The sequence below is a fragment of the Cryptomeria japonica genome, chromosome 5, assembly GCF_030272615.1.
Source record: "Cryptomeria japonica chromosome 5, Sugi_1.0, whole genome shotgun sequence".
Classification (NCBI taxonomy): Eukaryota; Viridiplantae; Streptophyta; class Pinopsida; order Cupressales; family Cupressaceae; genus Cryptomeria; species Cryptomeria japonica.
The window spans coordinates 451920140-451992228 of record NC_081409.1 but is presented as its reverse complement, the minus strand read 5'-3'; positions in this window follow the sequence as shown (position 1 = coordinate 451992228).

Here is a 72089-nt window from a genome sequence, read left to right as displayed (position 1 = left end):
GCTTGTCAAACAAAGACAATATGACTACTGATTCATTGTCTTTGCAGGTTGCCTGAGGAGATTCGAGCAAATATTATGTATTCATTAAGTTCATTTTTTAGGCACCTAACTTGCTATCTAGTTAATGAACAAATCTATCTTTCATGTTTTAAGAAAATTCTGAGAGGTAGGAGAGTATGCTCTATCTGTATAGACAATCAGAAATCTAGACCCTTGACGCATTTTTTTAAGTTTGAGATTTGTATATCTTTAGCGGGCTTGCCCTCCCAAGGAGCTAATAAGCTCAAAGCCATTAGGGCCGGTGAGAGGGGAACAACCCAAGTGGGAACAGCTAAACGCCAAGTACTCCAACCCACTATAAAATAAACGTGATTTGATGAAAATCAAGTCAATGACAATGCTCAAGAATAGCTCTCCTCTATACCTTTGGGTATATTAAACCTTGGTTTTCAAGGCTGGGAGACCTCTTAATTGAGTTTATACCCTGACGCGGTGAATGGATCCCTTACTAGTTCCAATTAAGATTATAAGCTACCCAGTTCACCTCCAAAAGGGGGGATAATCTTTGTGCAAGAGAAATAGTAACTCTCCCAAGATACTTGCCATTTTGTGCCCCCAATAGCATTTGGAGTCAGCTAATACAGCATTGAGAACCCATTGCGTGAGACTCAGCGATCGTATTTTGATTAGCTATTGGGTGTGTACTTGAGTCTACAAGAAAAGGTTTCCTTCTCTCACAAATTTACATAGGGTTAGTGTGCTATGATCAGAGTCATTATACATATTGTGTTTTTACTGTGTTTTCATCCCTGAAACTAAAACTGAAATACCCAAAACTGGAGAAAACAATAAACAACTCAATAGTCAAAACTCTATCTGTGTCAAAACTAGTCCATCTTAGTCAAAACTCTATCCATGTCAAAACTAGTCTATCCTAGTCGAAACTCTATCTGTGTCAAAACTAGTCTATCCTAGTCGAAACTTTCTCCATGTCAAAACTTTCTATCCTACTCAAAACTCTGTCCGTGTCACAAACTAGTCTATCTCAGCTGTCCAAAAACTCAGTCCATTTCAAAATTGGTCATCATCACTCATTAAAAACTCGGTCTATTAGAAATTTTGTCTCTGTCCAGTAAACTATCATATGAGTCTTCTGATTTATCATCCTGCTACATACCTTATGTCGTACAAAATTTCATCAGGTCTAACAGTTTCTCATCTGAGCCTCATTTCTGTGTTGTACGAAATCTGATAAACTATCGTCATGCTTAGGGAATTATCATTTGGTCTTTGATTCTATGTCGTACAAAACACCATTACATTCATTAGTTTGTCATTTGAGGTATACCCATTTGTCGTGCAAACACAAGCAACAACTCGTACAAAATTTTGTTTCTGTCATCCTGAAGCTATAAAAATTTTGTCTGGTTTTGTAAAACCTATTGTACAAATCTCTGATTTTGTCAGTCTACAATAGTCAAACTTGCCTAAAACATTCTACAGTGAGCATAAAACTGGTTATTATCATTCTGAGCATAAACAAACCTAAACAATACACTTTTGTCATAGTGTTGCACGATTTTGTCGATCATCTTCTAGCTAGTTCAATCAACCATTTATCAAACTTAAGTTGCTTAGATAAATGTCCTACACAAAAACCAAAAGCATAAATAACTTGCAAATAAGGAATTTACAGATAATAAGAATTTACAACTATACAAATAAATCAATTTGTCATTTGTCCAATAAGGTTAAATCACTGCAAATAATTCACTTTTAATTATATTAAAGGAATATATATTTAATAACTCAGAATTTAATTTCCATAGTATTAAAATAAAGCCAACATAATATAATACCCATATTAATAAAAAATAGCCTATATATAAATATATATATATAAATACATATATGTAGATTCACACACACACACACACACACACACACACACACACACACACACACACACATATTATAAATCAATTAATAAATAACTCAAAATACACAACCTCGAGCATGAAACCCGAAAGTGCTATGTCAAGGTACGCACAGGAAAAAAACATTTAACCTCTGCCACTGTGCACGGTAGCATATGCTATGCACGGCAGCCCATGCTACCGCCGGTAACACTGCTACTGTAGGTAGCATTCTACCATCGGTAGTACTGCTACCATATGGTAGCCGTACTACCGTCGGTAGTGCTACTGAGGGTTTTTTTTATATTTTATATTTTTAAATTAATTTCTTTTCAGTAAATTCAATAACATAAATAAAACAATAATTTTTCCAATAAATTCACTTTTACAGAATTTAATCTTTTACAATATATAGTTTTTTTGTAATTAAATAAAATATTTTCCAAAACGTAAATAACCCAATAAATTTAATTTATAATTAAATTTATTCCTAGAGTAATTAACAATTACACAGTGATACAAATAAAAGACTGTCATAACCAATATCGGAATAAAAACAATCAAGAGGGAATGATTTCTCTGATAAATCCCATACCTCCCAAATCTTGCAATTTCCATGCACAACAAAATCCTTGGCAAAATTTGACATAATAATTTTTCCCAATTTTCTCAAAATTTAATCCACAAACACCCAGAAATAACTTCTTTCCATTAAACTAGAAATTAACTTCAGGTATGGACTTTAGCTAAGAACATAATTAATCAGACAGGATATGACAATCATCTTAACACACACATCATTCAGAAGATAGAAGAAATAGAAATATTTTCTTAAAACAACAATCAAAAGAAGCCACCCAACCTGGAAGAAATTTGTAGAAGAGCCCTAATCTTTTCAACAAGCTTCCAAATAATTTTCTTCACCTAAATCCTTGACCTATTTCCTGTGTATCCTAAAATAATGACCTATTCCCCTTTTTAAACTAAAATTCTAGGTTGAATATCTTTTTTTCCAAAAACCTAAATTTAGTAATAAAAGCAATTTTATTTTCTTTTCCATTTTTTCTAAGAAAGGGATAAGTTAAAATGCAATAATTAAAAATCATTTTTCATTCTTTTTTTTTCTCATGCAAATTAATTAATTTTCTAAATAAAGAAACTAAAGCAATACTTCAATTCTAATTAATTCTTTTATTTATTTATTTATTCTTTTATTTATTGAAAATTCTAGGAAACAATAAATGCAACTAATATAATTTATTTTTCCACTCAAATTTAAATAAAATATATTTCTAATATCATGCAGCTTGCAACTTAGTATAATAACTTCTTTTAATTAATTAAATTTATAATCTCAATGCATACATAAATCAACTATGAGATATCTCCATAAACTTTATATAAATAATCAAATCCACTAAAACACACAAACTGAACAAATCTCAAGCAAATACTCACAAAAATATCAAACGACAAAATACGAAGGCTGAACTAAATGACTGGACGACCAACTGATGACACTCACATGAGTGTAAATGACTAAAATAGGGTCAACTACTATCTCCTCCACTTCCATTGAAAAATATAAGGCACGCTCAAACCTATGAAGCCAAGTGGAGATGATACCTCGTACCTACCCGGTTCTTGTACCTGCAATATCGTGCATCACCGAACCACACATGCATATATACAATATAAAAAACATGGCATACACACCGATGAAGGAGAATCGCGATTTTCTTTGTCTCACCATAATGAGTGAAGGAAAATCATCGCCTTGCATCCAATACACTCTTAGACACACAACATATAATTCCACATTGCATAGATAAAGTAAAGTGTCAGTACATAGCAATAATCCATAAAATGCCATAAATCACAAGTACTAAATTATTGCAATAAATTACTCATCTCATATCTAGATAAAACATGAAATAATGTCATAAAAATCTAAATAACACATCATGGTAATGTGTCCTCTGAATACAAACAATAATAAAATATGAGTCTAATGAGTTCAAACAAGTAGGGGTACTACATTCTCCCCCCCAAAACTAGGCTTACTCCTGGAAGCCTAAAACAAATAAGAATACAACTCTCTCATCTTTGTTGCATCCTCCCACATCACTGAGGTCTCATCATTTGGGTCCCATAGGACCCTTACCTGGTTGATGGTGCGACCCCTGAGGATCAAATCCCGATGCTAAAGAATGCACATGAGCTCCATGGAAAGTTGCCCGTCCTTGACCTACAAAGAGTTCCAATCAAGAACAGGTGTCACATTAGGATGATAAGGTCAAAGAACTGAAACATGAAAGACATCGTGGATGCAGGATAGACTTGGTGGCAAGGCAAGATGGTAGGCAACAGGTCCTATCCTCTCAAGGATCTCAAAAGGTCCAACAAACTGAGGCGCCAACTTAGAACCCTTTCCATAACGGATCGTACTCTTCCGCGGATGCACTCTTAAGAACACAAGGTCACCAACAGAAAACTGATGATCTACCCTATGAGCATCTACATACTTCTTGTGCCTATCCTGTGCCGCTACCAAATGCTCACAAATCCTATCTACCTGCTGCTCCATCTCCCAAAGAATATCCGGTCCTATAAATACCCTATCCTCTAGCCGATCCCAACTCAAAGGAGTGCGGAAAGGACGACCATACAATGCCTAAAAGGGGGACATACCTATGGAGCTATGATATCCATTGTTATAAGATAACTCCACTAGATAGATATAGTCCTCCCAATGCGATTGTTGGTCCATCACATACATGCGAAGCATGTCCTCTAACAACCGATTCACTCGCTTTGTCTAACCATCTGTCTCTGGGTGATAAGTTGAACTAAAATTCAATTGAGTCCCCAAAGCATGCTGAAGTGAGGTCCACAATGTTGAGGAAAAGACATGATCTCTATCAGATATGATCTGCCTTGGAAACCCATGCAATCTCACTACATCTTCCAAGAAGACTCGTGCCACCACCGCTATCGTATAAGAAGCTTGAATAGGAACAAAATGAGAAATCTTAGTCAATCTGTCAACTATGACCATGATAGCATCATGACAATGCGAAGAGACAGGCAATCCAACAATAAAATCCATGGAAATGATATCCCATTTCCAATCCGGTACCAAATTAGGTTGTAAAAGCCCTGTTGGGTGCTGATGCTCTGCCTTCACCCGCTGACATTATAAACACTTCGACACAAAATCAGCAATGTCATGTTTCATACCAGCCCAATGATAAATCTATCTAAAATTTGCGTGCATCTTCTTGACACCTGGATGTGCCGAATAATGTGCACAATGGGCCTCAGTCATGATCAAAACATGAAGACCCTCCAAAGGAGGTACATAGATCTATCCATGGTAATGAAGAAGCCCATCTGTCTCAAGGTTATATCCAGAAAATCTACCCTCTAAAGGCCTTCCAGACTCTATCACCGTTCTAACATCCTGATACCAAGTATCCTGAGGAAGAACTCCTAGAATTCTCTCTCTCAAGTCTACTCCAAGGGACAATGCTGAAACTTCATGCCACCTATGACTCAAAGCATCTACCACTATGTTCTCTTTCCCTTGAATATAATGAACCTCAAAATCATACTCGCAGAAGAATTCCATCCATCTCCACTGTCGAGCATTCAAGTTTGGTTGCATGAATATATACTGTAGACTGTGGTGATCACTATGCAGCTCAAACTGATGCCCTAACAGGAAATGCTGCCATCTAACCAAAGCATGAACTATAGCTACCAACTCTAAATTATGAACTGGATAGTTCTACTCATGGTTCTTGAGTTTGCAAGACTCATAAGCAACCACATGTTTATCTTGCATAAGCACTACACCTATACCTTCCAAAGAGGCATCTATGCATACCATAAAATCTCTAGATGGATCAGGAACTGCCAAAATCAGAGCACTGACAAGGAGTTCCTTCAAGGTCCAAAAAGTTGCTTCACATTGTTCTGACCAAACAAACTTCTTTCCTTTTCTCTGAAGAGAAGTAATCGGGTGTCGTATTCAGGAAAAGCCTTCAACAAAGCGATGGTAATACCCGACCAAACCCATAAAACTCCTAACTTCTGAAATGTTGGTTGGTGCTGGCCAATCAACAATGGCTTGGATCTTTGAAGGATCCACGGATATACCTTCTCCCAAAACCACATGACCAAGATAGTTCACCTCAATCTGGAAGAAGTCACACTTCACCAAATTGGCATAAAGTTGATTCTCCCTCAAGCACTGCAATACCTGACCTAAGTGACCCTCATGCTCCTCCATAGATCTAGATTAAATCAGAATGTCATCCAAGAATACAATGACAAAATGATCAAGGTAGGTGTGAAAAACCCCATTCATTAAGATCATGAAAACTAAAGGCACTTTTGTCAACCCAAACGGCACCACTGTGAACTCATAGTGACCATAATGAGTACGAAATGTTGTTTTTTGAATGTTTGCATCCTGAATGCACAACTGATGGTATCTAGACTTCAAGTCAATCTTAGAGAACACCTTGGCTCCCTTAACCTGATCAAAAAGGTCATCTATACGAGGCAATGGATATCTATTCTGGATGGTTACCTTAATCAGCTATCGGTAATCAATGCATAACCGAAGAGAACCATCTTTCTTCTTAATGAAGATAACAAGTGCACCCCAAGGGGAAACACTAGGATGAATGAATCCCTTGGCCAACAATTCTTCTATGTGTAACTTCAACTCACTCAACTCCTGAGTAGTCATCCAGTATGGAGCTCTCGAAATAGGTTCTGCACCAAGAACCAAATCGACGCAAAAGTCTATGTCTCGCTTTGGAGGCATATCGGGAATATCCAATGGAAACACATATGCATACTCCCCTAGAATAGGGTGACTATCAAGAGTGATTTATCGACTCTCTGACTCATCCACATCCTTAAGAGAAACTGCAAAAAGTTGACACCCTCTACACATGCACTGCTTAAGTTGCATAGCGAAGATCATACGTAGGGATATCAGCCTCTCGACTCCAACAATCTCCACTTCTCTACCAAGGTCATCTAAACACTCCACTATCTTCTTGTGACAATCCACACGAGCACTGTGAGATGATAGCTACTCCATCCCCAATACAACTCCATAAGAACCCAAAGGAATATCTCGAAGGTCAATAGAGGTAACTATGGTTCCTAAGTCCAACTTACAACTAGGAATGAAAGCATCTACAGAAATAAGAACACTTGTAGCCAACTCTACTTGCCACCTATCTGCTTGCTTAGCATACATAAGTCCGCACCGCTCCACAATGGATGAAGAAATGAAATAATCCGAAGCACCAGAATCAAAAAGTACAAAGACAGGGATTCCATGCAACATACCTGATGCCTCAATGACTGTACCCTAATGATCAGCTTGGCGGTCATCTACCACTGCAAACACTCTATGGGATCTCCCTGCATCTCCCACTGTAGGTTCAGATGCTACTGGCGTCTGACTACCTTTATTGTGTAAACGCTGAGGGCACTGCATGACTCTGTGACCAAACTATCCACAAGAGAAGCAAGCTCCTCTATTACCTGTCAGCCCACTAGACTACTGAAAACTTCCCTTACTAGGGGCGTGAGATGCATTCTGCGAGGACTGCCCTGTAGGGCCCTGTTTTCCCTTCTGCCAGTTTATGTTCTTCTTATATTAAGAGTTGCCACCTTGTTGGCACTGGAACTATTTTGGTTTTGACAGTTGCTGCTACTGCTATCCACCCTTAGCGGGTGTCTGAGGGGTCCTAAATGGTGTAGCTCACTAAGACTGATTTCCCTGAGCTCTATTCCCACTGGAAGGTGCACTCCCTATCTACTCACCTGTCTGACCACCAAGTGTACGACTAAGGTTCAACTCAACCAATCTGGCTTTCACCATGGCTATCTCAACTGAAGGTGGCTCAAACACCCTCACTCCACTAATGCAGTCATTCAACCCCCTCAAGAAGTGTGGGACAAGAATAGCTTCATCATTACCAATCCTGACATACTGTTTGATCTCATAGAACATGTTCTCATACTGGTCTACTGTCATCCCATATTGATGCAAGGCATAGAACTCATCTGCTCAAGTCTGCCTCCACTGGGATGAGAGAAATCATGTTGTGAATCTCTCCAGAAATAGCTCCCATGTAACGGTGTTAATTCATACATCGATCTTCTCCTCCTCTAATCTCCACCAGATTGAAGCAAAATTATTGAGACACATAATAGAACATCTCACCTTGGTGTTGCTACTATATGGAAACATAATGAAACACCGGTCCAAACCGATGAGCCAGGTCTCTTCCTTGAGACTGGTACCCATACCATCAAAGTAAGGAGGATTGGACCTCATCAAGTCCTTTATGTGACCCAAGGAAGGTGGATCTTGGACAGCTAGAATCTCCCTCCTCCTGGGTGATCTCTCCCTCTCTCTCTCCTCTGGAACTTGCTGAAGCGGTTCCTCAACCTGAGCATGAATAGGCTACTCAAACTCAGGCCTTTGGCCTAACCTAGCTAGAACCTCCTAAAACATCTGTCTCAGCTCTTCCCTTTCGGGAACTTTCTCTCCTGCATGCTAAGAATTCTGATAAAAAGATTGTTTCGGCTCAACACTCACATGAGTGGGTGGTGGTGAAGGACAATGATGGTCAGAACCATGACCCCATCCTCCACCTCTACCTCCTTTGCGACCAGCCATATGACCACCTCCTCTAGCTTTCCTAGACATGACTTGGTACCATAAAAGAGAAACGGTTTAGATCTACAACAAGGATAAGACAAGAGAGATACAAACATTAAGACCAAAGAAAGATGGTCAACCGAAAGGCACACTACAAACCCAGAGGAGCTAGTGTTGAAACTTGGGCTTTGATACCAAATGTAATGCCCTACCAGGAACCCTAAAGGAAAACAACACAACTAGGCAACTAAAGGGTGAAATAATTTTTTTTTAAAAGATTAAGTGCATTAATTATAACAATTGCACATTTAATAACACAACGAAAGTCCAACACATGATCTCCTAAGGGTTACCAATGAAGATTAATTCATAGATTATATTAACACCACAGTTAATCCAATTGTCCATTTAATTAGGTAAATTAAATGCTTATGATTAAAACTACACTTACATCTAAATTCCAAAATGAAAGAATTCAAAGTATTCCATGCATTCAATTTATCCATAAATAATTTATGCATAAGATCAAAGCAACTAAATTTAACATACATTCTACTGACATAATATTACAATATCCATAAATACATGGCTTCCAAAAATACCATGGAATCCAAAGTTACAATATCAAGGTTACATAAAAGTCTAATACAATGACCACAAGGTCTCAACTGAACAAAGATCATGAACAAGAGCTGATACATGAACCACGAACCAAGAAACACCAGTGGAGCCTTTCCTCACCTGAAGATACAATCTAGAACATTCGATGGGAAGTGGCACTACCACCCGACCATGTGATCCCAAAATGGAACCACCCCACCGTGCTAGGAGATAGTAGAAAACCCTCAAGCAAGCAAAGTAAAACAACTACAAAAGAACTACAAGACTCCGCAAACATCCATGTGACTCAACTCACAAACACTAGTGACTCTAACGAGAGAGTGTCATTGTATAGCTTGATGGTTACCATGGTAAGCCTCCTAGGTCCCAACTCTCTGTCCTGGTAACCTCTCTCAGCTTCTGGCTCCAACTAAGTCTCATGCGGACCCTACCAATCCTTTCGTGAAGACAAGCTGGTAATTTTTCCATTACAAGCCTTCTCGTAACATTATGAGTCCTGTACAAGGACTACACCTATGCACAAGGTACATTATCTTAATTAATATTTATTTCACTCCCCCCCAATATATTATTAGGTTATCACTTTTTAATTGACTTTCAACGGTATCTTGTCATCCACTTCGGGCATGGCCCCCGCTTGAAATCCACTCTCTCTCATAGGACACTAACAGGAAAGGTCTCTCTACGAGAACTCTATGGTGAAATAGACAGCCATAACTAATCCTGACAAACCACAGGTAAAGGATACACAATCACTAACCCCATATTGACCATTTGGATAAAACACACAATGGCTCACATCAATAAGGTTATACAACAACACCTGACCAAGGAGATATAATAACATAGGACATAATGACAACTCAACCAAAATTGCAACAGAATTAAGCTTGACTGCAAACACCATTTACACTAGACCCTAATACAGGCAATCTTTTCTTACAACAACCAAAAGCATAAATAACTTGCAAATAAGGAATTTATAGATAATAAGAATTTACAACTATACAAATAAATCAATTTGTTATTTGTCCAGTAAGGTTAAATCACTACAAATAATTCACTTATAATTATATTACAGAATATATATTTAATAACTCAGAATTTAATTTCCATAGTATTAAAATAAAGCTAACATAATATAATACCCATATTAATAAATAAATAACCTATATATAAATAAATATATATATATATATATATATATATAAATACATATATATAGATTCACATATATATATATATATATTATATATTATAAATTAATTAATAAATAACTCAAAATACACAACCCCGGGCATGAAACCCGAAAGTGCTATGTCAAGGTATGCACAGAAAAAAAAACATTTAACCTTTGCCATTGTGCACGGTAGCATATGCTACGCACGGTATCCCATGCTACCGCCGGTGGCACTGTTACTGTAGGTAGCAACTGCTACCGCCAGTAGCACTGCTACCACCAGTAGAAGATGCTACCATAGGTAGCATACTACCGTCGATAGTACTGCTACCATACGGTAGTCATACTATTGTCAGTAGTGCTATCGAGTATTATTTTTTTTTAATATTTTTTTATTTTTTTATTTAAAAAAAAAATTAATTTCTTTTTAGTAAATTCAATAACATAAATAAAAAAATAATTTTTCCAATAAATTCATTTTTACAGAATTTAATCTTTTTTTTTTTTTTTTTTGATAAAAGTGGATAGAACCACTAAACTATATTAAATTTTAAAAGTTTTTTTACAGTGTCTGGTTCAAAAAGCACTGAAGGGAAAGAACTAGTAAGAAAACTCTTCAATATTTCTTAAGTAACACAAGCCTATTCTACCCAATACCAAATGCCCATTGGTATAGTACATCAAAAAACCCATCCCAATTACATAAGCCGCATTAGATATAAAGGAAGCCACCAACAGAAGCATATAGAAGGAAGATTAAAGTATGATCACCAAAGGATGCATATCCATTGCTGCCAAAAAACACCAGTCTAAACCACCCCTGTTTATGAAACACAATTCTCCAAACCACTGGTTAGAATGATACCACATAGCAAAAATGAAACCATAATCAGAGACCCTGTCAAAATAAACATTGTGATCAAGCATAGCAGAACCCACACCAAAGAAAAGCCACACCAAATAAGGAGGTTGATAAAGACTACAACTATGCCCTTCTTTACTTCAAATATTACAAAACCGAAGAAGGGATCTCATCCACACTTACCTCCTGCATATTAGCTTCACTGTCAATGGCTAAGTTAGCCAAGAAAACTACAATCTTATTCACTTCCCTATAACAGTGGGAAATAGAAAGGGAATCAAAAAAATCTAATTTTTGCAAAATATGATCAAGTATATATTGTAATTGCCAACAATTTGACTTCTTTTCATGACACTTTGAATAATAACCATAGAATCACCCTCAATTATCAAGTCCTTAATTCCCAAAGATATAGCCATATCCAAACCAAAGGACAAAGCAAAGAATTCTGCACAATTTTTAGACTTGAAACCAATCGCATGACAACGAGCTTGAACAAATATTACCTTATGATCATAAATTACCATACCTGCCCCTGCCAGGCTAGGGTTCCCATGAGAAGCACCATCAAAATTCAATTTAAAGTGCCCTTGCGGAGGAGGTTTCCAGCAAGCAAAATTTCTCTTACTTATAGCATTAGTCTTATTTAAAATAGATCCATGAGAAGGTAAGACTGATAACATTCTCCAAACTTGATTTACCCTACCATCCCAATGAGAAAAAGAGGTAAGGGTTTCCAAATTCTTATAGATAAAAGACAAAGCAACTTCAGAGATGGAAGATTCAATCATCAATAAAACCTTAGCCAAGGAAGAACTTGTTTGTTTAAAAATCCTATTATTACGCTCTAACCAAATATTCCAAATCATAATAGATGGAGAAATAATCCAAAGACATGCATAAAAAGATGAAGCAAATAGGAGAGGCTAGGCTCTAAGTGGGAAAGGAGATCCTTACCAATAACAAAGGATAGATTAAGCTTTCCAAACAATGACTGCCAACAAGCATAGGCAAAATCATAGTGAAGAAACAAGTATTCAGAGGATTCTAAATTTTTATTACAAAAGACACAAGAAAATATTGCCGTAATACCCAACCTGTCCAACCTCATTCTTGTAAGGACCCTGTCCTACACTGCTAACCAAGCAAAAGCACTAGCCTTTGGGAGGCAAGTCATATGCCAAAACAACTTGTATGGCCAAGTAGATAAATCTTTAGCAACCAAGAGAGAATTATAGCCATCCTTAACTGTGTACTTACCAGAGATATTCCTTGTCCAAATAAGCTCATCATCGGCATCAGAAAGAATTATTACTCTCTCCCCCAACATCTTTTCATATTCCAATTTCACATTTTGATCAACATCTAAAAACTCAATTGATTTCCATTTTGCCACCTTAAGATTCCCACTATACTCAATTTCAAAATAATCAGCCACAAAGACACCCCAAAGGGAAGAAAGAGTGGAAATTAAAGGAGACCAATCCCTTGAGTTCACCAAAGGGGGATGTCCATTCCAAACTTCCTCCCAAAACTTGACCTTTCTACCATTATGAACAATCCATGAGAGATGAGGCAAAATCACTGATCTACACTTACATAGAAAATTCCAAATAGCTGAACCAAATGGTAAATTAGAAACTTGAAAAACATACTCTCTTGGTCCGTTATTTATATATTTAGCAAACATAATTTGTGCCCAAAAGGAGAATGGTCTCTCATACAATTTCCAAACCAACTTAGCACCTAAGGCTAAATTTTGACTTTCCAAACTTCTAATGCCTGTGCCCCCAAGGTTTTTAGGCAAACAAACTTTATCCCATGCTACCAGAGGGAGTTTCTTCTTACGTTCTTTATTGTTACTCCAAAGGAAGGACCTAAGAGTATCTTGCAAACTAACAAGAACCGCTTTCGGAGACTGCAAAACAGACATGAGATAAATAGGAACAACATTTAGGACAAACTTAGTAAGAACAATCTTACCAGCCAAAGATAACCATCTATGATTCCAAGATAGGATCCTTCTAGAGATAACTAAAATGATCTTATCCCAAAACTCAACTCTATCCTTCTTAATGAAGAAAGGTATACCAAGATAAGAACACGGAAGATTTCCAGATGCAAATCCCCAAAAAATCTTCAATCTCTCCTGAACCAATTGTGAAGCATGAAGGAAAAAAATCTTTGACTTATCAACATTGACTCTCTGACCAAAAAAGGATGCATAATTTTGTATTATCCCATTTATCACTCTTGCCTCACCCAAAGAAGCCTGACCAAATAACAAGGTATCATCTGCAAATAAGCAATGCAAAATGCTTTGTGGAACATTATGAATCCTAATCCCCTTCTAAAGCCCTCCCAGCTTAGCGGCTCTTATAGCCCAACTGAATGTTTCAGCTAGAAGAATGAACAAGGAGATAGGGGATCCCCCTACCTCAAACCCCTAGAAGAGGAGAAAAAACCACAAGGGGAGCCATTAATTAGAACCGAGAACCTTGCAGAAGAAACACAAGCACGAATCCATTTGACCCATGCCTTGGAAAATCCCAATTTAAGTAGAACAACACACAACGCCCCCCATTCTACTCTATCATATGCTTACATCATATCTAATTTGAGGATCATGGCCGGGATTCTCTGAGTAGAAATAGAATGTAGAACCTCATGCACCACTATAGCTACTTCTGTCGTCTCCCTTCCTGGAACAAAACCACCTTGTTCTAATGAAATGATCCTAGGCAGAATTTTAGCCAACCTTAAAGAAATAGCCTTGGTAAAAATCTTGTACAAAGTATTACGTAAAGCAATAGGGAGAAAATAAACAAATGTCTTGGTAACCTCTTTTTTAGGAATAATTGCAATCATTGTAGTATTAAGCTCTTTCAAAACAAACCTATTCCTTCTAGCTTCCTCAAGGGCCAATAAAACATCATTTCCCACAAAATCCCAACATTTCTGAAAAAATAAAGGAGTAAATCCATCCAGTCCCAGAGCCTTATCAGGGTTCATTGCAAAAACAACATTCTTAACTTCATCCAAAGAAAAAGGAGACATCAACATTTTATTATCTTCCAAAGATACCAAAGAAGTAATATTAGAAGAAATGTTATTATGAAGATCTCCATGCTCCGAAGACAATAGTGACTTAAAAAACCTAACTGCCTCTGAAGCAATATCCTCCTGTTCTGTTAAAAGTCTGCCATTTGGACACTCAATACAGGATATCCTATTTCTACTTCTCTTAATTTTTGTTGAAGAGTGAATTTTTTTTGTATTTCTATCACCATCTAAAAGCCAGATCTCCCTCGATTTTTGTCTCCAATAGATTTCTTCTCTAGACAAAACTTCTTCAAGCTCTGCTTTTAGCAATTTTAGTTCATCAAAAACAAGAGGCACCATACCATGTTGAATCACATGTGAATTAAGACATTCAATCATATCTTGAATCCACTGCTTTTCCTAAAAGATGTTCTTAAAATGCAATACATTCCATTCTTTAATATGAGATTTCAAAAATCTCAACTTCTTAGCAATCTGAAACATTCGGGATCTAGAGCAATAAGGAGAAGAACTCCAACATTTTTTGAGCAAAGGCAAAAAGGAAGAATCTCTAAACGACATAGGTTTAAATTTAAAAGGTGACTTAAAAGGAGCTTTATCTTCCAGAATTGATAGAGAAATTGGAAAATGATCTAACCCCAAAACTGGAAGAATAGAGGAAAAAAATTCAAACTCTGAATCAATCCAAACATCTGATAACAAAAACCGGTCTAACCTTTCCACAATCTGAGAAAAATCTCTTCGCATATTTGTCCATGTGAAAATCCCATTCTAAAACTGACAATCAAAAAGATGCATGTCCTTAATGAACATCCCAAAGTCTTCCATAATTTTTTTATTAGGAAGAATACCTCCTTTCTTTTCTCCCAAGTGAGTGATAGCATTAAAATCCCCCCCCAAAATTATAAAGGGACCATGCCTTAAAGGGGAGGAAATCCTCTTAAGTTCTCCCCATAATTTAGTCTTCCTTTGAATACCAGAAGGAGCATAAATATTAAAAAGCCAAAAATTAACCTTCGAAAGCTTGGTTTTAACTAAGGCCAACATCCAATTTATAGTAGAAGCAACTAGCTCAACCTCAATGCTATAGTTATTCCAAAGCAATGCCAAACCCCCTGACGCACCACAAGCTGGAGAGGAGAGGAATTCCCACTTTCTCCAAGAAGAAAAAACCAAATCAGCAGACTCCTTTGACAATTTTGTCTCTTGCAACATGAAAATATCACACTTAACTAAGTCCATCTGGGACTTAATTAAGTGCCTCTTGTTAGGGGCATTTAAGCCCCTAACATTCCAAGATATAAATCTCATTTCTCTCGAGGGGAGACCAAGGCTCCCCTCTTTCCTTTAGACAAAGAAGACTTTCCTTCTCCAAAACTACTTTGAAGATTACGCTTCACAGCCCCCGACCTAGTCACAGGAGGACTGATAATAGACCTCTTACTCCTCTTTCCCTTAGGAGTACCACTTCCTTTCATAGCATCACCAAGAGAAACCGAATGCTTCCCTTTCCCAACACCAAGAGAAAGGGACAATGTTTGTTGAATCCCAACATCAATTTCTAATTGAGTCTTTCGATTCTTTGGAGGCCTACCCCTACCAGGAGAAACCACAGATGAAGCCCTAATTAGAGTAGTTTGAACAATTGGTAAACTCTTACTTGACTTAGGAGAAGTCATGGCTAAATTATCTATGATACCCACTTCTGATGAGGCCAAAATCTCAAAAGGGTTAGCAGATGCAGAAATAGGAAGGGTCAATTTAATTCCCCCCAAGTCATTCTCAGTGGAACAGATAACCCTATTCGTAATGTCCTCATCCATCTGATGCTCATGATCTTTAAAAAGATCATTTACTTGGTAAACCAAATTTTCATCTGGCACAATAATAGGAAAGTCCCCCAACTGAATATTATTTCCTAAGGTGGCATTATTATCCACATCCACATCAACATGTTTTGAAGAATTAGACACCAATTATTTGACTTGTTGAGCAAGGATAGGATCATCAGGAAACCCTAGAGAAGAAACCCCAACATTAGACTCTGAAACAACCCCATCATTCTTTGCAAAAATTTGACCAATCCCTTGACAACTTTCTAAGTATTCTTTTGACTTCACAAGACAGACAGGATTCCCACCCCCATCATTTAGTGACTTATCCAAGGAGTTCGAGGTAGTGAGATTTGGAAGCAAATCATCCACATTGTTTTCCTTCGAAACCACAATATTCTGGTGAGCTACTATCTTATCCTTACATGTAAAAAACCCTACAGACTCTGGATCATGAGACACAACATAAATCTCTCACTTCCCAACATCTCTCATAGCCTGGTTAACCTCAAAAGTAGTGGGAGGTTTCCTAGTGGAACCATTAACTAATAGTTTATCCAAAAATGGATTATCATTACTACCCAAGCAATGTTTTGCCTTATCCAGAACAGAGGATTCCAAAAAATCCATAAGCAAAGGAGCATCCAATTGCAAGGAAGTTTTACCAAAGTCTTTCTCCAACTTATTAATTGGTTGTTTCCAGATACCCTCATGAGATTTAATGATACAGGTTTGAGAGCAAACATTATTAGGGTTAGTCAAGACACAAATTTTTACCAAAACCTCCCCCTCCACAAAATCAAATCTTGATGATAAGAAAGAACCACGAGTATTACTAATTTGTTCCAAAACCTCTGGGTCCATAAATTCAAATGGTAATTTGGGCAAGCCAAACCAGAAAGGAATTAATTTAAAGTTTGACCAAGCAGGGACATAATATGGTTTCCCAGTTGAAACAAACACTAAATTTTTACCAAACCAGTAATGTGAAGATTTTAAAACTTCATCCCTAACAGAAGAAGAGTTGAAAACAATAATAAATGCATTTATAGAGAGTAATTGAAAATAACGCATATCAGACCACTTTTCTGCAATTTATGATAAAATTTAGATAAACTAGTTGCATCCCCCCATATTTCCCTAGAAATAGCATGTGTATGCAAACAACGAGCTTTCAAATCCACAACAGAATCAAGTAAATCAATGAATGGAACAGGAGCCCATACCTGTGAAGACCCACCTCCTAAATCAGAGCCGGTTTGATTTTCACTTACCTTATCATCTTTTCCTGATGTTGAAGATTTCATTACCTTATCCCCCCTTTGATGTGATGAAGATAACTCAAGTGGGTTACTATTAGATTGTTTGTCCATCATATTTTCACCAGTGTTCAGCCAAGAAGCCCTAATTGCCTCATTTACAGATGAAAACTTCACAACTTTCGCATAGGATGGTTTTCCGCCCAGGTCTGTAGATCGTTTATCCGGAAGCCCCTTTAAATGATTTGGGATAAACTTTTGCCGTGGGCCCTGACCAAAATGCCTACGATCCAAAAATCGTTGATGCCCTTCACTAGATCTATCCATACTCCACCAATTTCCACTGCTTGGACCTCTGAAAAAACCTCGAAAATACTTGGAGACCGGCTTGAAATTTTGTAAGTCTTCCCTCAACCAATTCTGCGCTGCCATATCTACCCATTTGCCCTTTGTGAAGACCAGTTGTGGGACATGCGGCTGATCTTCCCAACCCACATCAACCCACGTGCCAATAACCCTAGATTCGTCCATGCAGAGCACTTTTAAAAGCTGAAAGATCTGGATTGCACAAAACCAAATTTACTGCACCTTTTGCTTCTGAATCTTTAAATGATCATTTTGTAACTCTGTGCAAAGCCATTAGCTTCTTCCTGTGTAGACCCCATGCTGATATATCTTGGCTGATATATTTTGTTAACACTTCTGATTAAACTGCTCTTTGATCTTACAGGCAAAAAACTCAGACAGTTTAATCAACCTTGAGAAAGAGGGCTAGGGTTTGTATTGCCATCCAGAAGTCTTTCTAAAATGGGCATATTATTGGAGCTATTTTCATCTTTATCAGATAAGTTGTCTGTTGTATGCTCTAGATTTCCAGGCGCATCCAAATGTTACTGGCACCAAACCCTAGCATGTTGCGCAATGATAAATGAAACAAACGGCTCCCCTCTAGTTCGTCAAATCTGACATTATGTCCCCTGTGCACAAGACTATTCCAAATGAAGATAGTCAATCTGATTTGGAAGTCACTGATTCTCATATCAGAACTCTAAATCATCGACTTAGAGGTCACATTCGTAGTTTTGAAGGCAAATTTGTTGTGTGAGTTCGCTATTACAATTCAGAATGGTAGTATGTGCGTACTGATATCTCTCAAGGCCTTTATCGCTGGATGCTGTGAACTGATATATCTTCAAAAATCTGATTGCTATGAAACAAGATGAGTGCCAATCAGTGGTCAAATTGCAACACATCAATTCCCCTTAGGATAATATCGCCAGGCCTTGTCAAAATTTTGAACACCAAGTCGTAGATCACCAACTTGCTGGTATCAAAAATGAAGATGGTAAATGAATTTGATCATTAAAATTTTGAAAAATCCACCACTAATATTATTTTTTTTGTAATTAAATAAAATATTTTCCAAAACGTAAATAACCCAATAAATTTAATTTATAGTTAAATTTATTCCTAGAGTAATTAACAATTTCACAGTGATACAAATAAAAAAATGTCATAACCAATATTGAAATAAAAACAATCAAGAGGGAATGATTTATCTAATAAATGCCATACCTCCCAAATCTTGCGATTTCCATGCAGAACAAAATTCTTGGCAAAATTTTCCATAATAATTTTTCCCAATTTTCTCAAAATTTAATCCACAAACACCCAGAAATAACTTCTTTCCATTAAACTAGAAATTAACTTCAGGTCTGGACTTTAGCTAAGAACAGAATTAATTAGATAGGATATGACAATCATCTTAACACACACATCATTCAGAAGATAGAAGAAATATAAATATTTTCTTAAAACAATAATCAAAAGAAGCCACCCAACCTGGAATAGGTTTCCTGGAAGAAATCTGTAGAAGAGCCCTAATCTTTTCAACAAGCTTCCAAATAATTTTCTTCACCTAAATCCCTGACCTATTTCCTATGTATCCTAAAATAATGACCTATTCCCCTTTTTAAACTAAAATTCTAGGTTGAATATCTTTTTTTCCAAAAACCTAAATTTAGTAATAAAATCAATTTTCTTTTCTTTTCCAATTTTTCTAACAAAGGGATAAGTTAACATGCAATAATTAAAAATCATTTTTCATTCTTTTCTTTTCTCATGCAAATTAATTAAGTTTTTTAATAAATAAATTAAAGCAATACTTCAATTCTAATTAATTCTTTTATTTATTTATTTATTTATTCTTTTATTTATTTAAAATTCTAGGAAACAATAAATGCAACTAATCTAATTTATTTTTCCACTAAAATTTAAATAAAATATATTTCTAATATCATGCAGCTTGCAACTTAATTTAATAACTTCTTTTAATTAATTAAATTTATAATCTCAATGCATACATAAATCAACTATGAGATAACTCCATAAACTTTAATTAATTAATTAAATCCACTAAAACACACAAATTGAACAAATCTCAAGCAAATACTCACAAAAAGATCAAACAACAAAATACGAAGGCCGAACTAATTGAGTGGACGACCAGCTGACGACACTCACATGAGTGTAAATGAGTAAAATAGGGTCAACTACTATCTCCTCCACTTCCATTGGAAAATATAAGGCACACTCATACTTGTGAAGCCAGGTGGAGATGATACCCCGTACCTACCTGGCACTTGTACCTGCAATATCCTGCATCACCGAACCACACATGCATATATACAATATAGAAAACACGACATACACACCGATGAAGGAGAATCACGATGTTCCCCATCTCACTGAAATGAGTGAAGGAAAATTGTCCCCTTGCATCCAATACACTCTCAGACACGCAACATATAATTCCACATTGTATAGATAAAGTAAAGTGTTAGTACATAGCAATAATCCATAAAATGCCATAAATCACAAGTACTGAAATACTACAATAAATTACTCATCTCATATCCAGATAAAGCATGAAATAATGTCATAAAAATCTCAATAATACATAATGGTAATGTATCCTCTGAAAACAAACAATAATAAAATATGAGTCTAATGAGTTCAAACGAGTAGGGGTACTACATCTTACACAGGATAGTTCTTTCCTAAAACCAGACTAAATCTTAGTTGCTTCTCTCAATCAATATGTTAAACGAACAACTAGCTCCAAATTTGATCTTGACTTCTGCATCGCAAACAACTTTAGGTCACATCAGTCAATAAAAATGCTTATTTAAACCAAAAGTTCTCATAAGAAGGTTGTCGAGGGCAAAGGAAAATCCTTTTCATATCAAAATAATCCATTTATGTAAAGGATCTTCCTACTGATAGACCTTCATCATCAGATGCCCCAATTTATGTTCAATCCTTGTCTCCCACCATATCTAGAACAAAACAAGAAAGACAAGCTTCTAAACACAAAACTTATGATGATATTAGTATCCATGGTACCGACAGTGATTCCTCATCAAGTGAATCGGAAGCCTCTGAACCTCCAGAAACTGATATACAAAAATGTCAAAAATTTTAAGATTTCTGAAAAATGATGAAGGCTATCATGGCTAGAGAAAAAGAAGACTATTTTCTAGAACTAGCAAAGCAAGGAGCTAAATTTCCTACTGGTTATAATGTTGAGGCCCTCGTCACTAAAGAGGAAGAAACACCATTAGTAATGGTAAACAAACAATTACAGGCATTACGAACTGAGATCAGAGAACTGAAAAACAAGGATAAATCACCAAAGCAATATTCTCTGGAAACAATATGCCCATTTCCATTTGACAAAAAATATTTACATGCCTCCATTTCCTTCATGAGTGGAGATCCCTAAATTTGACAAATATGATGGTAACTCATATCCCCAAGACTATATCAAATAATTTTGTGCTTTTGTATGGAGTTCATGCATGACCAAACGTATCTCATGTGCCTTTTCCTGAGAATTTTAGGGAGGCAAGCTATGGAATGGTTCTCAAGCCTACCTATGGGAATAAAATGTTTTGAAGAATTAATCCAATTTTTTTTATAGCAATACTCCTATAACATTCATCACCCAATCACTATGATAGAGCTTTGCAATACCAAATAGAAAATAGGAGAGCCCTTTCTCACTTTTCTCCAACGATAGAGAAAGATGTTCTCTAGATATTCACGACCTATTCCAGATTCTGAGAAGATGGATATCTTCATCAACAACTTAATCCCTGAATTGAAATACAATATTCAAATGCAAGTATATCCCTCATTCAACAAAATGGTCGACAGTGCCCTCAGAATGGAAGATGTGCTTATAAAGAAAGGAGATATCTCACTTTGGAAAGAAACACAGCAAGCCTCTAGCTCCAAAGAAAAGAACAAATATTGGAAATATGGCAAAGACAACAACAAAAATGTTGTTAATGATGGAGTGGTAGACACTGTTAAAGAAAAATAAAAATCCATGATATTTAACTTGGCTAGTGGCACACAAGCACTCAAAGCAACTAAAACCACAGCAAAAAATCCTCTGAAGAAAGTAAAAGAATGGTTTAAAGAGAAATCTTGGCTTTCGAAACCTAAACACAACTTCACTCCTCTAGAGGAATCATACAAATCCGCTTTCAAAATTTTATTGGAAAATGATTTGATAACCTTACCAGACAATTGTAGGCCATATGATCTGGAAGTTAAACCAAAATGGTGGGGAGAAAATGAATACTGTGAATACCATCGAAACAAAGGTCATAACACAAACAATTGCATGAAGCTCAAGCATGAGATTCAAGATCTCATTGACACTAGAAAAATTGTTGTTTGAAATCACATAACTAATGCTGATCACAAAGCTTTTAAAGATCCCTTACCTATTTATGAACAAGGTAATTCCTCAAAGTCAAAAGGAGGTGCCAAAGTTAACTATACCTATACCAATAATGACAATGTGATCAACGTGATTGAGTCTTCCCAACTTGAATATTGCAATGTGATTATAATCAAAGATAACAAAATGAATCACAAAATGCAAATGCTATGACCTACACTCAAAAGAAAGTCACTCTCCAAGGAGCTAGTTCTTCAACTCCTACTCAAATGATGTCAACCCTACCAACCTCATCAAACAAACAAACAGATACAACATTTGCTAAATTTAAACAACTAAATTCATCATTGTCCTCTGGATATAGTATTGTCGAACAACTAAAAAGAACGAATGCTCACATATCCATCTTTGAATTTCTCAAAATCTCTTCTACTCATAAAGAGATCCTAGACAAAGCGTTGCTCACAACTAATGTCCCAAAATATATAGATATCGATCGATTTCAATCTATGGTGGGTCACCTGACTTCACCTCATTATCTTACTTTCTCTGAAGAAGATGACAACTCAATGAATCACCCACATAACCAACCATTGCTCATTGAAGATATGATCCATAAACACCAAGTTAAACGTGTTTTGATAGATGGAGGTGTTGGGTTGAATATTTGTACCTATAATCTCCTTACACATTTGGGCTTTTCTAAAAATGTCATTGATCCGGGCAAGAAAATAACAATTAAAGCTTATGATGAAGAAGAAAGAACCTCTAAAGGTCTGGTACTATTATCAATCAGAGTAGGACCTGTAGAAAGGGATGTTACTTTCCAGGTGATTGATCTTTCTATGTTATACAACATCTTACTAGGTAGGCCATGGATTCATGAAATGAAGGTAGTTCCATCTACATATCATCAGTGCTTAAAATTTCCTTATAACGAGGTTGAAGTCAATATTCCTGCTGATACAAACTCCCCCTGTAATGCATTGACAAAGAGTGCTAATATCTTTGTGCCTCATAATAGAGAAGCCTCTATAGCTGAAAGTTTAGAAACCTTGATGAAGGACTTAGAAAAGAAATTAAAAATCACAGATACTGGCATGGAAGAATACAAGATAGAACATAGTACTTTCACTCATTTCTCTTCCTCCCTCACCCAGACAGTCAGGAAAACCATCAAAGGTTATGAAGAAACAAACTTCAGCTCCAAATGTCATATATGACAATCTCTTTGTACAATCCTCTACTTCCCTTGCAGATGAAATAGAAGAGGATGTTGTTCTCAAATGGCTTTTCAAAGAAGATAGTGAAAACAAAGAAGTAAGACATTGTGAGATTTCCCCGACACAGTATGGTCCAAGACATAAAATGATTCAACGCATGGGATATTCAGGTACTGGTCCTTTGGGAAAAAGTCAAGAAGGTATTATTGAACCCATTCATCTACAAACAAAGTCTGCAAATGACAGAGCTGGACTAGGATATAATCCAGGAAAGACATCGGACCAAAAAGATGTTTTTAAGTCTAAGTGGAAGAAAAAGACACTGCCTTCACTATCACGGGAACTAAACACTCAACAAACTCAAGAAGAGTGTGAAAAAGAACAAAAAGAAATAGAAATAAAGTGAGAGGAAATAGCCAATGATCAAGTTCCAATGGTATCAGCTACAACATTACAAGGAGTAGAAGTCCCAGAGGATATGAGAGAAGAGGTAGAAAGAATCAGGGAATTGTTCACACCACTGAAAATTCCAGTCACATACTCTGGTAGACAAAAAGTAGATGATTCAGAAAATGACTCGAACGAGTATGAATGGGGTCTAGATCATCTCTCAAATACATCTAGTACAGAAACTCCAAAAGAGTCCAATGTTATCATTGATAAAACTCAAGAACTGATACGCTTAAAGCTACAAATAGAGATAGAAGAAATCAGATTAAAAAGATAGGTAAACTATGAACGAAAGCTGAAAGAAGGAAGCGTACAAGAAATTTCTTCACCTACTATGTCTCTCTCTAATAGGACAGAACAAATCAGGTATGGAACTACACAAGAAGAATTGGAAGCTATAGAAATAGAACCAAACATTAGTCCAAAAGAAGCTAAATGGAGTAGAAGATAGAAATTCATAGAACCATCAAGGTTATGTCAATAGGTATGTCACATACAAGTGATAAATGAACCAAATCAAGAAGGAACTTGCAGCATTAAAGATGTAGGTATTGGCACTATACATAAATTCACTCAATCACTTAAAGAAGAGTCAGAAACTCCCTCTTATGGCTCTGATGACTCCAACAATAGTCCTATTGATGATAATACCTATTCAGCATCAAACTCTGACTCCTCTATCATGGATGTCGGGAATATGTCTACTAATCTTGTTACTGTCGAACCATGATATGTAGTCCAGTCTAGTGTAGAAAACGGTGCTACGGGTAGGTCTATTGGATTTTGTCAACTAAATATTAACATACACTTCAATAATCATGTTGTAACTATTCCTGGTCTGGAGACATTTATGCAAGGTAGTCTTCTAGAACTTGACTTTTCGGTCCAAAGCTATGATGAGAATACCATGAACTCTCTCGAACCTATCCAAACTTTATCTTTGGTACATCCTGAACTAATTGATTGTAGTCTCCAAAACCAACCTACGAATGTACCTATCTTTGCCAATGATTATACGTTAGCCTACTACCTTAATGCAGTTCAACCAATGGACTCTTCCACCAGTGAACAAAGTGAGAACATGACTAAAATAGATATCAAGGATCTTAGTCGCAAAAATTAAAAAAATAAGAACAAAAGATCTGATGGGGAAAACCACATTGTGGCGGTGTCAAAATCAAAAAGAGAAAAAACAAAGGATGTACCTAAGGGTCAAAACCTCTCTAAGGCACTTGAAGGTGAGATACTTGATATACTGCCAAGTCATTTTCAGGAAAGGTCTTCTATATTGATTGAACCAACTCAGCCAGTAAATATGGGGAGTCAAGATGCACCACATATCATCCACTTAGCTCAATCTTTATCAGCAAAAGAGTTGAAAGATTTCAGCAATCTCTTCCTAGAAAAGAAGATCAACATTGCATGGACATACTATGATATGCCGGGTCTAGATCCTGATCTCATCATGCACCATCTTTCTATTACACCAGGATTTAAACTAGTCAAGCAAAAACTCTGCAAGATGCACCCTCATGTGGCACTATTAGTCAAAGCAGAGCTAGAAAAATTGCTAAAAGTTGGATTTATCAGAGCTATAGACTATGCTGAATGGATATCAAACATAGTACCTGTATCAAAGGAAGACAAATCTATTGGGGTTTGCACATATTTTAGGGATCTCAATAAAGCATGTCCAAAAGATGATTTTCCATTGCCTAACATTGATATGATAGTGGATATGACTACTGGATATGAGATGTACTCACTAATGGATGGATTCTCCAGTTATAATCAAATCAAAATAGCTCCTGGAGATCAAGAAAAGACATCTTTCACCTATGCATGGGGAACCTTCTATTGGAACGTCATGCCATTTGGGCTAAAGAATGCAGGAGGAACTTACCAAAGACTAGTAACTACTATATTTCATGATATGATGCATAAGAATGTGGAAGATTGTGTTGATGACACTTTAGTGAAGACTATGAAGAGATCCACACATATTCAAGAGCTAGGCCTCATACTAGATAGAATGGAAAAATTCAAGCTCCAGCTAAATCCTAAAAAGTGTGCAATTGGAGTGACATCTGATAAACTACTTGGTTATATTATTTAAAAGAAAGGAATTGAGGTTAATCTTGAGAAGGTCCAAGCTATAATGGAAATGCCACCTCCAAAGAATATCAGTCAAATGAGAAGTCTACAAGGACGTCTTCAGTCAATCAGATGCTTTATTTCTCAGCTAGCAGATAAGGCTCAACCTTTCACAAAAGTATTAAGGAAAGGGGTAATCTACAACTGGGATCAGGAATGTGAACATCACCTTCAACAAAACAAAGAGTACCTATCCAATCCACCAATATTGATGCCACAAATTCAAGGTAAACCATTGATCTTATACATATCAGCTACTGATTCATCATTGGGGGCACTTCTGGCACAACAAGATGAAAATAAAAAAGAGAGATATATATTACATCAGCAGAACATTGGTGTCTTATGAAATGAACTACACTATAATAGAAAAAGCATGCTTGGTATTAGTCTTTGCATCACAAACATTGAGACACTACATGTTAGCACATTCCATCAAGCTAGTAGCTAAGATTGATCCACTCAAATATCTTCTCAACAAAGCAACACTTACAAGAAGATTGGCTAAATGGGTCAAGGTTCTTACAGAGTTTGATATTGAATATGTAGAACACAAAGCCATCAAAGGATAGGAAATTGTAGATCAACTTGCTGATGCTCCACTTGAAGACACTCAACTGCTGCATATAGAATTTCCAGATGAATCAATAATGCACCTTACTCAACAATCATGGAAGATGTTCTTTGGTGGGTCTTTCACTCAACATGGTTTTGGTGTTGGAATACTTTTTATTACTCCTCAAAAGTATTCAATCTCAAAGGCTTATAAGATTTTTTTCCCTTGCACAAACAACATTGCAGAGTATGAAGCTCTAGTAAATAGGACCAAGCTCGCTATCAAATGGAAGGTTATGGAATTACACATCTATGGAGATTCTCAACTAATCATCAATCAAATAAATGATACGTATCAGACTCAAGATGAGAAACTGATGCCTTATAAGAGAATGGTGGATGATCTCAAGAATTATTTTACATTTGTGTCATTCCAGCAGATTCCCAGATCCACAAACAGAGCAACAGATGCTATGGCCACCTTGGCATCTATACCAGAGTTACAAGAATCTAGTTTTTGCTTTGAATTCTTGGTGGAAGAGTTACATTACCCTGCCTATGATTCTCTTGAGTTCAAGATGGTCTATTCTATTATTGGACATGACTCATCTCGCTACAGCCATATTTACTCTTACCTACGAGACCAAATCATCCCAGAAAATCTTACCTGTAATGAGAAAAGGAACCTAATCCGAAATGCTTCACGGTACATCATCATCGCTAGCGACCTATTTAGGCAAGGTTTGGCTAGTACTTTTCTTAGGTGTCTAGAAACTGAAGAGTCCCAACGTACATTATCGGAAGTCCATGAAGGTATTTGTGGATCTCATTCGAATGGTCTTACTTTAGCTTAGAAATTACTAAGGGTTGGCTACTATTGGCCAGACATGGAGAAAGACGCTATAAAGTTTTCTAAAACTTGTGAGAAGTGTTAGCTACATGGGAATCTCATACATGCTCTAGCAAGGGATCTCATACCCTTCATTACACATTGGCCTTTTCAGCAATGGGCATTTGACCTCATTGGTCAAATATATCCTGCATCATCCAACGAACACAAATTTATCATAACTTCCATTGAGTACTTCACTAAGTGGATAGAAGAGTTCCGCTCATAAAAGCAACCGATAAACAAGTAGCTCTATTCATCCTTAACTATATCATCTGTGGGTATGAGATACCTTCATTCATTGTGACTGACAATGGAGGACAATTCAAGAAAAAAGATCTAGATGAGCTCTATGAGAAATTCAAAATCAAACAGCACTAGTCATTCATATATTACCCTGAAGGAAATGGACAAGTTGAAGCATCTAACAAAAACCTGCTGACTATCTTACACAGAACAATGAACAAATCTAGGAGGGATTGGCATCTGTAGCTCAATCCTGTACTATGGGCTTATATAACAAGTATTAGAACACCTACTGGGGCTACACCTTTTTCTTTGGTGCATGGGTCTGAAGTAGTCTTACCTATTGAAGTGGAAATACCATCTTTGAGAGTTTCTTTGCAAGGTCTTTTATTGATGAAGACTACATAATATATAGATTGCAAGAGCTTGAGTTGTTGGATGAACATCGGCAAGTGGAGTTTGATCATCTGAGAGTATATCAAAAGAGAATGTCTAAAGGATATAACAAGAAGGTTCGACAATGAGAATTTCAGGTTGGTGACCTTGTTCTAAGAGAAAATCCTAAAAATCAACAGTTTCGAGACAACAAAGGGAAGTTTGAACCCAACTGACTGGGTCCCTACATCATTACTATAGTCGTTAGCTCTAGTGCTTATCAGCTCTCAACATCAGAAGGAGAATAACTCCGTGAACCGATTAACACCATCCACTTGAAAAAGTTCTTCACTTAGTATTCTCTGCTCCAACAACCTGTACAGCTAAAAAATGTCCTAAAAAAAAGAAAAAAAAAAAAAAAAAGAATCTTTTCCAAGAAGGTGAAAACCTGGCAAACAAGCGCCTCTTGTACTCAAACGGTCCATCTATCAACGCAATGTTGGCATTTCCCACTTTCACACATCTTTGCTTTTGCTTGTACATATATTTTAGTCGCTTTTGTGACATTCTGGTTCTTTTAGAACCCTCATGGCTTGAAACTAATCAATGTCCTAGTCTTAGGGTAATCGACTGAGCATTTTATGTGTCCTAAGCAATATCAACCAAGTCATCATTCTATCAGTGACACTCGGTCATCCAATCTAAGTTAGTCACCCGTCTCCTAACTACTGAAGAGTTTTATCACTGAGTACACAAGCAAAACAACATTACTGAAAACAATCACTAAACAGTTTGAGATATGCATGAAATATTTCTTTATGTGTTGTCTTTTATATTGGTTTTCGATTGTTATTCCCTTTGAGTAACTCAAGGAAGTCTATCTTGACTAAGAGGAGAAAGGATTGGGGGCATAATATTTTCTTTGTATTCTACTTGTAGGAATGATTTCAATGATCTGGAAACATCTAATCAACTGGGTGTCTTTGATAAGAGCCTTCACATTAAGGTGAAATCGCCACACATACCTTGACTTCGCTTATTTGTATTCTACAGGGAGGTTCTCATCATTTATATCTCTATTTTGAGGGAATTTTTTTATATGTGCAATCTGGATCCATGCGTAATTTGTCCAAGGATATGAACAAAAAAAGGGTCATTGCGGACAAGATAATTAATATTGCACATGAAAAGGAAGGAACTCTATTCTACCTACTATGTTTGTAAATGCTCAAGGATGAAAATTAAGCATTTCAAATCCAGTGACTAGTTTAAGTTGCATTCATTCTGCATTTTCTACATGATAACAATGATCTCTTTATCTTCTAAATGAGAGTTTGAAGTATCATAATTTCTAAGCTAAGTGGCCTTTGTTTCATAATTTCTCTGATCGAGTACTTGTGTATTGAGATGTTAGTTGTGTTGTCCTTGATTTCAGCATGACCAAAATCATGAGGCAACCCTATGAAACTAGTCTGTTTCGTACCTTACGACCTCCAGGAGAGCTTGATCGACTCCGTCGGTTAGCTCATTTTTTCTTTTCGATTTTTTTTTTATTGTTTTCTAAGTTCTTTAGATTTGCAATTTTTCCTGTAAATCTGACTTTAAAGTCTGACCTACAGGGTTCCTTCTTTCTAAAGGGAATTGCACATCGGACTTTAAAGTCCAATGTGCAAAGGTTTATTTTTCCCCTGCAGATAGGACTTTAAAGTCTGACCTGTAGGTAATCCTTCCCCTGCAATTTGGACTTTAAAGTCCGATCTGTAGGTTGTTTGGTCAAAAAGTGCATGTCGGACTTTAAAGTTTGACTTGCAAGGGTTTTACTCATACATATTGGACTTTAAAGTCCGACATGCACTACGTGATTAGTAATTAATAGCTGCATTAATTGCTAATTTAGGGGTTATTTACTATGTTTTGGAGTTTATTTCTTCATTTTTGTTTGTGATTTACCCTCTGTGCATGCCTCCTCTTTTCTCCTTCATTTTTTCTCACCGGCCTTGTGGATTTATCGAGTCTCCATCAAATTTTTCTCACCGTGGCAGATTGAGGTAGGTTTCTGGTTTTATTTATTTCAGGTTTTTGTTTGTTTTCCACGTTTTTTCCATTCCTTTTTGCCTTCGTTTTTTGTTTTTGTTTGGTCGTTGTCTTTGGAGGGTAATTGGATTTTAAAATTTGATTTCCCTTTTTATCCTTCTTTCCTCTAGCCTACATGTCAGGTTTTAAAGCCCGGTATGCAGGCTGATTAATGAAGATTCCTCTTTGCATATCGGATTTTAAAATCCGATATGCAGGAGGGTAAACTTCACATATCGGACTTTAAAATCTGATATGCAAAGAGGAGAATGTCCAATTGACATGTCGGGCTTTAAAACCCAACATGTCAATCGGTGTCCCTTCCCCAACTTGCACATCGGACTTTAAAGTCCAATGTGTAGGTTTTCCAAATGTTTTACCTATGTGCACATCGGACTTTAAAGTCCGATGTGCTAATGATCTTTCCCAACTTGCACATTGGACTTTAAAGTCTGATATGCATGTAAAGATTTTTTATCTTTGAACATCAAAATTTAAAGTCCGATGTGAAAATTTTGGCTCCTAAAGTGCAGATCAAACTTTTTTCCCCGACTTGCCATTTTTGACAGTTTTGCTCCAAAGCCTATTCTGAGTCCGATTTTCCAATCCGATTGATAAAATTTGATTTTATTGATGATGATAACTATCAAAGAAGCTAATCCTTAGTGTTTAATGTAGTCATTTGTAAATTTCAAAGCCCTCTCATGACAAATCATAACCTTCTTCGAGTCAGTTGGAATCTTCTCTGGGTAAAACATCAGCAAAAAAGATGAATTACAAGTATGATAAGTACTTGAATTTGTACCCAGAAAGTTTAGTAGACTCAAACATCAAGGAGATCAAAGATACAAAAATTGGACATGTCAGTATGTAGGAATTTATTGATTGAGTTGAGAAAGCTCTTGTCCACCTAACAAACCTGGTCAAATCCGAGCTGCATAAATATGCATCCTTCCTAGTTGCAGCTCATGATCCGGATTTTGTACTTGTAGTAGCGGATCACTTCAATCTGAATACAAGAAAGGTTAGGGATGCTGATCAAAATGTCATCATAACTCTGGATAGTGTTTTCTTCAATAGTGTTTTCAAAGGTTCTCCAGTTGAGGAAGTAGCTGACATTTCTCAAGAAAGTGCTCAAGAGTACTATGAGAAAAATGAGGTCAAATGCAAGAAAGTGATCAATTGTGTACCTCTCTGCTGCTACAAATTCTACCACCTCGTGATGGCCCAAGTATTTTCATAGGAGTGAATTCAATGAGTACAAGAATATGGTCACCATGTTATCAAGAGTGAAGGGTTTAAAGGACTCTCACTACTTTCAAAGTTGGATACGCTATTACATAAATATAATCAAGAAAGGGGCTGCTAGGATTGACTGGGTTGGGCAGATCAGTGATGCACTCTGCACACAACTGAAAGAAGTCATAGCGACATTGAAATTTTATATGACTTCTTACCTGGTTTATGCCGCTGCTTCCATGAAGCAATAACCAGGTTTTTCTACTAAAGGTGACAGGAGATTAGTGTCTGTCTGGGAATACTATGATCAACTCACAATCAAGAATCAAGGTAGCCACTTTAGAAGAGTTAATGATGCCTTCTTTACTATGTGGAAGTGCATGTTTGATAAGAGCCTACAAAAGAAAATATTATTAGAGGCTGCTTATAATAGGGTGTCTCATTTTGGATGTGTTTTTCTTCAGTTCTCAACATTCACTTACATCTGGATCAGATGTTTCTCAGGTGAACCCTTCATTCTACCAAGGTATCTTTCTGATAAGATCATTCTCATGGATTTGTGTCGGCAACTAATCTATGTGTATGAAAAGCAATCGTAAGCACATAAGACCGGGTTGAAGTTCCCAGAATCAATTGGAAGGTACTCAGTTCTAACTAACCCCAAAGCCAAGAACATGGAGGAAGAAATGCAATGGAATACTATGAGAATATTTAAGGCACGAAACAATTTTTATTTTTGTGGAATGAAGAACAAGCTAAAGAGGAGTTACACCCATGTCTATAGGTTTGAAGATGTATGGGCAGACTGTCAAAATGAAGAAGATATAAGAAGGATGGATTTTAGTCGTCTTACCTTGGAACAGATTGAAAACTTGGATTTAGCAAAGATCCTGTTGGGAAATTAAAATTGAGTCAATTTTTTAGCCCCATTTCAAAATTTTGATATTGCATTTTCAGAAAGGCACCTAATCTCATTCAGGTGGCCTAGTTAGAGAGAGGGTAAAATGGAGCTGGTTGATTTTCAAAGGGTAAGGCTTGGGAAACATGTCCTAAACCTTTTATTTGGCCTATGCAGTAATGTGCAACTTTCAGATTTTAGTTTGGATAAGTTTATCAGGTACCCATTTCAAGGGGTGAGTTGAAAGTGCATTTTAGGCACATTTGCAGATTTTACTAAGTAGCCTACTTCAGGTGTTTATATATTTTGCCCTATTAATCGTCATGAATAATTTCAAAGTGAATTGAATTCTATGCATAAAAGTGTGCCTCCATGCAAAATGTCAAGTCTTCATGAATACATTTGTTCAGTTTACCAAGCTCGATCTGTCTGCAGTTTGTATGTTTTGACAAGTCCATGTTTCAGGAGCTAGTCAAAGCCCTGTTTTGCATAAGTGTAAAAGTTGCCTCGGTGAATGTCAAGTCAGAATGTTTGTTCTAGACTATTGTTGGTATGAATGAAAAGATATGTTTCCAGTTTCAAGCTCCTGCCAATCTGTTTGATCGGTTTTCAAAAGGGTTTCTTAGGCCATCTATTTCAGTGATCCATACTTTCATTGTCGTATTAGTTAAAGTTGCTATTTTCATGAACGCGCCATTCGTATCCAGTCAGTCTTTTGGTCGAACTGAGTATTCTAAGATTTGATATATACTTCAAGGTACGTATGTCTCATATTTGAGGGTCTACGAAGATCGTTTGATATTTTTAAGAAAGGCATCATGGGTTACCTATGCATTGACTTCATTAGGTCCGTAGTGTCGACAAAGCCAGTTGGTCATTTTTGACAATTAATATCTCTTCACTCGGGATTTGTCTTGAAAAAATGTTTGGTAGAGTTCATTCTTGTATATCAGAGTACATGCCTGTCAGATGGCGAAGTCCAGAAAGGTGTTTTGACTGGTTTGAAAATTACGTCTTTGCGATTAAATGTGAAAATGTGGCGCAAGTGCTTGAAAGTTGCAAAACTCAGTTTGATGATCCAAAAATGGCACTCATCGATTCAAGAGGTATGTTTAAGGCTTCTGAAGAATTTCTAAGGTCAGTTGAATGAAAACAAATTTTTTTTTTAGTCAGACCCACTTTGGGGCCTGACCTGGCTCATGCCCGTACATTGATTTTATTGGCGACTTTGTTTACTGGGAGAATTTTAGAACATTTAAATAAGTGATATTTAATTGATGGAATCTATAGTTCTTTTGCATGGTATTGGCATGCATATCAATCATAAAGGCTACCAAAGGCATTCGTATTATCTTATCAAGAATAATGCACACCTTCATGGCTACGGCATTGTGGAGATGGAGCATACACAGTTGTTGTCACACCCTCATTAATGGATCCATTTGCTGGAGTTTAATGAGAAACCTCCCTCCATGTTTGAGCAACTCCAAGAAAAGGAAATGAAATTGAAAATCAAGAAATTACAAGAATGGGAAAAAGAGCTAATTGATTCAGCAAATGCAAAGTTGCAACTTCAGAAGGAACAAGAGTTGATTGAAATTGCTCAGAAGGAATGCAGTATTTTAAATGCAGAGAAGGAAGGGATGTTGTTGGAGATGACAGAGTTAAAAAGAAATCTCAATGAGAAGGAAGGGATGTTGTTGGAGATGACAGAGTTAAAGGGATGTTGTTTTCAGCGTAGTTGCCAGGTTTGAAGCCAAATCCAATGACCTTTCTTAGCTCCCTTCCCAAGTGGACCCCACGCACGTGGGCGCGCTTCTCGAGGCAATAAAGGAGGTCGACAAGTGGTGACCAGGTGGACCCCACATAGGCAGAGATCCTGAGGAAGGTGAGTTTTGTAGAGAACGGGTGAGTTAAAGATCGAGCATGTTCCAAGGAGATCGACGGTGCGCGTGGATTCGCAAGCCAAATATGCTCGCCGGTTAAGGTTCGCGAAACACCGAAATGACTTAAAGACCATGCAAGTTTAGGAGATCCAATGAACGACATGATTTCACAAGCCAAAGATGCTCGCCGGTTAAGGTTCACGAAATTGTGAAGGGTTAAAGAGCATGCAGGTTGCAGAGGATCCAACGGCCCGTGTGACTTCATGACCCGAAGATGCAAGCTCGTTAGCCATCAAAAAATGGTGAAAGATAGGTGGTAGGTCTAGGTGGAAGTCTAACTCGTGGGTCCCATCCAATGGCGCTAACATGGCAATGATGTGGCACATAGGTGGTGATGATGTGGCGATGCGGTGCCATACACGTGGCAGTCTAGTGGCAGTGATGAGGCAGACACGTGGCAGATCGATGAAGTGTCATCCAAAGTGGCATCCAGTGGACCCTATCAGTAAATCAGAGGTTGCCACGTGGCAGGGCGTCAGGCCAAAAATCAAAGTTAAAATCAAGTTAAATATATAGTTGAAAACTATATAAAAAATTGAAAAATTTAAATGATGTGCACATAAAGTGGATTAATTCGCCTAGAGGTCCACTTTTGCCCAAAATACCAAGTATCATATATCACCGGAAAGCTCTCGGGATGAGGAATGAAGCTATGAAGTCGGTTTTAACAAATGTGAGATATTTCGAGAGTAGTTTCCACGGGAAAGAAGAAGAAAGTGAATTCAGTTGAAAAAAGAGACACTTGGCAATTTCGGTTTTAGACCTAATATTTTTCCCTCTCCTTCTTATTCTCATTTTCTTCTCATTGTAAGGGTTCCATAATTTTGGAGGAAGTGCTCCAGATTTCATGGCTTCTAGTTTTGAACTTCTTGACCAAAATTTGTGAAATTCTTTGGTTTGTTTCAGGGTATAGAGGTTACATTGAAAGATGACAAATTGTTTTTCTAGTTGCAAGTCTTACTTGTGTCAGGCATGAGTAAATTTCCCATAATATTGTCTCTGTGCATGTATTTCATTGTTATGAATTGAATCCACAAGGAGGATGAAATTTGTCAATTTCAAGGAGGTTGTGTGATTACTTGTGGGTATCCTTCAAGGAAGGTTTTAAACTCTATAATCAGACATGAATAAATGAAATATGTGTCCCAAATCTAATGATTTTGTGAATATATTGAGTAATGCATTAGTATAAGGTATTAATGCAGGAATATTGTTTAAGGAGAACATGTTTGTGACTAGGATGCACATTTGCAGTTTTGTGTGTGACTCCATTGCCCAATGAACAAGGCATTGGTCTTGCAGATTTGGGGATAGTTTAAGATTTACAAATTTAAAGACAAATATTTTTCCCTTTGTGTTTAGGGGTTGTGTTCTTTCATTCCAAGCTCTTTTTCATCTATGGTTTATACAGATTTAGCGAGTCTATAGTGTGTTTCTAAATTTGGTGAGTTTGTGGAATGATTCATCTGCTTATTGTTGATGCAGTCATGTGTCTGTAACTATTGTGTTTAATGCATGAAAAGGGAGTCCCCCCCCTAGGTCTAGCAGAACCTGAAGTGCAGGAGGATCAATTAGGGTCCTATGTTATGTTGTCCAAGCCCTGATGTGTTTCATAGACTGAAATTGGCCATTTCATAGAAGGATTGCAGGTGTACTTGGGTTAATCAATTTTGATGAACAACAGATCCCAATGACCATGGAAGGCACTGATTATATAATAGACCCTGTCTATTATAAAAAGAAGATTTCCGACTCTCCACTCCCACCAGTGCAATGGTCAAAAAAGGAAAGTAAATCTATCACTCAAAGAATCTCTCCTATTTTGGAAAACACCAATGCATGGTTGCTTAAAAAAAATCTTAGAATGAAACAACTTCCTGGAGATGACGATAATAGTAATGGCCTGGTTGGTAAGATAGCTATGGCTGAAACAAGAACCAAGAGAAAAGCATATTCACAAGCATTATCCTTAGCTCCTGCAATGCAATCCAAGGGGAAGGACCCAAAATCAAGTTCACAATTAAAGGGTCCAAGAAAGCTGAATTATCTTCAGTAGTACAGGAAACAACCATGAAGGAACCAGAATAACAGACTGCTAGAGATATTGGAAAAGAGAGAGAGAGACGGAAGAAGGTGAAATTCCTCAACAAGAGGAAACACAGGTTAAAGAAACATCACATCTTGGTGAAGTTAATGTTCTAGCCACTTCACAGGAACCAACTCATTCACAAGTGATTATCCATTCCATCGATTATGATTCTGATCAAGAGGAAGAGGAATTTGATGATGAGGAACTGGGCATGGGCATGACTCAGTCAGAGACTGCTCAACAATTCTTCGCACTATCCAACTTTTCCAGCCTGGATGATATTCCTTCAACCACCATTGAATCTTCAATATTGGAGTTTCCTAAAGCTATGGAGCAAGCATTTGTGGAACAACAAATGATGACTTTACCTTCTATGGTGGTCAACACAGAGATTCCAACTCTGGTAAGCACCAACGTCATTTCAACTATGGCATTTATAACAAAAATTCCACCTCTGTTACTACTCAAGTTGTTTCAATTGCACTTTCCACTTTCTCCTATGTGGTCATAACTAAAGAAGGGTCAACATCAGTAGCTGTTGCTACATCAGCAGGTATATCATTGGATACTTCAGCATTGATATCAATCACAACATCTACAACCGCTGCTAGTTTAAGCTAGTATGCTCCTGAAATACCAAGTGAGACTCAGCAAGAAGCTACTACTCCACTGACCAATCCTAAATTACCACCTTGGATGGAGCTAGTAGCACCTAAGAGGAAGAAATAGGTGATTTCACCTGATGAGTTTGACTTTGAGCAGTTGGTTCCTCCAAAGCCCAAGGGAACAAAGAAGCCAAAGACCATTTCTCAGGTGTTAGTAGATCCGACCTCTAAAAGGAAGTATGTTGAGGTCATGGTGCCATCATTAGATAAGAATAAAGATGATATATGACCTAAGGATTACACCATGCAAAATGTAGAGCTTGGGGAGGAGACGCATGAGAGTGTTAAGCTGGATTCTCAGATGGCTTTAAACTCTTTGTTGCAAAGACTTGACCAGGAGAGGGATGAGAAGAATGAATTAAAACAGAAATGTGAACAATTGACTAATGTTCTTCTGAAAGTTATCCAATCCTCCTAGGAAGTTGAGCCCATAGGATCCTCAATGGACACTGAAGCTCTCAATAAAATTGAATAGGTAGGAGCCAAGGGCCGAGTGGTGGATGAGTGGATATCATGGGTGAAGTCAGAAGGGTCTCATCTCCTAAGTTCGACAGTTGGATTATTGATGAATTTTGAAGTGATCCAAAGCCAGATGCAAAGTGTCAAAACTTCATTATCTTAGGAGATTGAATATATTGAAAAAAGTACAACCCTTTGGAGAAAAATGGAGGACTTCAGAATAGATGTCCTCATTGAAAATAAAGTGGTCCTTCAAAGGAAAAATATATCCAAATCTTGTCGCTACTGTCTTATAGGAAAGAGACAATAAAGTTGATGATAGCAGAGCTAGATTGAGAACGGAAGGAAGGTGACGATGAGATTGATCTCATTTCTGCCAGGATTGTTGACCTTCCTTGTTCTCTGTATGATGACAATCAGAATCTCATTACTAGTGATGCCATCACATAGGAATTTATGTTCTTAATGGATCACTGCACTGGACAAGACTTCTCACTTGGTGCATTTGATAAGTTACAAGAAATCCAAGTCAGTTTTGAGGTCCTCGCATCCATGCTGAAGGATGGGAGAAAGAAATATGTAGAGGTTGAGGATACGATCTCTCATGTTCATGTGATCACAGATTATACCCAGATGCCAAACCAAGTAGAGATGGAGGACATCCTAACTAGGTTCGAGGAATTCCACAAATCAAACAAGGAGGAGAAAAATGAATAAAGTGTCCCTTTTTGGCATTTTCTTTCCATGTAGATGCATTGTTAGATGCTGCAAGTTTTCTTGCAGCTGCATATTTTCTTTCTGCTGTAGTTGTATTCAAGTGGGACTGTGCAGTTGAATTAGTCAATTGTTCCCACATTTTTCTCCAATTTTCTTATATATAAGGGGGACCCTCATTTGTATATTTTTATCTTGGATTATGCTAAGTAAAACTCTGCCAAATTTTTGCCTCAACTAAGACTTTGAGATTTGTTGTGAAAATTTGAACAAGCAAATAAAGAAAGCGATTTTATTTGACCCCAAACTTTGTGTTGTGTTTAAAAAGAATTGCTTATATGAGTTAATGTTCTTACATTCATGACTTATATATGTTCTTGAATTTATTGATATAGGAAGTATTGTTAAGCGGATTAAAGAGCTCTTGAATTATGAAAGTAGACTTTGTGATCCTTGAATATTTGAGAAATTTTCTATTGTTAAGTGTTTAGTAGTAGGCTTTGTATCGCTACTATTTCTTGTAGTTTTTAGGATTAAGGAATTATACTTGAGGACTTTGAGCTGCAAGTTGAATTCATTTTCATTGTGATAATTAGTTTAGTTGGTGTTATATTCGAGAAAGACTTTGTGCTTCTTGTTTATAAAATCTTGATATATCTTGTTGGATAAATTCATTAATTTCTTTAAGTATCGAAGTGATAGGGAAATTGTAACAAAGTGAAGGGAGAATACATTAACTCTGAAAAAAGAGAGTTATATGCCCAACACTAACCCACAGATTTAAATTTCTTATTAATTAGAGAAGAGATTTCAAAGGGAACCTCCCCTTGATGAAAGGAGAGATTAATTTCTCAATATAGTTGTGAGTGAATCATATATTTTGTTATTGGTATGCTAGTGACAAAATTTTCACCCAACAAGCTGCATACATAAGCATCTTATATAGATTCATAGACATTCATTTGCATTCATATTATTGCATAGAAAAAATAAAAAAATTGCATTAATCATTATTCATTTTCATCATTTATTTGCATATGAAAAAAAACAAAAAAAAACATTGATATTCATTTGTGTTACATACATCCATACTGAACAGATATGCATACATATAGAACAAAGCATATAGAAGAAAGAATCTTATAAATCAATCAACACAATTACAATGAAGTCAAATCAAGATCTTGTATATATAATCATCAATATCTCAGAGTACAAGTGATATAACTGTCATATACAATCTCCCATCAGAGCAACAATCGTATGGGCTACAAAAAATGGGGTATCTAACAAAATCTAAGAGCTATAAGAAATCTAGCTCTCTACCTCTCCCTCATTGTCAGGTGGTGGAGGAGGTGGAGCCTACTGACCAATATCCTATCTCGGTGCCTGAGCTCCCTCAGATTGAGCCATATACTAGGAATATGGGACAACCTGCTATGCTACAGGAACTGCTATGCTATAAACCGCAACGTAATAAGTCGCCCAACTAGTCTAGTGTAAGACCTCCTGCTAAAGAGCGTCTTACTCTACCCTTATCTCTACAATTTGACGATCACGCTCTACTCTGAGCTCCGCCAGTTGTCGGTCTTGCTCTGCTCTCATCTATGTGACCTGACGATTGTGTTCCACTCTGAGGTCTGCTAGTTATCAGTCTTGCTTTGCAAGTTGTGTCTGATCCACTGTCAACTGTGACTGCAGACTTGCTAATCATGCTCTCATCAACTGTGCTACATTGGTTGCTCCCTGATCCCTCACAATCTCTCTGCCTCTAATTCCACCCTTCTCATCTCTCCTCTGTCGTACCTATCTAGGAGTTGCTCGCTCCTCTCCTACACCCTCTGCTTTCCTAACACCACTCATCCTCACACCAACAGTCCTTAGAGACCCACCCTCTCCTCTCTGCTATTGTCTCCCCTCAGCTGGTACCCTGCTGCTACTCGCACTAAGATCACCACCTACCCACCTAGGAGCATGTGCCTGTCACTATGCCTGTGCAGGGGAATCATCCTCAATCTCCTCTATGAGAGGTGTCTGGTCCACCGGATCTGTAAATCTAGGGAATGGATGCTACTGAAACCAATCCATGTACTGGGGCAATGCCCCTGCATCTGTGATGTCATCCATGTAATCCCACTGAAGTCATTGTAATCCTTTCAGTGCATGCATGCTCAAAGCATAGGACAATCTAGGGGCCAATCCTCATCTCTCCTCATTTGCATAACGAGCGTACGCAGTAAACTCCTATGAAATCCCTTGAGGCCTACCATTCTATCTCATAACCCAAGAAACAACAAATCACTCAATGACTATCACTGATTTGTCGATCAAAGGACAAGTCATGAACATATCTCTCCTCACAGCTCTTCAGTCATCCCAAATCTCTAGACCCCTGTACTATCTCCATACAACAACTATCAAGTCATCTAGTTGCCATCTCTAGTACTCTGTCTTTCCTAGATGGGGCTGAGTAATATATCTAGAATATCTATAAACAATCGGTTGTTGTGGATCTCTGGCATCATCCATTATAGGTCTACAAACTATGATATGCTCTCAGGCCCATATCTATAAAATCAATACCCCTGCAGCCATGCTCTTCCCCTCTCTATATGCAATCTCGTGCATCTCATGATACATGTGGGCTAATACACATGAACCCCATCCTAATCTCTTAGGGTTATCCACAAGCCTCTGCAACATCCTAGCCCAGCCGCATAAGAAACCCTGTTGTCCCCTATTTGGTATAATGAAGCAACAAATGAATCCTGCCAAGACACATGCCAAGGGAAACTGCTCACTATACCTGGTCATCATCTCATTCTAGCTGATAACCCACGTAAGGATGTCCTCATCATGAAATACCTATCTCAAAGCTAGTAAGCTAGGTCACTGGGTAAAATCATAATCAACCTTATTCCCAGCGAATGGAATCCTGAGAATCCTGTAAACATCCTCAGGAGTGATGGTCATCTCCCCAACTCGTAAATGAAATGTGTTATGCTCAGAGTGAAATCTCTCCACAAGTGTTGTGAGCATCCCATGATTCACACGGATGTCAGGCATGTCTAAAAGGTGGGTAAACCCACACAAGTCAATATGTGCCTTATCTATATCGGATAACTCATGCACTAGTCTCATAGTTGGAGGATAGACACATTAGAAAAGAACATGTGATAATTGAACCTACAAGAATCAAACAATAGAGCATCGGAAAGTCCTTCATATTCGCTATAAGATAACTTAAACATCACGCAAACCAAATACATTAATTGTAAAATTAAATTTCCATGTTTGCACCCTTAAAAATGCTCACTTTTTTTCATACGACATTTCACAGAGTAAGCATAAACTCATACAAGTCAAGAATAGATATAGGATGACAAAAGACTCTAATACGACACAAAACATGCATTCACACGACAAAAAGGTCTATCAAGCAAACTTGCATGTGACACAAGGGGGTGTCTCACACAACAAAACTAATGGCTTAAAATGATAAAACATAAAAAAGACAGTTTTTCATACAAGACAGAATGTCATCTCGTATGACAAATCGACAATGACCAACTTTTAAATGCCATAAAAAGCAAAAATTCAACAAAAAAATTCAAAATTGATGAAATGAAAGGGCTAAAAATTAGACTCTTACCGATGGCTCGTAGTTCCGAGGTCGATTATGATGTCTCTGGCACTCAAATCGGTTTTCCTAGATCAGAATGACCATTTTTCTTTGTAGAAGGCTTTTCAAATTTCAAACTTGGAGAGGTTAAAATGAATTGAAAATGACACTTTGACCCCTTATATAGCCCAAAACCTAATTTTTCAACTTGCTTCGATGGACATGAAAATTGTACCCTTAGCTAATTTGCCCGTCCTGATTCCATTTTTAGGATCGAAATCGAAATCCGAGATCATTCTTCTAGTCAATTTCGAACAACTACGACCACTTAGCGCTTTCATCATATTCTCATTCTTTTCTTCAATTTGCGCTCAAATTCACATCAATCATCGCTAAATCTTCACATATTCTTTTGAATCATTTTTTGTGCTCAAATAATTATCATTGCCAACAATTGCCTAAAATCATGTACCCTTGCTATCTTTTGATTTCACTCCCGAGGGGGCATACTCATGACCTTATGACCTCACATCTTCAATGTCAAGAATTTTTTTTCAAATCTTCATCAAAAGTTGAGAAAAATCTTTTCAACTAAAGAAAATCAAACAAATTCTTATTGCTAAAGCGCATCTCAACTTCATTGCTTCATATCAATTTGAGATCTCTTGATTATCTAAATCAAATCAATCGCTAGGGGCATATCAGTTTCATCGATTTTCATGAAGCTGATATTTGTCTTCATCTGAATCAGTCTCTTAACATTAATCAATTTCATCGCTTTTCATCAAGCTGATTATTCATTTAAACTCAATCAAAAGTTTAAAAAGTATCTTTGATCACATGCTTAATCTAAGCAGGTGTTCAGTTTCATAGCATCAAATCAAGCTGGGCAATTTATCTTCACTCATCGTGTCTTGATCCATCAAGTTCAAGATCAATTTTATCTTCGCTCACCGTGTCTAGTTCAATCAAGTTCTAGATCGGTAAGATCCGCTTCTTGATCAATCAAGTTCAAGTTCGATATCTTTGCTCTCCATCGGTCCTAGTTCAATCAAGTTCAGGATCGATTTCACTTTAATCAACTTTGTTCAGCTTCATCACTTCAAATTAAGATAAACACCTCGCTCTTCATCTGGTTCGTGATCAATCAAGTTCAGAACTGGTATCTCCTAGACACATCAACCATTCTTTGAACCAACGCGCTGCTCACACATTAATTCAAAGAGGGGCAAATGTAATACCCTAAAATTGGTCAGCTAAACCATGGGCCCCTAATTTCGACAACATCACCAAGGTCCTAACCAAAGGCAATTAAATCAACTTTGAGCACACAATTAATTAATTCTTCAATCATCAAATGTCACATGGCAAGTGAATTATTCTATATTAATTAAATATTTATTTAATTAATTAAATCATTCCAAGAATATCATTTTGATCAGTTATCCTATTTTAATTTATTAAATATCCTAGCATATTTAATTAATTAATAAATTTGCCATTTAATCATAAAAAAGGAATTAATTTATTACAAAAGAGGAATTAATCACAAAGCAAGAGTTAAATTGAAAATAAAATAAAAGAATTGAATTGAGAAAGAAATCAAACTTGAGATATTATTTCTTCTTCTAAATTGAGAACTTGAAATCAGAAAAGCAATTAAATTGAATTATTAATCATTCTCTAAAACTGAAACTCAAAGATTTTGAGAAAAGCAGTCCAGTTGCATTGAAAAGACTCTTTTCTAGAATAAATCAAAGAATTACCTATTTTTATCTCAAGTGCATGGAATTAATTGAATTATATTTCCAATGCAAACTTGAACTTATAATCTGAATGCATTCCAATTAAACTATAATTGGAATCTATCTCAAGGTTAACTGAATTTGATTTCTCAATTATTTCAATTATCCTAAATTGTGCATTTTCTTGATCTCTCTTGTGATTCTCTATAAATTCAGCCTTCACCTCTCATTCAAAACACCCTGGAGATTTATTGTTGTTATACCGTTTTTTCTTTGGAGTCATTGAAGATTTTGTGATTTCTTTTTGAGGTTATTGCATCATAGTTTAATTTCTTTTCAGATATTTTCATGATTGCTTGAATTCATATAACTTACTATTCATCCATCTAGCATAATCTTGCATCCATTTAGCTTAATCTCATGCTCATATAGATTAAATCCTCCATCTTGGTGTAGTCTAGTCACTGGTATTGGTTATACAAATTTGAGAGCAATCTTATACTCACATCTTTTAGAAGGCAATTGGTTGATTTGTTATGGTTTTTATATTCATTCTTATATCTGTCTAACCATACATGTAATGACTTAATTGAAGTGTTTTGTTTTGCATCTTACAGACTTATTTCACTTTTTCACACTCACAGAATGCATGTGGAGACAATGAATTTTTGACATGACCTATGTTAATGCAATATGCATGATGAAGATGCATTTCTTATTTGAACAAGGATGACTGTGTGTGTTTAGCATTTTGTAATACACCAATTAAATTGGAGGTACAAAATATTTCATAGATAAGCAGTCAATCAATCCTCAAGGTCCCTTGGAACATCCAAATTAACACACTTAGTGACTAGGATTTACAAATGGAGACACATAAAACTTCCCCATTGGTTCTTGAAACTTTGATCTTCTTTTGCCCATGTGTGTGCGAATGAGTTAATTCCTACTCTTGTGTTCACTAAAGATCCTTAGCATCCTATATGACTAGCTACATGGATTCTCCTAACTTCAAAAGCATCCCGAATAGAGCCTCACTGCCAACAAGCTTTTAGGGCTCTAATGAGGTTATAGACTGTAATTTCTCAAATATTTCTCCATTACCAGTAGGCGCTCATAGCCCTGATGGAGTTACTTGCATGTTCCCATAGTCAATCTTTTTTTTTGCACTTTGTATGCATGATATTTCAGTTATATATCATTGCTTTTTTGCCTTGAGATGAATATTTGGTATAGCACTTTTTCTTTTATATTTTCTTGCCTTGACTTGTAAGTAATGAAACCTACTTGGGTTTGAAAATTACAGTGGCGCTGAAGTAGAATTTTAGATTTTTCACTAGTCATATTATCAACTAGGTGTCTCAAATGAATTAGAGATTTTGTTAATGTGTTTGAGATATAGCAATTGATAGATTTTGGGTTAACAAGTCTCAAATAGTGAAATCACTACCCAACCATAAGTAAAGCGTCGTCATAGGGTAATGTTGAAAATGAATGACCTTAGGACCTCAAAGACTTCATGTCTGAATATCTAAGAAAGGAGATGACCCTTGTTTCTCTTGAATGTAGACATATGATAAACTTGGATAGTTGCCTTGTTTTATTGATGTTGATATATGCCATGCAGAAATTTGCGAATGTGATGCATTAGAAAAGGAAACTATATGTGATGTAGTGTTTTGAATAAAATGATATGAAATGCGGAAAGTAAAACCTAAACTAACCCAGCCCTTAGATATAATATCGTTTAAGGTGCATGTTATTCATAGGGTCAGGGAGTGGATCTCTCTCCATGGTAGCCAAATTGTATACTCTATTTCGTATAACCCTTGTTCTGATAAAATGACCTAGCCAGTTAGATTCAAAATTCCCTAGATTTTCTCGTCCTGCTAAGTTCCTTTGGTTCTCCTTGAGAACTAGATCTCCCACTTCAAAATTCCTTGGGCATACTCATTTATTGTAACTCCTTAGAATTTTGTGGTAACCTTGTAAGTGATTGGTAATTTCTCTTTTCATCGAGCATTTCTAGCTATTGTAATCTTACAACCCAATAGTCTTCCTCTGATATGATGTTTTTTAAGGAGACTCTTAAAGACTGTAGTTCTATTTCAATAGGTAGTATTGCTTCTATACCATAGACCAAAGAATATGGTCTTTCTCCTGTAGGGGTGTGTACTCCTATTTTGTAGGCCCAAAGAGTGGGATTTAACTGGAGATGTTAGTCTCGTCCCGCGTCAGTGATAACTTTCTTTAAGATCTTAAATATTGTCTTGTTTGTTTCCTCTTCTTGTCCATTGGTTTGCGAATAATATGGTGTTGCAAATATCTATTGTATTTAAAATTTTTCACATAATTCTCTCATTTCTTGATTTTTGAATGAACGTCCATTGTCTGTCACTATGCACATTGGAATCCCATATCAGCAGATGATGTAATTAAGCATGAACTTTGCTATTTGCTTACCAGTGTTGTATGAAACGGGAATTGCCTCAACCTATTTAATAAAATACTCAATAGTTGTTAAGATGAATTTGAGCCCGTTGGAAGAAGTAGAATTGACTTTACCAACTAGATCTAACCCCCATTGTGAAAATGGCCATGGTGATGTAATAGGTTGAAGATCTTGTATCACTGCATGAATAAGGTCTCCATGAATTTGACATTGTTTAATTTTTTGTACATATTTATTGGCATCATTTTCCATAGTTGGCCAATAGTATCCAGTTCTTAACAATTCTCTTTGATAGTGGCGGGCCAATTTGATGCACCCCACAAATTCCATTGTGTACCACCTTTAGGGAAAGTTGTGCTTCTCTTTCATCAAGATATCGGAGAAGGGTTCCTTCAATGCCCTTTCTATACAATGTGTCAGCAATTGTAGTGTGTCAGGATGCCTGATGAATAAGAATTTTCTTTTGATTTCTAGACAAATCAGGAGACATATACTAAGTATATAAGTATGTGTATATCTCAGTATACCACGAGGATTCTGGACCCACAATTGCACATACATATTCTGATGAGGGAATCTCATATGCCGGTATCATCAATTGATCTACAATAAACTCAAACTGAGTTTCATTATTAGGCATATTTAGTAGAGACCCTACTGTAGCCATGGCATCGACTGCCTTGTTCTGCATCCCTAGAATCTGTTCAAAAGTGATGTTACTAAAATATTCTTTGTAATATTCTACCATTTGTTTATAAGGCAACGGTTCATCATCTTTTGTGTTATATTCATTATTGACTTGATTTACAATCAATTGTGAGTCACTCTAGACTTGTAATTCTTTTATCCTCCACTGCACAGCGGTATGAAGTCCTATGATGAGAGCTTCATATTCAGCTATATTGTTTGTATAGGGAAAATTTATTCTGAATGACTTAGGGATAGAATCACTTTGAGGGGTGATGAAAAGAATCCTAGCTCCAGCCCCATGATTTGTATAAGACCCATCAAAGTATAATTTCCACATGGTAGATGTTGTCAATGTAAATATAGATTCATTAGGAAAGTCTAATAGTAGCAGGTGACTGTCTTGCAAGGGAGCCTCTGCTAACTGACCTGCTATAATCTTCCCTTTGATTTCCTTTCTTTCCACATATTCTATATCAAACTCACTTAAAATCATGACCCACTTAGCCAATCTTCCAGTCAATGTTGCTCTGCTTAACAAATATTTGAGTGGATCAAAGCATGCAATGAGTTGTACTTTGTGACTCAGCATATAATGTCTAAGTTTCCGAGATGTAAAAAATCACTACTAGACATGCTCACTCTATAGGAGTGTAATTAAGGTTCTACTTATATATTAGATTTCTCTTTCTTTTCCTTGATCATCATGTTGTGCCAACAAGGCTCCTAAAGATGAGTTTGTTGTCGATATATAGAGTAATAGGGGTTTTCCTAGAGTAGGTGGAACTAACACTGGAGTATTCAGAAGATAATGTTTTAAAGCTTGGAAAGCTTCTTGGCACTGTTATGTCCATTTGAAGGTAACTCCTTTTCTGAGTAAATACTGGATTGGATGACATTTATCTACCAGCTATGCTATGAACCTCCTTATGGACTGTAGTCTTCCTTGTAACCCTCTAGCTGCTTAAGTGTTGATGGAGGTTGCATATCCATGATTGCTTTGATCTTTGCAGGATCTACTTCAATTCCTCTATTAGACACAATAAACCCTAAAATTTTTCCTGTTGTTACACCAAACACACACTTTTTGGGTTTAGCCTGACATTGTACTGCTCTAATCGATCAAATATCTTTGTCAAGACTTCCAGATGACCTTCTCTTGTCTGTGATTTAGCTAGTAGATCATCCACATAATCTTCCATGATATTGTGGATCATGCCATGAAATAGTATCGTCATAGTCCTTTGATATGTTTCTCCTGCATTTTTAAGACCAAATGGCATGATGTTCCAGTAGTATGTTCCCCATGGATAGGTAACTATCATCTTGTGTTGATCTTCTGTTGCAATCTTGATCTGGTTGTATCCCGAGAAACCATCCATTAATGAAAGAATTTCATTCCCAGTAGTTAATTCAACTATCATGTCTATGTTGGGTAATGGGAAATCTTCCTTATGACATGCTTTGTTTAGATTTCAAAAGTCAGTACAGATTCTTATGCCCCCAGTGGGCTTAGTCACGGGTACCAGATTGGATATCCATTATGCATAGTCAATAGGTCGAATGAAGACCACATCCAATAACTTTTGGAGTTCTATTTTAACCAATAATACAATCTATGGATGCATCTTTCTTAGCTTTTGTTTGTACGGTTTAATTCCTGGTAGCAAGGGTAAATGATGTAACACCAATTTTGGATATAATCCTGGCATATCCGTATAGGACCAAGTGAAATTGATAGGATGTTTTTTGAAAAAATGCATGAATTTATCCTTTTCTTTTTGGCTCAATGATTTTACTAAATGGATATTATGTACAACTTCTCCTTCTTCTATATTTACTTCTTCAGTTTCTTCCATGAGTAATGTTGAATTTTATTTTTCAATATGGAGATTGTCTAACTCACTCTTTCCATTGTAATTACTTTGATCCATATCTTCTATTATAGAGGCGCTTGCCTCTCCAAAGTATGTTGTTCTATTCAGGTCTACAACAAATCCTGCCTTGTGATCACCTTGTGGAAATCCTTCTCTGGCACCAAGGAATTATACAATAGCTTCATCATTCTCAAACCAATCTAGAGTTGGTTTTTGTTCTCATACCCAATCAATCAAATATGAGCATACAAGGGGTAATTAATTACTCCCTTCTATTGTAACAGATTCTGATAACATGCATACCTATTTATTTGAGGGACCTAGTATATTTTCATCATCTATAGGTAATTTGTGATACCTTATCATGTCAATTGTTCATGGGCTAGAATCATGATCAAATAAAAATTCATAGTCATGAGAATTTGTCTCACTTTCGATGTACGTTTCAACTTCTGAGGTTGTATCACTTATGTCCTCTTGTTCTTGTATCTAATTTTTTTGTAGATTGGTGGGTCTCTTTTGTATGGGAATCACCCTTCTTAAACCTTGTATAAGTCATTGTAGTCTTTCTTTGTCTGATTCATTGGGTGGATCTTGAGTTGTTTCCCTTGGTAGAAGTATTGACAACATCCAAGGATTAGGCTCATTTACTAGTGCTAAGCCTATGTTTGTTACCATATTTTCTTTTGTATATGTGTCAGGTACTATATTGCTGGGTGACTCGGTGTTAGGTTCTAGTAGAAGTTGTCTCATATCTTCACCATCTGATTTTGCACTAGGCAATGTTGGTACTTTCTTGCTTGTCTAAGATGAAGAGGGAAACACTCGTATTGACAACTGACTTTGAGATATGTACTCTGACGATAGCCTTGGTCTATTCAGTATATCCAATGTACATTGCCTTTATTCTGTTATATTTGGTACATGTTTATATCCTAACCCTTGACTCTTTGGATTGGCATTTGGTACAACGGGTTCTAATCTTCCTTGCTTTTGTAACCCCAAGCTTGTGGTACCATCATACCCATGTTTTTGTATCATCTTGAATCCATTGCCATATTGATCTAAAGGTAACCTGGGTATTGTCATGTCATCTTCTTCTCTGTATATCCAATGATTGACATCTTCATTTAGAGATTCTTCTTGTAAATCACCCCACCTAATGAAAGAGAATGAAGAAAATTATCTGACTATTTATTTTCCTCTGTCTTATATCATTATTGCTTTTTGAGGTTTCCCAAAAGACCTAGGAGACAAAGATAACTATTTTCCATTTGAGGTACTTGAAATAGAGTATTCTCCAAAACCAATATCTTTTATCTGTAAAGAAGATGTTGTAGGTACATTCTTCTATGTTTCCATGATTGTTAACAACTCCATTTGTGTAGTGAGTGGTGCTTCTTGATTAATTGGTACTTGGTTATCCACACTTGCCTTTAAGTGATTATAGTGTTGGAATGGATTTGGATCATCTTTTATGGTGATTTAAATTCCATTGTATGAGAATTTGACACATTGATGAAATGTTGGTGGTACAACTTGCATGGTATGAATCCATGGGCAGCCCAATAACATGTTGTACCCTAGTTCTCTGTCCAACACTTGGAAAGTAACCTCTGTCATTATAGGTCCTATTTGCACTGGTAGTGTAACTATACCTTTTGAGGGACGCTCTTCATCATCATATACTTTGATATTTATTATCTTTGAAGAATCAATGTGAAGCTTAGAATATCCCAATGCCTTGACCAACTTCAATGTACAAATGTTGAGACCGTCTCCTCCATCTATAAGTACTCTTTTGATTCTTCTCTTATGTATCTAAGCTTCTAGATGTAGCGGTTCATTATGGAGAAGTATGTCACTAGGAATATCTTGTTCTGTGAATGCAATGCGAGTACCCTATATCAAATTCTCCACCATGGATTGGAAGACATTTTCATCTATATTTATGTCCACTGCTAAATCTTGAAGTGCATTGTCCAGAATAGCTTTATGAGTTGGTGATATATGCAATAGTTCAAAGAGTGATATCTGTGTTGGGGTTTTCTTGAGTTGCTCCACAACGTTATAAGTCCCTACTGTTGGTGGTGGGTTTGATATTACTCCTTGTAAATTTACTTTAGATCTGCGAGTAACTACTGCATAGTCTTTGTCTCTAGGAGTTATCATGATTGTAGCCATTGTATCATCTCTTGTGAAGGAACTGTCTATAACATATGATGTGTTATCAAGGTTTATGTTGTATCCCTCCCTGTAGTCATCATGTGCAAGTCTGACATCCATGATATGTGCTATAAGTTCATCTTCAAATCATCTTGAATGCAATGATTCTTCATGCCCCCGGTCCATAAGATAGATTATTGTCTTCATCATATTTCAATGCTTCTGATGGCATGCAAATTTGGTTTTAATCATTGTGAGTCTCTTGATATTGCTCATCATTATCAAGTGCTTCTTATAAATCATTGTTTACTACATCTCCTGAGCTAATGGCATGAATAGTGTAGTCATATGAGATTTTTGTGTAGTTAGTTGTATTATCTTTTGTTCCTGATGTAGATGCCTTCCCTTTGTCATATTTGACAAATGGATCTTTAAAGATGGTATGATTCATGTTTGGTGATGTTTTGTTGGTGTCAATTATGATGTCACCTTGATCGATAATGTCTTGGACTAAGTTTTTTAATCTATAGCAACTTGCAGTTTTGTGACCTTTGGTACAATGATAATTATAGAAATCGCTATCATTCCACCATGTAGGTTTGAAGGGACTTGGTTCATATACTCTTATTTCTGGCAAAGTGATCATGTTTGTCTATATCAACTTTTTTAACACTGATTGAATAGGCTCCCCTAGAGGTGTATAATTCCTTCTCGGAGCATTTACCCTTGGAAAATTTGTGTTCATAGTTTGCGCATAAATTCACATTTGTTGAGACAATTTTATTCTTTGTGTGTGGACTAAATGATTGACTTGGACCTTGTAAAGACAAAATCGGTTGAGTTTTGTTCACTGTACGGGTGTCTACAACACTATCGTTGGTCACATTTTTGTTTTTGACCAAAATTTGGATTTATCATTGTTGTTGTTATTGCCATATTTTATGAGACCTTGTTCTACTAGTCCTTTCTCACACTTAGAGATTTTTCAATGATTTTTTTAAATGTGGTAAAACATTGCATTTGTATCGGGTACTTGATCTTAGGGATTAAGTTTTCTGTGAACATTTCAACTTGGTCTATTTCTGGAATAATAGTCTTGCATCTCCTATAGAGAGCTCTCCATTGTTGTATGAAGGATATGAATGTTTCATTCTCATATTGTTTTGTGGCACATAAGTCCATCAAAGTGACTGGGGTTTCAATTTTATGCAAGAAGTTAGAAATAAAGTGTTCAGCTAATTCACCCCATGATGTGACAGTTGGTGGTAAATGTGAAAACCACTCCAAGGTTGAGCCTCCCAGACTTTTAGGAAATAGTCTCATTAGATAAGTGTCTTCAGTTGCAACCTCTATAAATGTCATAAAAAAACTCTCTGATGTGGTCTCTAGGATCACCTTTCCCTCGATATCTAACAAATTTTGATGTTTTAAAATATGGTGGGAAAGGCGGCATGTATAATGTGTGATCAAAAGGATAAGGATGTAAGTCCTGCATTGTGTAGCTCTTTTTATTGTTACTAGTTTGCATAGTTGTCATCTATTGTTGTAGATTTTGTACTTGTTGGGATAGAATATCTATTTGAGTCAGAGGTACACTGTGCGCATGTATATTTCCCACAAATGTATTCATGGTAGTATAATTAGGAGGTTGTTGAAAGGTACCATAATTATAATTCCATGTGTTATGAGTTCCACTAAGTATTGTGAAATAAGCAATATGTGAACCCATGTTTGACTGAGTTGTACTTGTTGTATTAGTGGAACCTAGGTTTTCATTTTGATGATTGTATATAGATCCTATAGAATAGGAAACTAGAGGTTGGGTTACACTTGTTGTATGAGAAACTTGTGTTTGAATAGGTGGTGAGAGACTTGACATCGTTGGTATAGCTTGTGTTGGTGCGCAAACGTTTATTGTTGAGGATGATGCACTTGATTGAGAATTCGTGTTTGAAATGTCATTTGTTTGTATATATGATGTTGATGCATTTTGAGGAAAATTTGAGGTCGTTATTTGTGTCATATGTGGTATCAAAATCTTTAGGTAATTTGGCCCCATTTTATAATAACAACGAGAGATACTTGTCCCTATCATTATGTATAAGAGCATATAAGATCATAAAGACATGTGGGTCCTGTTGAGCTGATTCAATCTCTTCACATGTTAAACTTTATTGTAGTTCATGTATTGTGGGTATTGCTTGAGAATTTGACTATTGACTAGTTGATATGTCCATGTTCCAAGTTGGATTTACTAACAAGTTGTTGTTTGGGTCCATCTTACTTTTTTCCTTTTGTGACCTTGTGATGGGAATTTAAGACTTCTATATGGGGATGGTTTGTAGCTTAATGCAAGACAATAATAATGCAATACACTAGACCTAAATATGGAATATGTAACACTAGACTAGACTCTCTATTGAGGATTTTGATGTGAGACTTGTTGAGTATTTCAAGCTTTTTGTAATGCAAGTTTTTCAAGTTCTTCTCTTAGACGTTCTATCGCAATTTCTCTATCAATTCTATGGGCAATTTTATACTTTATATTTAGTTCGTACTTGACTCCTATATAATGGGGTATGTTTCTCTTCAATTTCCAGGCCAAGTTACCTAAACTGTCAATGCTTTCTCATTGACCGTCGTTTGGCACTAGATTAGGTTGCTCAAAGGGGAGAAAACTATCACCGAGGAGACCAATCAAGATGCATGCTATGACTTTCTAGGATGATTATGCAAATGATGATGTACTAAGACAGACGTATATGAGATCTAGACAAGGACTTATTCTAAGGACTGTTAGGTTGCGGAGACAACTGAGAGGGGGGGGTGAATCAGTTGTCAAATAAATTCAAACCAAAAACAACTTAACCAACCTTAATGCTTAATACCAGTAAACCAAACTTTATGTTGGTAGACAGTTTATCAGTTAATTGTAGTACCAGTAAAGATTAATACATGAAACAGAAAGACAATATCCACAACACATAACACCAATATTTGTACATGGAAACCCTATAAGGGGAAAAACCAGGGTGGGAAACCTTACCCACAATCAGATAATACTACTATAGATAGTATGTGTATACAAATGGGGTCTGCACATGTAGAAAGGCCAAGTACCTAGAGCTCACTGCTCAAACACAAATAGGAATCACACTGACTACAATTGGATGGTTAAATCCAATAATGATGTACTGTTCAAAATAGCATCTTCATATGCTGGATTCAGTACCAGTTCAGTTCTGATATGCCTTCATAAAAACCTTCTTTCACCTTCAAATCATGTCTGCATGTATAGCTCTGCTTATTCTCGCATATACCTTCTTACAATTCCTTTTCCCAATCGCCTATTGATCTTACAAATAAGATCTTACATATATACCATAACCTAAGACCAATTTTAGTAGGTTGGCTCTAAAAGATATTGCAATAAAACAATTACAAGTAAATCAATAACTGATGCAATATCTGATTAAACATGTTGGATTAATGCATTTATATTAACAACAATATCATCTCCAAAGCATGTCGTGCTGATCTGGAATAGATAAGCCTATCGGTGCTTATTTTGGACCTATTTTCCAGTAACAGAAAATATGCAAACACAAATATACTAATAAACAAATCTCCAAGACAAAGTGTCCAAATGATGTCTTCAACATAACCAAGTATTTTCCATGTCATTCCAAGTGTCGGTGAACAATATATCCTGTTGGTGTACTAGATACCGGTGACTGTGCATAAAGTCACTTGCTTGCCAGTGAACATTGCCAATCCTCCAAAGTGCCAGAGTTGATAAGAGTTAGTAGGTGTTGACATCAATGACAAAAGCATAACAACATATCCAAAATACCAACAATCTCCCCCTTTAGCATTGATGGCAACACAAGATGGAAAAATCATCAAAGTGCCAAAACAAAAATGCCAAATACCAAAAACCAACAATCTCCCAAAAGAGATCATAACCAGAAATCAAAATTCAGATACAAAGGGTAATCAATCTCTCCCCCTTGGAGTGACATGAGTTTTCCTTCTGTTTTTCCATATCAATCTCTCCCCCTTGACATCAAATGCAAAAGCAATACAAAAACCAGGTTCAAATACAAAATACCAACCAATTCAGTATACAAACTACTCCCCTTGAGAAGTAGCTCTCCTCATCAAAGCCGGAGTAAAAGATTTCTCTGTTAATTCTGTTGGTTGATGACCAACATCAACTATCTAAGTCTCTACCGGTGGGGGTATGACCCCAAGCTGATCTCTGAGATATTCAAAAGTCTCCTTAGGCAAAGGTTTAGTGAAAATATCTGCAATCTGTTCTTTAGTATTCACATAAACCAGTTTTAGTTCTTTTGCTTCAACATTCTCTTTCAGAAAATTCAATTTGATAGAAACATGTTTAGTTTTAGAATGTAGTACCAGATTCTTAGATATGTCAATTGCTGTTGTGTTATCACAATTGATAGTTATAGGTTCCTTTCATTTTACTTTCATGTCTTTCAACATTTGCTTAAGCCATAATACCTGTGTACATTAGTTGTTGGTGCAACATATTCTGATTTTGTTGTTGATAAAGATGTGCAACTTTATTTCTTACTCAGCCAATCTACTTCCAAGAAAAAATCCTCTATCAATGGTTCTTTTTCTGTCATCCACATCTCATACCCAATTTACATCTGTGTATGCACATAATTCAAAGTTTTCATCTCTAGGATACCATAAGCCAAGATTTGTAGTGCCTTGTAAGTACCAGAAAATCCTTTTTACTGTTGATTCATGATTTTCTCTAGGATTACTCTGAAATCTTGAAACATTATATACTGCATTCATAATATTAGGTTTTGTTTGTGTCAAATACAGTAGGTCTCCTATCATAGATTTGTACCTAGTCGGATTAACATGTGTAGATTCATCCCTTAGTGATAATTTGTCATTTGTAGGCATAGGTGTGCTTACCGATTTAGAGTTCTCCATCCCAAATTTCTTTAGTAACTCCTTCAAGTACTTGGATTGACTCAAGAATATACCTTTATCAGTCTGTGAAATCTGCAATCCTAAAAAGAATTTTATCTCTCCAATCATAGACATTTCAAATTCTTGCTGCATTTCAATAGAAAAGTCTTTACATAGTCCATCTTCTCCTCCAAAGATTATATCATCAACAAAAACTTCTATAACCAAGATGTCATCATTAGTCACTTTATAGTATAAGTTGTTGTCAGCATTACCTTAAGAAAAACTAATCTTCAAAACATATTTATCCAATCTAGCATACCAAGCTCTTCAAGCTTGCTTCAACCCATACAAAGCTTTTCTTAACCTGCAAACCATATCTTTGTTATCTATCAAAGAAAATCCATCAAGTTGCTCAATGTAAACTTCTTCTGCAAGATCTCCATTCAAAAATGCACATTTAATATCCATTTGATATACTTTGTAGTTCTTGTGTGCTGCTAAAGCCAAGAATAATCTGACTGCCTCAATTCTAGCTACCAGTGCAAAGGTTTCATTATAGTCAATTCCTTCTTTCTTAGAATATCTACACACTATTCTTTCTTTATTTATGATTACCTTACCATCTTCATTAAGTTTGTTTCTGAATACCCATTTTGTTCCAATTACATTTTTGTCTTTAGGCCGGGGAACTAATGTCAATGTGTTATTCTTTTCAATTTGTTCTAGTTCCTCTTCCATAGCTTTAATCCAGTGCTTATCTTCAGATGACTCATTAATTGATGATGGTTCAATTTGAGAAATAAGACATACCTTTTCATTTTCCAATCTTCCTCTTGTCATAACTCCTTGATACTTGTTCCTAATTATCTAATTTTCAAAGTGGTTCAATCTTACATACTGGGGTGTCTTCATTTGTTGTAGTTCCTCAGTTACAGTGGACTTTTCAGATGATGCCGGTGTAACTGGATCTTCATTCTGTACCGGTGGGTTCAATGTAGGTTCATTTGTCAGTATCTCCATTGCTGGTTCAGAGTCTATATACCTTTAAGTTCCTCTAAACTGTTCATCAATTTTCACATTTGTACTCTCAACAATTTTCTGCAATCTCTTGTTAAAACATCTATATGCTTTTCTCTTAGATGAATAACTAGGAAATATTCCTTTATCACTTCTAGGATCAAATTTTCCAATATACTCATCTCTCCTAATATAGCATTTACTTCCAAATATTCTGAAATATTTAAGAGTAGGAGTAATGTCAAACCATAGTTCATGAGGGGTCTTACCAGTTTCACCTTTGATATGAACTTTGTTGAATTTATAGACCATTGTGCTTACTGCTTCTCTCCAATATACATGTGGTAGATTTGCTTCAGATAACATACTTCTAGCTGCATCCAAGATAGTTCTATTTTTCCTTTCTACAACTCTATTCTATTGTGGTGTCTGAGGTGCTGATAATTGTCTTCTGATTCCATTCACTTCACAGAATGTATTAAATTCCTTAGATGTGAATTCACCTCCTTGATCTAATCTCAGACATTTGATTTTCTTACCAGTTTCATTTTCTACCATCACCTTGAATAGTTTGAACTTCCCAAGTACTTCTATTTTTTCTCTGAGAAAAGTAACCCAACACATTCTAGAATAGTCATCAATGATTAGCATGAAATATCTATCACCTTGTATGCTTTTAGTTCTAGTTGGACCACATAAATCAGTATGAATTAAGTCAAGAGCATTATTGGATTTTTCTCAAATACTTTTAAAAGATGCTCTAACTTGTTTTCCAAATTGACATTCCTTACATACCGGATTGTGAGGTTTAATAATCTTAGGTAAATCTCTAACTGCCTTAGTAGTACTGATTTTCACAATGCAATCAAAATTTACATGACAGAGTCTCTTATGCCATAGCCAACTTTCATCAATATGTGCAATCAAGCATGTCTTTTCATTGTTATTCAAATGAAAGATATTACCTCTAGTTTGATTATCGGTTGCAATTTCCAAAAGAGTTCTGTTCATAATTTTGCATTTTCCATTCTTGAATTGTAACTGAAATCCTTTCTCAACTAATTGACCAACACTAAAAAGATTATGCTTTAAGCCTTCAACATAGTAAACATTGTCAGTATTATGCTTACCATCAAGAGATATAGTACCTTTTCCTTTGATCATACAAGCTTTATCATCTCCAAATCTTACCAAACCTCCATTATGTTCCTGAAAGTTCAAGAATTTACTTTTATCACCAGTCATATGATGTGAACATCTTGAATCAATGATCCATTCATCCTTAACTTCAACTTTAGCTATCAGGACCTGCTCTACTAGTTGAATAATAGGTTCCAGTTGATCTTCTATTATAGCAACAAAGACCCATCCATTGTCTGTCAAATCCTCATCAGAATCATCAGTGACTCCTTCATCAGCAAGATAGCAAGATTTATCTTTATTCTTCTTAAATCTATATCTCTGATATTTAGGGTTAGGCTTGTATGTTCTTCTAGCTTCTTCTCTTAATCTAGCATGTCTATCAGGGCAACTTGAAGCCATATGACCAATCTTATTATTGTTAAAACATTTAAAGAGTGTTTTACCTTCATACTTACTTCCAACTAGACCTTTAGGCATTTTCCTTGCAAATAGTGCTTCAAGTTCTTCAAGTTCTTCATTTTCTCTCCTGCTTTCTTCAAGTTCTCTTGCATAAAAGGCTTTCCAATCAGATTTGTCAAATGATGGTGTAGATGATGTTGATGCCTTAAAAGCTAAATCTATCTTTATAGTAGCAACAGGACCAAATTCTTCAATTTCAAAGGCTGAAAGTTTTCCAATCAATGTGTCCCTAGTTACTGATGTATTAGGCATTGTTCTTAACTCATTTGTAGTAGTAAATTTCATTTTATATGTCGATGGAAATCCTCTTAAAACTTTTGAAACAATTTCATCTTCACTTAAGGTTCCTCCACAATATTTAATACCCAAAACAATTTCATTTACTCTTTCCATAAAAGCAAAAATCCTTTCATCTTCTTCCATTTTTAGATTTTCATACCTAACCCGAAAGCTTTCAAGTTTTGCAATTTTGACTGTGGAATCTCCTTCATTCAATGTTTCCAAATGGTCCCAAATATCTTTAGCAGTAGATCTATCTAATAATCCCATGATTTGTTGATCTGATAATGCGCTCAAAAGTGCTTCTCTTGCTTTGCAATCATTTTCCTCATCTTTTCCTAAGTAGGTGGATTAGGTTGACTTTGAGTAGGAGCAATATAGCCATTCTTTGTAACATCCCAGATTTCCTTTCCAATGCAATTTAGATGTGTCTCCATCTTGATCTTCAATATGCCATAGTTTGTTCGATCAAGTTTAGGACCATCCTTCCTGAAATAGTTAGTAGACATTGGATCTCCTCAAGCTGTTTAAACATTTGCAAAAAGAGGACTAAGTTCTGATACCAATTGTTAGGTCTCGGAGACAACTAAGAGGGAGGGATAAATTAGTTGTCAAATAAATTCAAACCAAAAACAACTTAACCAACCTTAATGCTTAGTACTAGTAAACCAAACTTTATGTTGGTAGATAGTTTATCAGTTAATTGTAGTACTGGTAAAGATTAATGCATGAAATAGAAAGACAATAACATCCACAAAACATAACACCAATATTTGTACGTGGAAACCCTGTAAGGGGAAAAACCACGGTGGGAAACCTTACCCACAATCAGATGATACTGTTGTAGATAGTATGTGTATACAAATGGGGTCTGCACATGCAGAAAGGCCAAGTGCCTAGAGCTCACTGCTCAAACACAAATAGGAGTCACACTGACTACAATTGGATGGTTAAATCCAATAATGATGTACTTCTCAAAATAACATCTTCATATGCTGGATTTAGTGTCGGTTCAGTTTTGATATGCCTTCACAAAAACCTTCTTTCACCTTCAAATGATGTATGCATGTATAGCTTTGCTTATTCTCGCATATACCTTCTTACAATTCCTTTTTCCAATCGCCTATCGATCTTACAAATAAGATCTTACATATATACCATAACCTAAGACCAATTTTAGTAGGTCAGCTCTAAAAGATATTACAATAAAACAATTACAAGTAAATCAATAACCGATGCAATATCTAATTAAACATGTCGGCTTAATGCATTTACAATAACAAAAAATCATCTCCAAAGCATGTCGTGCTGATCTGGAATAGATAAGCCTGTCGTTGCTTATTCTGGACCTATTTGTCGGTAACAGCAAATATGCAAACACAAATATACCAATGAATAAATCTCCAAGACAAAGTGTCCAAATGATGTCTTCAACATAACCAAGTGTTTTCCATGTCATTCCAAGTGTCGGTGAACAATATATCCTGCCAGTGTACTAGATACCGGTGACTGTGCATAAAGTAACTTGCTTGCCGGTGAACATTGCCAATCCTCCAAAGTGCCAGAGTTGATAAGAGTTAATAGGTGTTGACATCAATGACAAAACCATATCAAAATATCCAAAATACCAACAAGGACATATATGAGGACGATAATGAGGATGTAAATAGAGATTATGCAACTTCTAAGGACGTAAATGAAGACTATGCAAGGACTATGTAAGGAAAATGGATGATAATAAGGACATAAATGAAGACTATGCAAAGATTAAGGTGATGGTATGATGAAAGAATAAGTATCTAGTAGAATATTAAGAGGTGGGGGGTGAATTAGTATATTGAAAAACTGATACAAAGTTCCCAAACTCAAATTAAATCACACAAAGTAAACATATCTTAGTCAAGATCAATATTCAAAAGAATACTTGACATCAACCAGTTTGACTGTTATGACAACTTAACTAGTAAACAACTTCAATCTTGTAAACATCAACAATCATAGCTCAACATATTTATCTCTTAACGCTTCCAGTTATCAAGCCTTATTAGACATTAATCAAATCAACAAATAAGATCATAACCAAAAAATCATTCACCATTTGACACAAATGTTTATCCGTGGAAGACCCAAATAGGTAAAAACCACAGTGAGATGAGACTCACAAGGATAGCTATCTGAACTCTTCTGAAGTTTAGCCTGTTAGGAGCCAAGCCTCTTAAAGCTTTACAATAGGTCTTGTTAAAAACTAATTCTGGTTAGGAAACACCTGGTTAAGGGATTTACAAATATGCCTCGATGAAAATCACAATACCTTGTTAGGAGTAACCTCACTGAAGGATTTAACATCCAAGCTAATGGATCACCTTGTTAGAGGATTTAATAAGTAACCAAGCTTGTTAGAGCTTACCTAGTTAAGGGATTTCACTTTTGCTGTAATTGTTTGAAAACAAAAGGTTTTCTTGATTTGTCGGAATAGCACTACATTTGCTTGATCAGATCCTTTTTAAGCTTCAATTTGCCTTCACTCAAAGTGTAGATCCATTCACTAGTTAGGCAACAACACACTCAACAGGTTTCTTCCAATCTTGCAAACAACTTTTACAAACAACTTCATCGACCTTAAATACAAATCAATTAGGTTGGTAACACAACAAAAACCTGATTCTAATCATTGAGATTACAAACAAGTCGATACAATCTTGACCGTTAGAAATCATAACAATCTCTTCACATTCTTCAAGAAAACTCCAACTGCTCCATGATCATCGCTTCATTGAACTTTGTAACTCATCACGCGTTGTGCATTAGATGCAATCCACTTTGCTCCTTCCCTAGACAATAAATAAACATGCCAAAACAATTTGAACTTATCCTCATACAATGATCATATGTGTCTCCATCATTACTGCTCATCAGATAATAAATGAACAAACTTGATCGGTTAGGGTTTAACAATTGATAGGGTTTACCAGTTACATTGCATAGAAAGGTTTAACCCTTTACACTGGTGTACCAGTTCAACTCACAAACTTGACATATTGGTTTACAACATCTTCCACAAAGCTCTTCTTACCAGTTACTAGCCAATATCAAAAACAATAATATCAACAATACATGAATACCATTACTGGTTCAATTGACATCAATGACAACATATCATTAATGCAATCTCTATGCAAAATACCAATAAACTAAAAATGCCAACAATCTCCCCCTTTGGCGTTGATGGAAATACAAATATCAACTCCTCTAATTATTGCTGAGATTGGTGAATAGGAATCCTGGTTTACATTACCAAGTATTCACCTTTCTCTATTTGTCTTCAGCCTACCACTGGTTCACCTTATCAGACACATAATTCTTCTCCCCCTTTGATAGCAATGCCAAAGTGAAAGTAAAAACATGTAATTCTTCTCTCACTGTGCATCAACATCATACTGTAACTTGATTCTCTTGTGGAATACATCCACTCCTTCATCAATCCATGTAAAATTATGCAAGTGGTTCAGGGACTGATGCAATCAGCATCATGCTTAATTAACTTCATGAAGAGGGACAACCCTCAATTGACTCCTAAGATACTCGAAAGTGGTCTTAGGTAGAGGTTTGGTAGAGATATATGCAAGTTGCTCCTTGGTAGAAACATGCTCCAAGATAACATCTTTACTTTGAACTTTTTCCCTCAATCAGTGATACTTCAATTCAATGTGATTAGTCCTTTCATTCAAAATAGGATTTTTAGAAATGTTTATTGCACTTGTATTATCACACAAAATCTTTATTGGTTTTGAGATTTTCATCTTCAAACCTTCCAAAATGTGCCTCATCCACACAATATGTGTGCAATTCATATAAGCTGCTACATACTCAGCTTCAGCAGTAGATTGTGAAGTACAACTCTGCTTTTTACTACTCCATGAAACTAGCCTTCCTCCTAGAAAGAATGCTCCCCTAGTAGTACTCTTTCAGTCATCAATATTTCCTTCCCAATCAGCATCTGTATATGCCTTCAAGTCAAAATTTCCACCATATGGATACCATAACCCATAGTCAACAATACCTTTTAGATATCTAAAAATTATTTTGGTTTCCATCAGATGTGCCTCCTTTGGATTCTTTTGAAATATAGCAACAATACCAATTGCATGGGCAATATCTGATCGACTGTGAACAACATAGTGTAATCTGCCAATCATTGACTTGTATTCCTTTTCATCTACAGACTTAGATACATCTTCCTTAGACAACTTACAACCTATAACCATTGGGGTTCCAACTGGTTTACAGTCACTCATACCAAAAGTCTTCAAAACCTCTTTCACATACTTAGATTGAGTAATGAAAATACCATTCTTCATCTAATGTATCTGCAAGCCTATGAAAAAATTTATTTCCCCTACTAATGACATCTCAAACTCATTCTTCATTTCATCTGCAAAACAATTACGCATGTCATCATTACCTCTAAATATAATGTCATCAACAAATACTTCATTGACCAGTATTTCATCTCCTTCAGACTTGAGATGAATGTTACTGTCATCACTAGTTCTAGCAAAGCCAATCTTCATCAGATGAGTATGAAGTTGTTCATACCATTCTCTGGGTGCCTGCTTTAATCCATACAAAGCTTTATGCAATTTTCATACCGTGTTTTCCTTATTTGTCAATGCATAACCATCAGGCTGCTTGCTCTATATAAACCTCTTCTTCCAGTATCCCATTCAAAATGCAGACTTAACATCCATCTAGTATACCTTGAACTTCTTATGAGCTGCAAATGCAAGTAATGTTCTAACACCTTCTAGTATTGCTACTGGTGCAAAATTTTCTCCATAATCTTCTCCTTCTTCTTGTGCATAACCTTTGCATACTAATCTTGCCTTGTTGTGAACTACAACACCATCTTCATTTAACTTGTTTCTGAACACCCATTTAGTACCTATAACATTTTTGTTTGTCGATCGGGGTACCATGGTCCAAGTGTTGTTCTTCTCAATTTGATACAATTCCTCCTCCATAGCTTTCACCCAATGATCATCACCAAATGCCTCCTTAGCACTTCTAGGTTGAAAGGTTGACATCATGCAAGAGTTCTCTCTTATTCTCCTTCTAGTTATTACTCCAGCATCCTTATCCCCAATAATATGTTCAGGACTGTGATTCAGTCTCACATACCTAGGAATAACATCATCATTTTCTTCAGGTTCAGCTTCTTCATTATCATCTTCTTCTGAATTTATTTGTTCCAGCTGAACAATTACATCAGGATTTGCTTTACCAGTTTTTAATTTAACAATTTCAGGTTCCAAAAGCAAAATGCAAGTATCTCCATCCTTCTTCTATGAACTGGCTCCTTTTGAAACTTCAAGACATTCATATACATAAACATCAACACTCTCAACAATTCTTTGTGTCTAGTTGTTGAAGCATTTATAGGCCTTACTCTTGGCGGAGTAGCCAAGAAATATGCCTTCATCACTCTTAGCTTAAAACTTTCTTATGTAATCACCTCTTTTAATAAAACATTTGCTTCCAAATATCTTAAAATAGCTAACATATGGTGATCTCCCATACCAATATTCATAAGGGGTCTTGTCCTTACCTCTTTTCACCAGAACTCGGTTCATTGTGTAGACAGTTGTACTTGCAGCTTCTTTCCAAAATGTTTTTGCTACACCTCCTTGTATCAACATTGTCCTAGCAGCTTCAACCACTGCCCAATTATTTCTCTCTACTATACCATTCTATTGTGGTGTCCTTGGTGCAGAAAGTTGCTGCTTGATACCATTCTCATCACAGTACTTAGTGAATTCCACAAAAGTAAATTCACCTCCTTGATCCGTTCTCAGACATTTTATCTTTTTGCCACTCTCTTTCTCAGCTAAGGCACTGAATGCCTTGAATTTACCAAAAGTTTCATTCTTATCCTTCAATAATGTGACCCACATCATCCTTGAACAATCATCAGTGAAGATCATGAAATATTTGTCACCTTGAATGCTTCTTGTTCTTATTGGTCCAAATATATTTGTATGAACCAAATCTAACAAGTTCTCTGCTGAGAAGGACTTTCTCTTGAAAGTTGAAGAAGTCATCTTTCCTAACTAGCATTCTTTACAAAGAGAATTAACCGGTTTGTCTAGCTAAAGCAGACCTCTTACTATCTTAGACTTTCTTACTTTAACAATATTGTCAAAATTTATATGACAAGATCTCCTATGCCAAAGCCAACTATCATCTATTTTTGCAATCAAACAGTTGCTAACTTTAGGATTAAGATGAAATATATTACGTCTAGTCTATTTCTTGGTTGCAATCAATTCACCTTTGTTGTCAAAGATTTTGCACATACCATTTCTAAACTCTAGTGGGTATCCTATGTCATTAAGTTGTGCCACACTCAAAAGATTGTTCTTTAGGCCTTCAACCTAGTAGACATTGTCAGCACTGCTCTTCCCATTAAGAGAAATAACTCTCTTACCTTTAACCATACAAGGTGAGTCATTGCCAAATCTGACAAAACCATCATCAAATTCCTTCAGGGAAAGAAATTTGCTCTGATCATTGGCCATGTGATGTGAACAACCACTATCAATGATCCAATTATCAGAGTTATCCATCCTAGATACTAGTGCCTTCTGATCTGATATTTCTTCCTTAATAGCTACAAACATAATATCTTCACTAGCATCATCATCAAATTCTCCATCAGTAATACCATTGTCAATAGCTACAAGACAATCTCTCTTGCCTTTACCCTTATACTTCTTAAATTTGTCTCTCTTGTATTTATTTTCACCATTAGGGCAATTAGCTGCTATATGACCAATCTTGTTGCATGCAAAACATTTTAAAGGTAGCTTACCTCTATATTTATCAGTGCCTCTAGGAAGTCATTTTGCCAACAATGCTTCAAGTTCCACTAAGTTGTCTTCATCATCAACATCTCTATTGGATCTAGATTCATAACTATGGCCACTAACTCTACTTCTTCTCATAGATGGGTTAGAGATAGAAACTCTGAATGCAGATTCTGATTTTTGTAAACTACCATCATAGCCATTTAGTTCAAAAGCAGTAAGTTTGTCAATAATAGAGTCATGAGTTACCTTTGTCTTGTCAATGGATTTTAGCTCCTGAATAGCTGCAACTCAGATAGCATATACCGATAGCAGGGTTCTCAGTACCTTATTGATTACTGTGGCATCTTCCGCTTTCCCTCCTGCACTCTTTATTTCACCAACTATCTCTTTAATCCTTTGACCATACTTCTTGATATTCTCACCTTCAGACATTCTCATATCATCAAAATTTCCTCTTAGACTCTCCTCTTTAGCAATCTTCACATGTTCATCACCGCTATAAATCTCTTCAATTTTTTTCCATACTTCATGTACAATTTCAAGACCATGAACATCTACATATTCAGCATCAGATAGGGAACTGATAATAGCCTCTAATACTTTTTTATTTTCTTGTTGTTCTTTCTTCTGATCATCAGTCGGGATTCTAGTAGGTGTGATATACTTAGTTCCTATATGATCACAATACTGACTACCAAAACTCTTATTGTAAATCTTCATTTTGTCGCTCCATATTCTATAGTTATGTTTGTTGAAATTCAAACCTTCTTTCTTCATCATGATCTACAAGATCTTTTCCTCAAGCGGTTAGGATTTTAGATTAAAGAGGATTTGAGATGCTTTGATACCAATTGATGGTATGATGAAAGAATAAGTATCTGGTAGAATATTGAGAGGGGGGTGAATTAGTATACTGAAAAACTGATACAAAGTTCCCAAACTCAAATTAAATCACACAAAGTAAACATATCTCAGTCAAGATCAATATTCAAAAGAGTACTTGACATCAACTGGTTTGACTGTTATGACAACTTAATAGTAAACAACTTGAATCTTGGAAACATCAACAATCATATCTCAACATATTTATCTCTCAACGCTTCCAGTTATCATGGCTTATCAGACATTAATCAAATCAACAAATAAGATCATAACCACAAAAGCATTCACCATTTGACACAAATGTTTATATGTGGAAAACCCAAATAGGTAAAAACCACGGTGAGATGAGACTCACAAGGATAGCTATCTGAACTCTTCTGAAGTTCGGCCTGTTAGGAGCCAAGCCTATTAAAGCTTTACAATAAGTCTTGTTAAGAACTAATTCCGGTTAGGAATTACCTGGTTAAGGGATTTACAAATATTCCGTGATGAAAAGCATAATACCTTGTTAGGAGTAATCTCACTAGAGGATTTAAGAATCCAAGCTAATGGATCACCTTGTTAGAGGATTTAATAAGTAACCAAGCTTGTTAAAGCTTACCCAGTTAAGGGATTTCACTTCTATTATAATTGTTTGAAAATAACAAGTTTTCTTGATCTGTCTGAATAGCACTACATTTGCTTGATCAGATCCTTTTTAAGCTTCAATCTGCCTTCACTCAAAGTACAGATCCATTCACTGGTTAGGCAACAACACACTCAATAGGTTTCTGCCAATCTTTCCAACAACTTTTACAAACAACTTCATCGACCTTAAATAAAAATTAATTAGGTCAGTAACACAACAAAAACCTAATTCTCATCATTGAGATTACAAACAGGTCGGTACAATCTTGACCGTTAGAAATTATAAGAATCTCTTCACATTCTTCAAGAAAATTCCAACCGCTCCATGATCACCACTTCATCGGACTTTTTAACTCATCACACGTTGTGCATTAGATGCAATCCACTTTTCTCCTTCCCTAGATAATAAACAAACGTGCCAAAACAATTTTAACTTATCCTCATACAATGATCACACATGTCTCCATCATTACCGCTCATCAAATAATAAACCAGCAAACTTTATTGATTAGGGTTTAACAACTAATAGGGTTTATTGGTTACATTGCATAGAAAGGTTTAACCCTTTACACCGGTTTACCGGTTCAACTCACAAACTTAACATACCAGTTTACAACATCTTCCACAGAGCTCTTCTTACCAATTACTAGCCAATATCAAAAACAACAATATCAACAATAACATGAATACCATTACCGGTGCAATTGACATCAATGACAACATATCATTAATGCAATCTCTATGAAAAATGCCAACAAACTAAAAATACCAACATAAGGATGATAATAAGGACGTAAATGAAGACTATGCAAGGACTATGCAAGGAGTGCCTATGATCAAAAGTATGTAAAATTTTGAGTTTGTAGGACTGTCTAACATTTCAAGATGGACTTTGTTTCCAGTAATTTAATGTGTAGGACAAATTTGTTGTTTTCCAAGTTTGAGAATAGTTGTTTGAAGGTAGGTATAGCTGGCTGAACTTGTTTTCAAACAAACTCAGACAATTCAGAGATACGCAGGGTAGGGCCTAAAATAGCCCAATACTGACTCAATACTGGTCTGACACAATGATACATATAAAATAACAGAAGACAATCTTAGGATAGAAATTGGAAACCATTCAAATGAGGCCCTTACGAAATATCAAAACAAGATGAACATTTAGAGAGTCTGGCAGCACTGGCTCCACTCCATGGTACACACTTCTCAGGCATGCTAGTCTCTCTTACCCCAAAGATCCGAAGATATTATCACCAAGATATTTTTGTCTCATAATACAAGTACATGAAGGGAATCTATGGGGTACGATCCGCACTCCCGGAATCACTGAATGTAGGATTTGGGCTACTAAGTTGGTTCTTATTGTAAAATTTTGAGGGTTCCCGATCTAACAACAAATTCGCAGAGCAAGCCACTTAAGACTTTAGTTGACCTTATTGGTGCAGGGAAGGCCCCCACATACGTTGAATTCACTCAACACTCTAGTCGCCTGAATAATATATTTATATAGCGGCTTGAAAAACCCACTCGAGAGTACGCTGAGAGAGATGATATCCCCAACACATCCCAATTTGAAGTACCTTTGAGGGGTGATGAAATCCCTAGTCAAATATACCCCTCACTATGTGAAATAAACTAAAATTGGGCATTATTGTCACCTTCTCCCTTTCTCCCAAGACCCCAAAGGCGGGTGGAAAGGTAGTTAATGCAACAGTAGGCTAACCCCAAACACTATAAAAGATTCTTTCCCTTAAAAAAAAGAAATATGAGTTAATCTTTTGAGAATCCTGATTCACGTTCGTTTTAAAACTCAAATTTAGGTGTTAGATATGCATGTGCATGTCAACTTTAAAACACCAAATTGAAATGTGAATATATGCATGTCAATTTTAACCATTGTTAATTTTAAGCCCAAAACTAAAGTGTGAGAGCATGAGTGTTTATGATTTAATAATAATCTGATCCTCTTTATAAATTTGCCACAACCTGTAGACAGATAATCAGTAACCCAATAAAACCCACAGAAAATAGAAAAATAAACTATGACAAGTACGAATGTGTGATGATACCTGAGCGATTGTGTGATCTTGTATGGTTGATTGTGTAATTCTATCAAAGTGATTGTGTGATCCTATCAGAGTGATTGTGTGATCCTAACAGAGCGATTGTGTGATCCTAACAGAGCAATTGTGTGATCCATAGACACACCAAACAAAAAATAAAAAATAAAGCTAATTCTGATATGGAACCTGCAAAACAGATCATGATGCTCGAGCAAGATCTCTCATCATCCATTCTATATTAAGTGAATCATATTTCACCCTATATGAGAGAACTAGGCTATTGTATCTATCGGTGGTTGGTTGATCCTCTAGATCTTGTATCTTCTTTTCTACTTTGAGGATTTGCTGATAGCGTCTGGCTTGTCTTCTTTGCTCCTTTGTCTTCTTGGCACCTAAAATCCTAAATTGTACCTTATGTGCCATAAAATGTCATAATTAAGCATGCAATAAAAATAAACCGTATTCAAATTTACCTAATTTCATACAGAATTTGACAGAACAAAGAGTAGAAAAATAAAAAATAGAAAATTAAAAAAACAACAATATTCCTAACGAATGCCTGATCCTAACAGAGCGATTGTGTGATCCTGTAAGGGCTTTTGCGTGATGGGTTCCACACGAATGTGTGACCATGTCTACTTGATTGTGTAATCCTATCTATGTGATTGTGTGATGATGCAAACGTGATTTCATGATGATGAGATCCGCTTTGGAATCCGTACAAACCTGCAATTTTTTTTTTTAAATCGTACGACCTGCAAAAATCACACAGAAAATAGAGAAGGTTAATTAGTTGTTGTTCACATCAGGCTCACCAAAATGTGTATGCTAAAGTTCATCATGTATTCAATCAGGAATAAAAGGGAAATCATGAATCCCTATCTAATCAAAGAATTCTAAATAAACCAATGAAATAACACAATCAATCAAATAGGAATGTAAAATAAATCAATTCAAACTCCCTATTCCAAGATCACATATTGCTTCAATTGTTCTTCTCTTCTTTGTGGTATGGTAGCTCTCAGATATTGTGCTAGCGACCTGCGAGTGACACAAAGATTCAAAGTTTGTGATTTAGAGAGTAATTGTCCAAAGTTCAGAGGAGGATTGAAAATGGAGATTGAATGCTCAATTTATTGATTATTGGAGAGGATTGATTGAAAGATAGAATATAGATTGATTAAGAGGTGGAACTCAGGTGAGCTCACATGTTGATTGATAGTTGAGCTACTGATTTAGAGGTGAAATAGAATTGATTGAATAGATTAAATGAGTCAACTGATTGAGAAAAAGTTGATTGAAACATGAAAAAGAATGATTGGAAGAAATAAAGAGGAGGAAATAGTTAACTGATTGAAAGATTTATGAGAGCTTTATTTAGAAAAAGCTAACTAAAAGATAGAAATAGGAATTGAAGAGATAATGATTTAATTAATTAATTTGGCATGTGCTTGACCTTTAACTTAGATTTTCAATTTAATCGTTGCATGAAATTTAACTCAAATATTGAATTTATTTTAATTCAATTTGTTATTTGAATATATTTAGAACTTGACTTTGATTTTCAATTTGATTTTTGAAATCATGCACATGTAGAAGAAATTAGAAGAAATTGGAATAAATTAGAATTAATTAAATGAAATTAGAAGAATTAAATGGAATTAGAATTAGAATAATTAATTAAGTGAAATTAGAATTAGAAGAATAGTTAATTAGTTAATTAAATAATTTAAAGAAACTATTTAATTATTTAGAAATGGACTTTAATTAAATAATAAAGATTATTTAAATTAAAGGAATTAAATCACAATTAATTAAATAATAATATTTAATTAATATTTAGAATAGGGTTAATGATTAACTAAATAGAGATAGAAATTGAAAATGAAATTTATTTAAATAATAAAGATTATTTAAATTAGGGAATTTAATCAAAATTAATTAAATAATAGATATTTAACTAAAATCCAAATGCAAGGTTGAAGACATATCGATTAGGGTATAACCGACAGGGGTTTATGAACTAGTAGATGGACCCAGTTGTGTGGTTGATCGCTGATCTTATCTGGAACAACACATAAGACCTAGAAAAGGTGGATGCCAATAAAGGGGCCATGTGGAGTTGATATGGCATGCATGCACAGGTTGGTGTAGAGTTGTCGGTGAAGTAGGTGGTGACTGGTTGACATTAATATCTATAATGTGTTTCACAAGTCGAAAGCAGAAGGGTGCGGCTCAAGACAGATCAGAGGACAGACATCTGATTTGATGACTCCATGATTGAGGTCAAGTGTCCAGGTGCTATTTGCATGTTCGCCTCATAGGTGTTCGACATGTGCACAACGAAGAAGGTGTCATGTTTGCCAAATTGGGCAAACGTGTTCTGGATGTAGTGTGATTGGCGGTGATTGGTGATCAGTTGCAGGTGGTCGATCTCTAGAAAGAGATCTGATTGGATTTGGTTTGCCTTGGGGTCGATGAAGGAACCCTAGCACACCAGAAGTTTGAATGTCTTTTTGGTGGGAAGGCATCGTATAAACAAGGAGATCAAAGACCAAATCTATGGTTGTTGCATGAGAGAGTGAGGCTAATGAAGAGAGCAAATTAGTCAGGTGTCCAATGCCAATTAGAGAGGAAACTGAGTGTATGACTGAGAACCGGTTTGAAGAGTTCAATGGGTGAGAGGGTTTGGCAGAGGCAAAACCGGCAAGGACAGAGAAACCGATAAACTGCAAAGCAATTTGCAGTGATGTAAACTAGTAGTGCTAGAACCTGCAATAAAGAAGAGAAGAATTTGTAGTGTAGTGCAAGCAGTGGAGGAGATCCAGCAACCCAGAGATCAGTGCAGAGTTAAGCCAGCAACTGAAGTAACTGAAAAACTGAGAACCGATAGTGTGCAGAGAGCAGAACCAGTAGAGAAGAAGAAGAGGTTGAACCATTAAGGTTGTAGTAGGAGATAAAGTTGCAGTAGTGAGAGGGTGATAAGAGTTACAAAGTTATTTTGTAACAAGGCTATTACTTTTGTAACTGATTACATTCATTGTATATCACTGAGTTGGAGCTCAATGCATGGGTTGGTGCTCCTTGGTT